At 38.7% G+C, this 72,089-nt stretch overlaps 3 protein-coding genes across 3 annotated transcripts in view; 2 read left to right on the top strand and 1 right to left on the bottom strand.

The window, feature by feature from the left end:
• The window catches only part of LOC311089512 (uncharacterized protein), a 6,923-nt gene extending 6,639 nt beyond the window's left edge, over positions 1 to 284 (top strand). Inside the window, exon 13 of the mRNA XM_084124234.1 lies at positions 1 to 284. This exon is cut by the window's left edge and continues 1,198 nt beyond it. The gene's annotated coding sequence lies outside the window, so the exon portion shown is untranslated.
• Positions 285 to 21,399: 21,115 nt separating this feature from the next.
• Positions 21,400 to 63,345, top strand: mapk8ip2 (mitogen-activated protein kinase 8 interacting protein 2). Its single transcript, XM_084124777.1, has 13 exons — positions 21,400 to 21,758; positions 42,879 to 42,984; positions 52,269 to 52,499; positions 52,580 to 52,658; positions 53,038 to 53,232; positions 53,355 to 55,694; positions 56,964 to 57,039; positions 57,226 to 57,398; positions 57,720 to 57,829; positions 57,948 to 58,070; positions 58,251 to 58,321; positions 59,012 to 59,110; positions 59,676 to 63,345. The coding sequence occupies exons 1-13, from the start codon at positions 21,694 to 21,696 to the stop codon at positions 59,746 to 59,748; spliced, it is 3,741 nt and encodes a 1,246-aa protein (XP_083980903.1). The 5' UTR covers positions 21,400 to 21,693; the 3' UTR covers positions 59,749 to 63,345.
• A 359-nt stretch (positions 63,346 to 63,704) lies between these two features.
• arsa (arylsulfatase A) lies at positions 63,705 to 68,605 on the bottom strand. The gene is made up of 8 exons (XM_084124778.1): positions 68,219 to 68,605; positions 67,289 to 67,529; positions 66,908 to 67,126; positions 65,967 to 66,136; positions 65,765 to 65,889; positions 65,531 to 65,658; positions 64,546 to 64,648; positions 63,705 to 64,459 (listed from the first exon to the last, which is right to left on the bottom strand). Exons 1-8 carry the CDS (start codon positions 68,443 to 68,445, stop codon positions 64,161 to 64,163), a joined length of 1,512 nt encoding a protein of 503 aa, XP_083980904.1. The 5' UTR covers positions 68,446 to 68,605; the 3' UTR covers positions 63,705 to 64,160.
• Positions 68,606 to 72,089: the final 3,484 nt, after the last annotated feature.

The following is a 72,089-nucleotide window of genomic DNA, read 5'->3' as shown; positions in this document are numbered from 1 at the left end:
TTGTGAGCCATGTAAGGAGTGTTGATTTTGTCTTTTGTATATTTTTTACCAGTTGACCAGAATCTTCTACCTTTAGTACTTTTTTATTTGGTTTATTTATTTATTTATTTTATATTTGTGTTTTATATTTAATATTTAATTATTCAATTCATTTGTATCTGTGCCATGCTTACTGTGTGTATATTTTGTAATAAATTGTTAATATATTTAAACAGCAAGGCCTTTATTTATTGTCAACATTCACTCAGAGAAGACAATTACATTGTGGCAGTACTTTCAATTCTCATTTCTTTCATGTTTAAATTAGATTGTATTAATGAATTGGGTGTTTTTTTCTGAAGCAAATATGTAACATACATACATACATACAAACAACACATATGAATATAGTAATAACTTTTTATACATTTAAGTTGAAACATATGGTAATATTTCAGTTAGGGTTTTTGGTTAGAGATATTTCTATCTTTGTGTGTTTACTGCAATCATAATTTATCATCAGACATTTTGTCGTCTTTTATAAATCATTCTGTGAGCCTAAGTCAAAACATTATTATAATAATAATTATTATTATTATTATTATAGACCTATATATATAATATGTATAGTACGTTTCAAGGAACTCCATATTCATATAGGTAATAAATATAAACATGTATCCATACAATGAGAAAAACATTAATAAAATTAACATATGAAACATTTTAAATTCCAGTGAAATATCACTCGCTATCATAATATTATATCACAAAGGCATTGACCTTGGATTCACAATCACCGTAGAACGAATCAGATTTCAGATCGTTAATCGTTATATATATAAGTGCTTATTAATTTACAATTTACTTGATTTATCTTGACCTCTGATTTATCCATAATGTCAGCGTGATGTCAATGCTCCGTTTATTAATTTACTCAAAAAATAAATATAGTTCAGTTAGAAAAGAGAGTAATTTAAAAAAGATTTATTATATTCAATGGTGAAATGATAAAATAAATAATACATTTCAATAAACCACATATTCATATAATAAATACATTTTAACATGTATCCATACAATGAGAAATACGTTTTTTATAAAATAAGTGTTAAGGCATAAAAGCACATGAAATTTATTCATATGTGTTCATTCATTAAGAAAAGATTAGAAAAGATATTGGGTGATTTCAACCTTGTCCGAGGTGGGACTCGAACCGACGTCGTTCACGTCAGTGATTTTGCCCATGAAATATATAAAAAGGCAATTTTCTATAAAATATGAATACCAATCTACCAAGAATCACACAGCAGTGTGAAGGGTCGGTTTACCTTTTCCCTTTCCTTTAATTTTTTTCTTCAATTTTTCTCATTTTTCCTTCTCTTTTCCCTCTTTTTCCTTCTTCCCCTTCTTCCCCTTCTTCCCCTTCTTTTTCCTTCTCCCCTTCCTCAAACAGACTATTGTTCCCCAGCTTTAACGGGCCAGGCGGTCGGCTGATCTGGGCGGGTAAGCTCCCATCGCGGCTCGATGATTTTTTTTTATTTTTTATTATTATTATTATTATTATTATTTATTTCATTTGATTTAAATAGTCCAGGAAATGTATACTGTACACCAGTGGTCTCCAACATGGTGGGTGCCCAAGGGCACCTGCTAGCCCGCATGGAGTCGCCCGCCGTTCTATAAACAGCCTGAATTGTAATCTTTCATTTTCTTCTTTTTCATGATAATGACATAAAATGAGAAAATAACTATTGGTAACATTTCACATAACATTAAAACACAATAAAGCCGTTCAATAATTTAAACTATTTTCAATCTGCACGCACGTCGAGATGAGCTTCAGTTCTTCAGCATGATCTGCTATATTTGCCTTCTAATTTATTAAGTCCATGCAGGCAACCGGTGGATGAAACATCGATTAAAATTAAGATTACAATTTATACAAAACGAAATTCACTTTAAAGAAAGGCTTTTTACAAGAAAAAAAAAAGAAAAAGAAAAAAAGAAGATCTTTCTATTCATCAAAGAATCCAAAAAAAAAAAAAAAAAATGTTAAATAGCTAAATAGTTAAATAGTTATTATCATTGTTATTGATAATAACAATGAATGCTTTTTGACCATTATTCATATATCATATTAGAATGATTTCTGAAGGATCATGTGACACTGGAGACTGGAGTAATGATGCTGAAAATTCAGCTTTGATCACAGAAATAAATTATAATTATATATTCGTATTGAACCGTTATTGGATATCGGTTCCGTCCTGCCGACCAAAATGTAGATAGCAGTCGAACTAAACCTCAAATTAATTTATACCTCAAATTAAAACCCAGTGATGTCCGCAGATGGTGACAAAATAAAAACGGCATATACAGATTATGCCCTGTATATCATGAAGAAAAAATATGTTTATTTTGTGTTACATGATATACCTATTGGTGTTGCCTACCGTACCTCTGATATGAACAGTGCTAATTCAGGTTAAGAATACACTGTGACAGAGGCAAAAAAAAAAAAAAAAAAAAAATGAATTCAAGAAATAATTATTTAATTAATGCATTCAATTAATAATTACACAATACCACTGTTACCAGTCAAATTAAATCATCAAATGAAAATCCATCTTTGCAGTGCATAGGTGACACAGAAGTGGCAATCCGATCTGGCATTAATATATTCTCACTGCATTTACTATTGCGTAAATAAAGCTGTGAGATCGTTAAAATTAGAAATCAGGAAGAAAAAGAAAAGAAAAAAAAAAGAAGAAAAAAAAAATACTTTTAACAGATGTCCAAATAGAAACTGTTATTCAAAACTGTAATATTATATATCACAATACTGCTGTTTATAGCCTAGGCTAGGCTACTATATTTGAATCAAATAAATGCAGGCTGGGTGAGCAAGAGACCTATTTCAAGAACATTTAAAAATCCAACTGACACACACACACACACACACACAAGTTTCAAGTTTTGAAAAATCCAACAACAAACAGCAGGCTAATATTGTAAAATATTACAACAACTGAATTTAGAATTATATAGGATTATGTAACGGTTCACACAATTCACGGTTCGGTTCAATCGCTGTCTGTTGCACTGAGACTCTGGTATGGCTTTATTTTGAAATTCTCGTCAGCAAAATGGAGGGAAAACAAACAATATTGACAATATTGTTTATAAAATGTAACTCACAATGTTAATTTATTGTCAATTTAACTGTTCCGTTCCGTTCGCCTTACATACTTAATGATCGGGACGTGAACATTACGTCCGCCAATAGCAGCGCTTAGTAATCGTGACGTAGGCCGATGGCAGCTGCAAAGCAGAAGCATTTGTGGGAAATACCGACTGTTTTAACGAATAAACGTAGCATTTGTGTTTTTATCGTGTTTAGCACAACCATATATTTGATCGCGCGAGTATATCCAGCGTGAAAAATCGCAGCTTGAATTTCCAGTTACCGTCGAGGAGAAAGACAGGTCGAGTCTGCCCTATAAAAGGCCGTCGCGCGCTCCCACTACTTGTCGTTGAGGGCGAGCAGGCAGGCGCCACCCATTGATCGCCAGGCGGTCGGCTGATCTGGGCGGGTAAGCTCCCATCGCGGCTCGATGATTTTTTTTTATTTTTTATTATTATTATTATTATTATTATTTATTTCATTTGATTTAAATAGTCCAGGAAATGTATACTGTACACCAGTGGTCTCCAACATGGTGGGTGCCCAAGGGCACCTGCTAGCCCGCATGGAGTCGCCCGCCGTTCTATAAACAGCCTGAATTGTAATCTTTCATTTTCTTCTTTTTCATGATAATGACATAAAATGAGAAAATAACTATTGGTAACATTTCACATAACATTAAAACACAATAAAGCCGTTCAATAATTTAAACTATTTTCAATCTGCACGCACGTCGAGATGAGCTTCAGTTCTTCAGCATGATCTGCTATATTTGCCTTCTAATTTATTAAGTCCATGCAGGCAACCGGTGGATGAAACATCGATTAAAATTAAGATTACAATTTATACAAAACGAAATTCACTTTAAAGAAAGGCTTTTTACAAGAAAAAAAAAAGAAAAAGAAAAAAAGAAGATCTTTCTATTCATCAAAGAATCCTAAAAAAAAAAAAAATGTTAAATAGCTAAATAGTTAAATAGTTATTATCATTGTTATTGATAATAACAATGAATGCTTTTTGACCATTATTCATATATCATATTAGAATGATTTCTGAAGGATCATGTGACACTGGAGACTGGAGTAATGATGCTGAATATTCAGCTTTGATCACAGAAATAAATTATAATTATATATTCGTATTGAACCGTTATTGGATATCGGTTCCGTCCTGCCGACCAAAATGTAGATAGCAGTCGAACTAAACCTCAAATTAATTTATACCTCAAATTAAAACCCAGTGATGTCCGCAGATGGTGACAAAATAAAAACGGCATATACAGATTATGCCCTGTATATCATGAAGAAAAAATATGTTTATTTTGTGTTACATGATATACCTATTGGTGTTGCCTACCGTACCTCTGATATGAACAGTGCTAATTCAGGTTAAGAATACACTGTGACAGAGGCAAAAAAAAAAAAAAAAAAAAAATGAATTCAAGAAATAATTATTTAATTAATGCATTCAATTAATAATTACACAATACCACTGTTACCAGTCAAATTAAATCATCAAATGAAAATCCATCTTTGCAGTGCATAGGTGACACAGAAGTGGCAATCCGATCTGGCATTAATATATTCTCACTGCATTTACTATTGCGTAAATAAAGCTGTGAGATCGTTAAAATTAGAAATCAGGAAGAAAAAGAAAAGAAAAAAAAAAGAAGAAAAAAAAAATACTTTTAACAGATGTCCAAATAGAAACTGTTATTCAAAACTGTAATATTATATATCACAATACTGCTGTTTATAGCCTAGGCTAGGCTACTATATTTGAATCAAATAAATGCAGGCTGGGTGAGCATATAAGAGACCTATTTCAAGAACATTTAAAAATCCAACTGACACACACACACACACACACAAGTTTCAAGTTTTGAAAAATCCAACAACAAACAGCAGGCTAATATTGTAAAATATTACAACAACTGAATTTAGAATTATATAGGATTATGTAACGGTTCACACAATTCACGGTTCGGTTCAATCGCTGTCTGTTGCACTGAGACTCTGGTATGGCTTTATTTTGAAATTCTCGTCAGCAAAATGGAGGGAAAACAAACAATATTGACAATATTGTTTATAAAATGTAACTCACAATGTTAATTTATTGTCAATTTAACTGTTCCGTTCCGTTCGCCTTACATACTTAATGATCGGGACGTGAACATTACGTCCGCCAATAGCAGCGCTTAGTAATCGTGACGTAGGCCGATGGCAGCTGCAAAGCAGAAGCATTTGTGGGAAATACCGACTGTTTTAACGAATAAACGTAGCATTTGTGTTTTTATCGTGTTTAGCACAACCATATATTTGATCGCGCGAGTATATCCAGCGTGAAAAATCGCAGCTTGAATTTCCAGTTACCATCGAGGAGAAAGACAGGTCGAGTCTGCCCTATAAAAGGCCGTCGCGCACTCCCACTACTTGTCGTTGAGGGCGAGCAGGCAGGCGCCACCCATTGATCGCCAGGCGGTCGGCTGATCTGGGCGGGTAAGCTCCCATCGCGGCTCGATGATTTTTTTTTTTTTTTTATTATTATTATTATTATTTATTTCATTTGATTTAAATAGTCCAGGAAATGTATACTGTACACCAGTGGTCTCCAACATGGTGGGTGCCCAAGGGCACCTGCTAGCCCGCATGGAGTCTCCCGAGTCGCCCGCCGTTCTATAAACAGCCTGAATTGTAATCTTTCATTTTCTTCTTTTTCATGATAATGACATAAAATGAGAAAATAACTATTGGTAACATTTCACATAACATTAAAACACAATAAAGCCGTTCAATAATTTAAACTATTTTCAATCTGCACGCACGTCGAGATGAGCTTCAGTTCTTCAGCATGATCTGCTATATTTGCCTTCTAATTTATTAAGTCCATGCAGGCAACCGGTGGATGAAACATCGATTAAAATTAAGATTACAATTTATACAAAACGAAATTCACTTTAAAGAAAGGCTTTTTACAAGAAAAAAAAAAGAAAAAGAAAAAAAGAAGATCTTTCTATTCATCAAAGAATCCAAAAAAAAAAAAAAAAAATGTTAAATAGCTAAATAGTTAAATAGTTATTATCATTGTTATTGATAATAACAATGAATGCTTTTTGACCATTATTCATATATCATATTAGAATGATTTCTGAAGGATCATGTGACACTGGAGACTGGAGTAATGATGCTGAAAATTCAGCTTTGATCACAGAAATAAATTATAATTATATATTCGTATTGAACCGTTATTGGATATCGGTTCCGTCCTGCCGACCAAAATGTAGATAGCAGTCGAACTAAACCTCAAATTAATTTATACCTCAAATTAAAACCCAGTGATGTCCGCAGATGGTGACAAAATAAAAACGGCATATACAGATTATGCCCTGTATATCATGAAGAAAAAATATGTTTATTTTGTGTTACATGATAGCCTACCTATTGGTGTTGCCTACCGTACCTCTGATATGAACAGTGCTAATTCAGGTTAAGAATACACTGTGACAGAGGCAAAAAAAAAAAAAAAAAAAATGAATTCAAGAAATAATTATTTAATTAATGCATTCAATTAATAATTACACAATACCACTGTTACCAGTCAAATTAAATCATCAAATGAAAATCCATCTTTGCAGTGCATAGGTGACACAGAAGTGGCAATCCGATCTGGCATTAATATATTCTCACTGCATTTACTATTGCGTAAATAAAGCTGTGAGATCGTTAAAATTAGAAATCAGGAAGAAAAAGAAAAGAAAAAAAAAAGAAGAAAAAAAAAAACTTTTAACAGATGTCCAAATAGAAACTGTTATTCAAAACTGTAATATTATATATCACAATACTGCTGTTTATAGCCTAGGCTAGGCTACTATATTTGAATCAAATAAATGCAGGCTGGGTGAGCATATAAGAGACCTATTTCAAGAACATTTAAAAATCCAACTGACACACACACACACAAGTTTCAAGTTTTGAAAAATCCAACAACAAACAGCAGGCTAATATTGTAAAATATTACAACAACTGAATTTAGAATTATATCGGATTATGTAACGATTCACAATTCACGGTTCGGTTCAATCGCTGTCTGTTGCACTGAGACTCTGGTATGGCTTTATTTTGAAATTCTCGTCAGCAAAATAGAGGGAAAACAAACAATATTGACAATATTGTTTATAAAATGTAACTCACAATGTTAATTTATTGTCAATTTAACTGTTCCGTTCCGTTCGCCTTACATAGGCTACTTAATGATCGGGACGTAAACATTACGTCCGCCAATAGCAGCGTTTAGTAATCGTGACGTAGGCCGATGGCAGCTGCAAAGCAGAAGCATTTGTGGGAATGCATTGACCCCTTGTCAAACACAAATCTTCCTACGCGCTCATCAGATACAGTATCAGAAAGTCCTGTTTCACCAAATCTTCATCTTCACGTAGAAACTTTGTCAAACTAATTTTCTGGAGTGGATAGTGAAGGTCTTCATCTGTTGAAGCTTGTTAACTGTTCATCTGTTGCTGTTCTTGTTGGTGTTACACACATCACTCTAAATGTTTTCAGGAGTTTTTGAAGTAGCCATTGTAACACTAGAGTTTTACTTACTATCCTAAATCTTATTTAAATACCAAATTCAGGAGCTGTAGGTGAGAAACAACCAGGGTTGTAATGCTCTAAGGATGTGACACCTTCAGTAGTCATAAAACATCACACTTAGTGAGATTAACCAGTTTTTTCTTCAAACAAAAGTGATTACAGTAATTTGCAGGTAAATCGTTGTACTCTGATGCACTGTATTTTGTTTTACACCATAGTTTGTGAAGGTCTCTGATAGACAGATGTCTTCATACCTTTGTTTTACGGTGTTTTTAAAAACACTACATAGATGTTTTATTAGATTAAATATTTAAGAGTTCCTTGTGCTGCATTCTATATCCACATACCACCCCAAAATTCATGGGAGCACTGTCTTATTTGAACAAAGAGAAGTCGAGAACACCTAGAGCTCACTAAAATTACAGCAGATTAGAGGAAACAGTTGTTTTTCAAAGTGTAAGGAAGACACACACACACACACACACACACACGGTTAACAGTTTGTTTCAGGAAAAGTGCACACAAAATCAAAGTACCATAAAAATAATAATAATAATAATAATAAAAATGTCTCCAAACTGTTACATGCTACAATTAAACTTTGAAGCAATGGAACTTTGGAAGAATGAAACGCACCACAGTGAAAAATGTTGTGCCTTGTGTGAACTTTGATGAGGCCAAGAACACTAGCACTGTTAAACATGCGTGACAATAACTGCTCCAATTCAACTCTGATGTGACTGAGCTTGTTTCACATATAACTATAAATTATCACAGTAATAAACAGTTCACTTGCATTTGCTAGCTAACTATTGAAATTTACGATATACTAAACATTTTGGTACTCTTCTGTGAACAAAAACTGCAGGTTTTCATTAAAAAAAGGAGAACAATATATTAAGACATAAAACACACCATCTGTTTTCTGGATCAAACCTAAAAGACAGACGGCTAAAACACTGGTGTCAAAGTATTGGCATGGACAGAAACATTGCACCTTTCACTTAAAATTACTACTTATCAACTTAGTTCATTTACTTAACAGTTAGTTAGAGACAAACACAAAAGAACTGTGTATCTATGACTGTGCGGTGAAACGCAAAGTGTAATAGTTGGAAAAGTTTGAAGTGTAATGGTTGAATAGGTAACAGAAAAACAGCATAACTCACTTTTCATGTTGGTTAATTGTGTCTTGCGATCCCACAGCGTAGATAGACCAGAAAGATGTTCTAAAATAAATTTCATTTGTTTAGTCTCAAGCAGTGTCATGTAGAAGGACTGTCATTTAATTCTCAAAATGTAGTAGTTGTTCATGTTTTCATTATTCCTATGAACATGTTTGACCACGCTCAGAGAGTAGTCTTTACAAACTGAACAAAACCGAGAAACTAAATGTAAAGCGGGTCATCGATTAGGGGAAAAAATATCATTTTACATACTGGATCGACATAAACTTTCACAATAGACCAGGAGAGAGGATTTCTGTATTCTTCATGGCTAATTGTCTTTTTTTCCTATATGCCTTACACTCTTTCGTAATAAATTGACCTCTTGAATTTACTTTTGTGCACACATAAATCCTGTATAACGAATATGTTTGAATTTTATTCATAGTCTTTACAAGGACATGTAACTTTATAGTTCTTAATGAGTTTGCATTACAACTGTGTGGCATAGTTCCTCTAACAAATCTGACAGAAGAGCACAAAATGTACAAAGATTTTAAGCACATATAGTAGCCTACCTTTATTTGAGTCAAAGAAGATGGTGATAACAATTGAAAACAAACTATAATCTTTAATGTTAAGCGGGGCGTTAACAATTCTGTGGACGTTAAACAACTTAATATAATATTAAGTATAATGTAATATGTGTAGAGTGTAAAAAAGAAATGTCCAGTTTACTTTATCAAACGCTTTTTCAGCATCAAGTGATACAATTATAGTTTTTGTTTGTTTTTGTTGGGCAATATTAATTAAGTTGAATAATCTGCGTACATTATCTGAGGCATTCCTTTGTTTAATAAAACCTGTTTGATCATGGTGAATTAACATCGGGATAACTGTTTCTATTCTAGTAGCTAATACTTTGGTGATGATTTTTAAATCTGTGTTTATTAATGAGAGAGGTCGGTAACTAGAAGGGTGCATTGGATCTTTGTTTGGTTTTAGCAGAAGTGTCATAGCTGCCGTGTTCATGTGTGTTGGTATTGTTGATGTGGTTTTAATTTCTTTGATAACTTTGACGAATAACAGAGATAGAATTGGCCAGAAGTGTCTATAAAATTCAGCTGGTAGTCCATCAGGTCCGGGTGATTTGTTATTTGGTATTTTGTCTAATGCTTTATGGAGCTCATCATTAGTGAATGGTACATCTAATGCATTTGCCTGCTCTTTTGACATTGTTGGTAGTTTTAATTTTTTCAGAAAATGTTCTATTTCTTTTTCATCTGGATTGTGATCTGATGAATATAAGTTTTGGTAAAAAGTTCGGAATACATGATTAATTTCTTGTGGGTTCTGGGTTATTCTGTCTGATTCATTGTATATGGATGGAATAATTGCTTTTTCTTGTTTACGCTTTAGTTGATTTGCTAAATATTTGCCCATTTTGTTAGAATATTGATATTGTTTATATTTGAGTCGTTGGATAATAAACTGTGTTTTTTGGTTAATGATGCTATCGAGTTCAGCTTTAAGACAGTTTAGTTCGCATTGTATTTCCTCACTAGGATCGGTAGTATAGGTATCTGTGAGAAGTTTAATTCTCTGTTCTAAGTTATTTTCCAGCTCTTGTTGTTTTTTTTTCCTGTATGTTGAATATGATATTATTTTTCCTGTAATTACTGCTTTGCCTGTTTCCCATAATAATGATGGAGAAATCCCTGGAGAGTCATTCATTTCCAGAAAGAAAGCCCATTCTTTCCTAATGAAACAGTCAAAGTCGGAGTCGTGGAGTAATGAGGTATTGAAATTGGTATTGCGTTTGATAAAGTAAACTGGACATTTCTTTTTTACACTCTACACAGATTTGGCTTTGGAGAGTCATTCATCCATTGGATAAAAATATTATATTCTTCACCTAGGGCCACAATAACAACAAACGGGATCACATCACAAAATTTCACACTTCACAGAGGGACCAGACAAGGATGCCCACTTTCTCCCTCTTTATTTGCCATATTTATAGAACCACTTGCAGCAGCAATACGACAAAACAATAATATCAGAGGAATACAAAACATCAATACACAACATAAAATCTGTCTTTATGCGGATGATTTATTGTTATGTTTGCAAAACCCTTCGAAATCACTGAAAGAAACCTTTAAAATTATTAATAATTTTTCAAAAATTTCTGATTATACAATAAACTGGAATAAATCAACAATACTACCACTTTCAGAGGATGCCTGGGATTCCACAGCTCATGATTCTTCTCTCCCACTCCGCACCGGCAACATTACATACTTGGGTGTCAACATTTCATCCAGACTGTCAGAGTTGTTCAATCTTAACTATACTCCACTGTTAAAAAAAATAGGAGATGATTTAAAACGCTGGACTAACCTACCACTATCACTTGTCGGGCGCATTGCTACAGTTAAAATGAAAACTTTACCACAAGTCAACTATCTGTTCTCAATGCTTCCAACAACTCCCAGCGATAAATGGTTCAAATCACTTGATTCATTAATCTCTCAGTTCTATTGGAAAAACAAAACATCCAAAATATCACTAGAAAAATTACAGAAGACAAAATCACAAGGTGGCCTGGAAGCTCCAAATTTTCAATATTACTTTTTAGCAAACCAGCTACAATATTTGTATAAATGGATCCATAATAAAAATCAAAATTATTCATGGATGGAATTGGAACAAAATCAATGTAAAAATACTTCAGTTTCAGATCTCGCCTTCCTACCAAAATCAATTAAAAAAATGCACTACTTTAATAATGTTACAATTGCATCAACTCTGACAGCCTGGTGGAAAGTAAATAAAATTAATAACTCATCACTAACATCATGTAGACACACCCCCATCTGGTTCAACCCTGACTTTCAACTATGCAATAAACCTATACATTTTCCATCCTGGAAACAAAAAGGAATTACGCATCTCCATCACTTATTTGAAAATAATAAATTTGTATCATTCCAAACGCTAATCCAGAGATACGGTCTTGGGGGAGAACAGTTTCTACAATACCAACAAATTAAATCCATAGTTAAATCCAAGATCAACATAATTAATAACCCACTTAATCCCTCTAAGTTAATGGAAGATATAATGAAAATTACTAACACCAACAAACTAATATCCAAACTACATAAACTTATATTAAATAATGATACAACAATTATAATACCCATGAACAAATGGGAAAATGATTTAGCCTTATTATCCCCCAACACCGACCTCTGGAAGGAAGTCTGTAACAATATTTTTTCAATGACTAACAATACTAACCTCCAGCTCATACAGTTTAAGATTATACACAGGATCCACATCACTGAAAAAAAGATGTTTATAATGGGCTTGAGGGACACAGACATTTGTTCACAGTGCACAATGGGGAGCACAGATGACTATCTTCATGCCCTATGGACCTGTCAATCAGTTTACTCATTTTGGATATCAGTGACCACAAAACTCTCTGTTATCATGGGTTGTGGAATCCCTCCATCTCCGTCACTTTGTTTACTCAATAACTATATGGAAGTTGATCATCTCCCAATTAAATACAAAAATCCACTCCTCATTTCTCTAACTATCGCCAAGAAAGTAATTTTGCAAAACTGGAAGTCCAAAAACTGTATAAATATCAATCACTGGACTAATCTTCTTATAGAATACATCACATTAGAAAAAATAACATACACTAACAAGAATATTCTATCTACATTTCTTGATATCTGGAAGCCATTCCTAACTCATCTTCATATAATTCAGCAACCTGTAACCGGATCCACGCACTCCCCCAATATATGTGTGTAGATATATATGATGTTCAATAAGCTATACTTTTCTTTTATTTAAATCTGCATATTATTGCTATTACTAATTATTTCCATTTGTGATGGTGGTATTAGGAATAGTGATTTTGGTAATATTATAATATAATTATTAGTCAGTCCTCTCTTTATTATATAAATAACAAAATGTTAAGTATAAATATTAAATTATTATATATATATAGAGATATTTTAATAATATAAACCGTCTGGGTTGGGCGTCTGTTCTAGGTGCTGTTGGTGGGTCCGATTGGCATGCCCTGTTGTCATGGTCATTGTAGTCTCAGTGGTCTAATTGACCCTTCCCCTTTCACTGCCTCCGGCCAAATCCCTCCCTCATGTAAAATAATTTGGATTGATACCTGGGTTGGATATGGTGTCTCTGGCTGGGTAGCTAACCAGTGCACACCATGGTCCTAGCCATGGAGGAAAACAAAAAACAAAAAAACAATTGGGACAAGAGGGCCAACCACTAATAACATTTGGTTATGTCAGGTCACAACCAGACTAAGGGAGCTTGGTATGGTGGTGCCTGATATGGTGCCCCAGCATACTTATTGGAGGAAGACTCAATGGAGCATAGAGGATTAATTGCTGTGGCCGGGTGTCACTGGTGGCGGTGGGGGGGGGGGGGGGGAGGGGATTGGATTGTCGGATCAAGGAGAGGTGTCTATGTCGGGGGGACATGCTGGTTGTGCTCACTGGCAGTTGTGGATCAGCCCCTGACCTAGAGTTTAGAGCAAATATACAATAACTTATGGACTGATCTTAATGTATTGTTATTGTTATTATTATTACTGTCACTAATACTATCATTACTATTTACTATTTATTTATTTTTAATATATATATATATATATATATATATTTTTTTTATAAATCACTAAAACTAACACTATTACTATTGTTATGATTATTATTATCATCGATAATAATAACACCACTAATATTGATATATTATTATTGATTATAAATATCAACAATGAGATTGAGCTGTCTTTTTTTTTTTTCTCTCTTTTTCTTTCGTTGTTGTTATTCTGTTTCTGTTCCTCCCTCGCTTCTGTATTTATGTCAATGATTTCTTACCTTGTATATGTTACTGTTTTGTTAATCTGCAATAAAAAAAAAAAATAAAATAAAAAAATAAAATAAAAAAAAAGTATAATGTAATATAATATGAAATACTGGTTTGTCAAAAAGAGAAAGTTCAGTCATATATTTAAAAAGCCTCTTAAATGAAAGGCCTGCGTTTATCACACACGTTTTCCCATGTGCGGAATAGCATGAACTTACATCGGTTTGTCTTCGCCTAAAACAAAACACAGACCAACAAACAAAGAAATGTGAACAGTGTCATCTCAACAAGATGACTAATCTAGAGGTGTAATAAAAAGTCATTTGCAAAACCATACTTACAAACGTGTAACAAACTTACAAATTGCTCATCATTTGAGTTTTCTATATTCTGTATGCATCATAAACATTTTTTGTATGGCCTAACTTATTTTCTTAGTGATTTGGGGTCTTAATTTACATGGTGATTTCTTCACACATCATTTTTTTATTTTATCTGCAGGTTTTACCAGAGTGTGGCACTTTGTTTACCAGCCACAAACGTTAATGAATGTGCAGCTCTCAGTGCAATAGTCAGATGTGATTCAGTTGTAACAGATTAAGTGTAAAACAGAATAACTTACTTTTTGTGCTGATGCTTCATGTGGCCCCACATCAGATAGCTGTAAAGTTACACTTAAAAATATCAACTTAGTCAAACACTCTCAAGCAGAAAGACTATCACTCAAATTCTTAATTTACATTTATTCCTATAAACACCGAATGTTGACAGTTCTCAAAGGAGAGTCCCACAAACAAAATAGTGCTATCTGATAAAACAACACTTACAAGACAAAATTAACAAACTTTGCTCATTGCTCACGAATGGATTTTGTGTATTTATTATAAATGTTACTTTTCAATGTATGCTGTGCCCTCTTTTCTTACTGATTTGGTCTTTTTAAATTTACAGGTGTTTTGGACACACATACAGTAACTCCTGTATAAATATGTTTGAAAGTTATTCAAGAGTGTGAACACTTTGCACCAGAGTGGTGTGACACACCCCTGCCAGAATATGTTGGCGTGTAAAAATACACACAAAGAGTTTAGCACAACTATTCACACACACACACACACACACACACAAATATCTAACTATATATTGTGTCGCTTTGATTGACCCCCAAAAACGGGTGATATCAAGGTTCAAAGAAGATGGTAATAGTCTAAACATCCTAAGCTCATCTCTTTAATTTTGTGCTGGATGTTGAAGGGCTAGTGACTTCCATGATATTTTCTAGCATGAAGCTTGGTCTGGATCACTCAACACAAAGTTTTGTGTTCTGACCACACGAAGATTACACTAAGATTAGATTTCTTGAGTATTGCATGTTTGCACTGTACCCGAAACTTAAGCGTCAACATGTATCCCTTGTGGTTGTTACACACACACACACACACACACACAGGTATAATTTGAAATGTAGGCTTGTCAAAAGAAAAAAAGGCATTACTTTACAGTACAAGGTTACTCATGTGAGGAAACTGCTCGGCTACAGTACTAATAAAAGAAACAGAGGGAAACAGATACAGATGTTCTAGAAAAAACGACACCTTTTCTTGTTGAGAAGAATATAGCACGGGATGTGTGGGTAATTAGGCCTCTTTGGCTTGATGAACGTGTCTGATTCTTTGTCTTAGGCATTAACATAAAACCTAAAGTTCAGGTACTACTGAGGTACACACACACACACACACACACACACACACACACACACACAGTTGTTCTTAAAAGAACATTTATCACTCTACAGATAAGGCGTTGTCGGGAAAATTCGTTTCGTGTACCTACCCCGAAGTGATAAAATAAAATTCTGTATCAAAATGTATAAGGAAAGACCAGTACTTTGTTTAGGCTTGGTTTGTAGGGAATTAAAAACCTGTGCACATATATTCAAACGCACATAACTATAGAACCAATTCTTAATGCGCATGTGAACGCCATCAGCATTTCTCACAGGTTCGCGTTTAAAGTCTGTGTAGAGAGAATGGTGTCGTCTTAGCGGCCCCTAATTTAATAACAAATGATCGTTGCGACGGAAGCGAATCAATCAAAACTAACTTTAGCTGGAAAATAACTTTATTAAAGAACCGCTATAAAGCCAAAACAATCTCTGTTACCTTAAATTATACGCTTATCTCTGTAAAGCTGCTTTGAAACAATCTACATAGTTAAAAGCGCTATATAAATGAAGATGAGCACGTGTGATGCTCAGATTCTCAAATAGGCCACACATGTACATTGAGCTTTGTCTTGTCGTTGCAGCAAAAAATATAAACACAGTCGTCTGGTAGCTTTTTACTGTGGTCCCCGACCACACGAAATCTTGTGTTAGGAGTTAAGCCATCCCACTCGGCGATGTATAACGGATCATCACCACAGTCGTTCAAATCTCTCCAAACGTAGTTGAAAAACAGAAACCAGTCTTTGTCTTGAAAAATCAGACATGGAGTATGAATGCCATGTAAATTCGTCTCCATCATCTGCAGTGTAGAGTTTCACAATACGCAACACCTTGTCAAACGCATATCTCAGCACGCGTTTACCAGACACTGGGAAATCACATTTCACATTAGCTATGTCTTCATGAAGAAACTTTGTCAAGCTAACATTTTGCTTTTTCCTAGGTGCAAAAGTTAGTTCCTCTCTCATTTCAACAGGTCCTCTTGTTGGCAAAATACACATGACCTTTCTAGGGGTTTTAGGAGTTCCCGGAGCAAACATTGTAACAGGAAAAGATGCAGAAAGTATTCTGTGTCTAACACTGCAGCCCCTAACCTTATTTAATCCATGGTGTAGGTAGTGACATAGGTGTGAAAAGGCAGACCAGGGAGGACCATATCATAAAACTTCATTGGCATATGGCGAGGTGTGAGTATTCACATGTCAACCAGGAAGCAAATCTCACCAAGCTTGACACTGTAAATCAGAGACCCTGTTTTTGACACATGGATTCCCTGTCAATCACTAGGGTCATAAATCAATCAAATATCAACCCAAAAGTGACACATGGATTCCCTGTCAATCATGAGTGACAAGGGGTCATAAATCAATCAAATATCAACCCAAAAGTGACAAATGGTATATGTTAATACTACTGTCTGTCAGTGTAATACTATGGTATAAAACAAATATTAATACTTCAATAGGTCGGTAAATTAACATTATATCATATTACTGAAATCCAATGTTAAATATACATGTTTAAAATGTTAAATTTACATGTAACTCCGTAAGTATGTTTACGGTTTGATGTGTTTTTTACAGTATTGTTCTGGTAACCACAGCTGCCAGTTTTTTTCCATAAAAACAATGGGATTTTTTTTACAGTGCTGGTATGGCTTTATTTTGAAATTCTCGTCAGCAAAATAGAGGGAAAACAAACAATACTGACAATATTGTTTATAAAATGTAACTCACAATGTTAATTTATTGTTAATTTAACTGTTCCGTTCCGTTCGCCTTACATACTTAATAATCGGGATGTTTTTAATAAAAAAAAATAAAATAATAAAAAAAAAATCGTTAAAATAAATAAATAAATAAAAATCAAGGGAATTTCTCTGGCATTTCTTTCTTTTTGCTGTCACCACTGTATCGTATTGAACCGAACCGTGAATTTTTTGAACCGTTACATGCCTAATATATAATAATCAATTCAATTGTTATAATATTTTACAATATTACTGTTTGTTGTTGTATTTTTCAAAACTTGAAACTTGTGTGTGTGTGTGTGTGAGAGAGAGAGAGAGAGAGAGAGAGAGAGAGAGAGAGAGAGAGTGAGTATGAGTAGCCTCAAACAATTAGCCCTTGGGGAGCCCTCACTCACAAAAATATTTATTTACTTACTTACTTACAGTTGTTTACCTATGAGATACTATAAGTTAATGATGTAATTGCATAGCCTTTTGTTACCAACTCTTACAGCACTATTTACAGCTGAAATGTATGGCACTGAATCGCTCACGCTCTCTGTGTATGCACTGTAATGCACTAAAAAACCCTATTAAGTTCACAGAACTCCAAAAATATTTTGTAACAGATTACACAAAAATATTTTAGTAATGTTTTTAAATGTTTCAAGTTTACATAAAATAAAAATTACATTCACAGTTGCCTTAAATTATCTCAGTGTTATCTTATAATATTGACATTCCTCAACTTATAATTAGGGAGTAATTCACTCAAAATCACTTTCAATATTTTTCAACTTATATAATGTGGGAAATACATTCAACATTTTCAATATTTTTCAACTCATATAATGTGGGAAATACACTCAAGATTTTCAATAATTTTCAACTCATAATGTGGGACATGCACTCAAAATTAATTCTAAACTGAAATACTGATGTCGGCCCACTACGCAATTATAATCAGCTAATAATGCTAGAAAACATGAAAGTGACATCACAGGGACAATTTAACAACATTTTTTATTCAACACAATGTGCTTTTTAAAAGGCACGAATCAGAAGGAGCTCAGTCAAAACAAAGTGCTTGTCATAAATTAAAACAAAAGGAAAAGGAAATGACTCCATAAAAACAAAATGTGTTTATTAAGTGTTAATAGTTCCATATTCTGATAGTGGTCATTGCTACAGAGGGTAGATTCAGTATTTTGGGTCTCCATCTCACATTATTCAGTAAACATTATGATAAAAACTCACAAAGGATTCATAATAAAATTCAATAAGATTCTAAGTATAATCCACCCTCAACAGCAACGACAACTAGAATGTGGATAACACTGTTTAAAAACGTTTTGGCACTACTGTACCTTTAAGGCTGCAACTCACTTTTTTAAAATAAAACATTCAAATAAAGTACTGGTTTCTACTTCAACTGGCAACATCAAGGTATAGTGCATCAAGGTATTAGGCAACAGAACATTAAACATGTATAGTGCATGAATTGAACAGTCGTTTCCCACAAGTTATTCAGTACAAAAACTTGGGCTGGGCAATACGTCAATGTTGTGATATTTATCTATTAACAATCAATGTATTACATCTGAGGTAGAAGAGGCAAACAGTGTCACATCTTAAATCTGAGGTAGAAGAGGCAAACAGTGTCACATCTTAAATCTGAGGTAGAAGAGGCAAATGATTACATTTGTAAAGAGGGGGGAAAAAAACAAAAAACTTCCTCAATACTCAGCTCAACAAATAATCCATTCTGAGAGATTCACTCGTTGAACAAATCATTCTTCAGCGTCAGTAGACGCCCTTTCAGTGGTTTGTTGTCCTTGAGACACATCACAACTTTTTGGATAAATGTGAATGTAAGCTCGAGATTCTTTGGGTACTGTAGTGCATAGACGTACCCAAAGAGCAGGAGAAATGAGTCAGCCAGATTTGTGGGACAACTCACAAGTATTTCATCCTCCACGACAATACAGATGCTCTCAGGGCTGAAGAGGGCCGCATCAATAGTGCCTGCCAGGAGAGCCACCGGAGTGTCAGTGAGGTCTGGACCATCTGCTGACTATAAAACACAAATAATACAAGAATTCAGAGTTCAGCCGCTCAAGGATACAAATCATGCTAATGATGTCTAGACATTACTGTCACTTAGCACTTTACACTTAGACTGCAACTAAGTCACGTTTAAACTATTTTCTTTACATATCTTATAGTTTCACATATCTGTTAGCATACTTTTTGTTTAGTGGAATGCTTTATACTTACCTTTTCATTTATGTAATTTCTACATGTCAGTTTGCAGAATAACAACTCAAGTAAACTTCATAAACAGGTCCTGGGAGGTATTCCAGAAAGGAGGTTTAACAAACTCTGAGCCTAACCCTGAACTCTGTTCAGCTGAAGTTGACTTACCCTGTGAAGTGAAACTCTAGTTTTCAGTTCCAGAACAGCTGATCTGAGTTAGGTAAGTCGATTCTGAGTAAGTTACTGTAACTCTGAGTTGAGCTCGTGCCTGACGACTAGTAAAAAGCCATCATAAATGGAGCTCCAGGGGAGAAAACAGGAAGCAGACATTTTCTGGCTGCGGCCGTAATAAAAATCACTGACAGAGTTTTCGATGCGGTCGTCTTTTCATTTTAAATTTAACATCAGTTTCTTTTATATTAGCCTTTGAGGAAGTGGTTGAATGTTGTTCAATGAGAGAGAGAGACCTTAAAATCACGTTGTCAGCAAATATCTCGTCTATTGGCTGGCTCAAAGGAAACCCCACGACCTACAAGAGACTTCATTACATGTTCCCTGCATTACCCACGGGCACCACTGTGGCCACTCTTACTTTTCAGCACCAATCACTGAACAGCTCCTCTGCGGCAGAACGAGGGTTAATGATCCAAGTTAATTATCTATCTATGCTTTACATTTTTACATAGACACCTGTTTATCGATAGGACAGGAGCAAATATGATGTGCTATACAATTAACACAGCCAAATGCCCAAAAGGTCGGAGGTGTCCCGGAGATGTCTTTGCACAGTTGTACAATCTATGCATGCATACTCATTTTTTTCCACTTAAATATTATTTAATTACTAAATTTACAACATTGGTGATCTGAAATGATGATAGGCCTGCCTATCATACCGTACTTTGAATAGGGCCTATTCGATATATCCATTAGCCTACTTAATGGATACTGAATTGGTAGAATAGGCCTATATGCCCATAAAAACATAACATTGTCAAGCTACAGTAGCCTATATGCCCACACGAAACATCGTGCTGCAAAATCTTACGTAGTAGCTCTCGAACGGGATACATTACGGAGGCCAATTATAGAGCAGTTAACTGCGAACTGTTTTAAAACCCTTCATCCTCTAGATGGCGCTCGGCGGCTCAGAAAACAAATCCTGACCTACACTGAGCCGCATTTTAATCTCACGACATTTTGTCTTGAGACATCTGTACACTAAAAAGCTTAATCATTTAAATATATCCATTTGAATAATTAATTTCTGACATACAAATGCATGTGCACCTAGCAAGCTTTATTATATAATTACAAAGAAATCAGTATTTCTTAATCGCAAACGAATATGATTAGTCCATCTCGACCTGCGGAAAGAAAAGTAACTGATACCACGTGATATCAGGATTGAATTTGTTAATTTTGTAAAAAGGAATTAATCCCAAAACCTTGTGTATTAGCCAATAATAAATAAATAAATACATAAATAAATGAAATAAATAAATATTTTGTGATTTTCATATTAAGTTTATAATTATTTTTAATTACTATTCTTTGCTATGTTTTTATTTTATATAGGCTTTTTGAATTATTTTAACTAACTGTTTGTTTAATAGTTGCTCTAAACACATGAAACGTGACTTTTGCAATTTAGTCTCTAAAAGTTAATAATCCATTAGCCTGACCAATCAGAGACAGCTTCTGGAACTCTAAGCCACACCCACCTATAGGTCTTGTTTCGTGTTCATTGGCATTCTACCCACTCGTTCTATTTCTATGGGATCGCATGCACGCGCCTCTGCCTGCCTCCCTCCCTCATCAGCATCAGCATCATCAGATGCGCGCAGATCACGCCAAACAGCGCACTGGTTTATCAGCAGGTTGTGACTGAAACAGAAGATAATCGATATCAATACATAGCCACCTACGTGTGTTCTTCATATCTGACTCATTTCTTTGGATCACCGATTGGACCGTTTTAATGGTTTGATTCCCAGCGGGCGTTAGCAGTCAGTGTGGCCGAAAAGGAGAGAGAATAAAGCGAGATCATATTTAATTTCCGCTTCTCCAGTGTCTGTGGATGGGCTGCGGACATCTGCATCTGCAGTCTCTGTTTTTGAGTCACTAAGAAGATGGCGGACAGGGCAGAGATGTTTTCTCTCTCCACCTTCCACTCCCTCTCTCCTCCGGGATGCAGGTAAGACGCGCAGTATTTCTCTCAAGTATGCGCGGGGTTTCCTCTTCTTCTGCCATTTTTATTTATATAAGCTGGTCATATGTGACCATATGCGCTGTTTATGTATCTGTAATGTCCTCTAACACATCCAGAATTCAGCATCAGCATCCGCAAGTAGTGATGCTCAGCATCCTTGTGTTGTTAATGAGGATTAACACTAACGCCCTTGTTGTTGTTGTTTTATAAATTTATTTATTTAATATTTTTGCACGTATGCGTGTATGTAAAATAATGCACTCATGTGCATGATATTGAGCAAAGGACAGACAATTGATTCCCCCCCTCCCGGCATGTCATTGCCTGACGCATCCTCTCTGAGATAGTTGGCATACTGGAAAGGCCCACGCCCTGTTGTGATGCTCATGACTGCATTTTAATGTTTGATGACACATTACAGTGTTCCCACAATTGTGTAATTATATAGTGGTGAGTAATACTAATGAACAGTACATAATTGTGTTGTGGAGCTGCTTGTAATTGCACATTGTTATTGGTATTATGCTTTGATAATTATTGTCTAATATGGGCATTTATGTGTAATGTAAGTTGTTACCTTATTCTTCTGCAATAATTTAGTACCATTCATGAGCAGCGTATAATGGATTGTTTTTAAATACACTTTTTTTTATTGGGTAAGAGGGTAGATGTTCATTAAAAGTTTGATGTGCAGTGCATATTTCATTAACTTGGCTAGTAGATAATTCTTGACATGTGAATGTACCTAGTACAATGTACCAAGTATTAGTCATTTAAATGGATAAATGGAGCCACTTCACATTCTGAAAACAATATATTCTCAGTTCTATTTCAATATAAAAAGTTGCAGTTGCTTCTATAAGGAGCCATTTCTACCTGACCTGACACTTAAAATGACTTTCATTGGTGTAACACAATAGTCAGGTCAATTCAGTTTTATTAAATAATATGTTTCACTTGAACAAAATAAGTAGATGTTATTGCATTAAGTGCATTTTAGGTTATTTTATCAAATATGTTTAACACGCAAATTGCTTTCAGTTACTGTTGGTGCATTAAAACATATAATAATTTTAAACTATTAAAATCATTTTAATTCACTTTTGTTGGTTTGTTGGATTATTACTTTTATTTTTTTTAAACAAAATATGTGGTTATCTTTTGATTAAACTGCTAAATGTAAATATTTAATTGAGTTAGCCTACTTCTTGTCACTGTCATCTAGTGTATTAGTGTATTAGTATATTAATAAAGGTGATGTTTGCTCACAGGGAATATTTAGTCACAACAAACACACAAACACAGACGGAGAGAGTAATCCTTCCACCTTCATACTGAACTAAATTTACCTCCTGCACAGTATCAGTATATGTGAGCAGAAAAAACATTCAAATTGTCCTTCAGCATCCAGCAGAATAAATCAAAAGGGTCATGTGCTGGAAAAGGGCAGGTGATATCAACTGCATGAGCTGTAAATGTAAGCCCTCCTGTTCTACCCGCACTGCTCCGAGCGAAATTCGAATCAGCATTTACGGGTGCGCTAACAAGGACGCTAAAGAGAAGACCGCAGACCCTAGCGTTAGCCGCTAGTGTGCCTCTTGAGGCCAGGGCAGTGAGATTTACCTGCACAGCTCTTTACTAGCTGGCCTCCGTTACACTCAACCCCCTAAGGCCTCACTCCCATCCGGGTCACGGCACCAATGTAACCCCTCCGGTTCTAATCGCACTGCTCCGAAACAGATGTTTCTGGCAGGGGATGCAGGCACACTAATAAGAACGCCAAAGATCTCAGCCTCTAGCGTATGTCGCTAATGTGCCTCTTGAGGTCAGGGAAGTGAGGTTTTGAACATGATGGTTTTGTTGTCAGTTCAAACTGATGTACCTCTTTGCTTATTTTTTAGCTGTTCTTTTCTTAGTCTACTTTTACCCTTATTCTCTCATCGTTTACTTTACAATGGATTTGTGAATCCTCTCCTTGTCCTCACATAAACCTGTCATTTCTTTGAGGATAAATAAAGGGCTGCAGTTTGCGTTCTCTAATGCATCAGGATGATATTTTAATGAAGAGGAAAAACACAGTCCCTCTCTTCTAAGATTGAAGTAGATTCACTGGCATGATTAAAAAAAAGGTTTACATTGCACACTTTCTGTCTCTGTTTCTCAGTTATCAGTCTCAGGTTTAATGTGCATGATTGGTGTCGCAAATGCTTTGTATAGCTAAAGCATTTGAAGTAGGACTATAGATGCGTACAAAACATAGTGCGAAAAGTATTTAAATGACAAAATATACTGTAGAAAGTGGATGTCAGAGTTATATCCTTAGTTGTGTTTTTGTTCATGTGTCTTGGTTTCATGTCTACCCTTTCAGTCTTTATTGTGCCCTAGTTAGTTCCCTTAGTTACTGATTATATTCACCTGTTGTTCATTTAGTTCCTTTGTTAACTATGAGTAAATATACTCCCTGTTCTGTTCAGTTCCTTGTCTGTTCTCGTCTTATGTTATGTGGTGTTAGTGGAGGCGCTTTGAAACTCTGAAACATCTCCTCTGGAGCGGGATGGACGATATCCTCGGCCAGATGCTGCTGTTGGGGGAGGATCACCATCCTTTCGCCGAGTTTGTTGAATACACTTTGTGGCTGTGCAGATCCACCCCTTTGTCTCCTGCACTGCCTCCATTCAGACCTCAGGACTTACCTGCTTCGCTGGTGGTGTGCAGCTCCTTGGCTCCACCTCCACCACAGTCTCTCACCAACTCTCCAGCTCCGCCTCGGGTCTCCTCTCCACCAGCCAAGCTCTGCGAGACGGATCCCCTGGATTCAACGCAGGCCCATCGGCTCCACCTTGGCTCTGCGCTCCCTCAGTTTCGCCGTGGACATCGCTCGGGCTCCACCGGGCTCCCTCTTCTCTCCGACTCCACCTTGGTCACTCGTCATCCTGGTTCCACAGCAGAGTTCTGGACCTATTTCCCTCTGACTCTGCTGTGGACTCTCCATGGGCCAACGTTTTCATGGCTTCGCAGGGGTCTCCTAGGTCACCAGCTCTGCCTCAGTTAATCGATCACCAGGTCCCATCCATGAGACCCATCAAGGCTCCGACATAGCTCCTCCCTCCTTCGACTCCACCGTGGTGTTTCTCTCTGCCGGCTTCTGTGTCCTGTTCTTCGCCAGCCCCTCCTCCAAGGCCCCCTCCCTCCACAGTTGGATATTACTTGACTACACGCCTTGTGGGAGGGGGGAGTTATGTCAGGGTTATGTCTTTAATTGAGTTTTTGTTCATGTGTCTTGGTTTCATGTTTACCCTTTCAGTTTAGTCTTCACTGTTGGTTCCCTTAGTTACTGATTATATTCACCTGTTGTTCATTTAGTTCCCTTGTTAACTATGATTAAATATACTTTTGTTGTTGGTGTAACCTAATGTAGTCCAGTGGATTTTTAGTAATATTAAATGTATTTCACTTGAATAAAACCAGTTAATTTAGATGTTACCACATGCAGCATATGTATATATATTTTAAATTACCAAACAAAATCTAAAATTATCTAACCCTTTTTAACAGAATTTACAGAATCAAAAAAAGGATTAGACTAAACAATAGACTAAAAATGAAAAAATGTGGAACATTAGTACACAGGTAAAAGAATTTCCAATTTCTCAGGGAACGTGTAGCTCTGTGTACTTATACTATTTGTCTGTGTCTCTGTGTGCGCGCGTGTGTGTGTGTATTTCAGGTAAACCCTACGTTATGCCACAAAGATGGCAATATCTGAAATCCTTGTCCTTGTGGTGACCTTTTTTGGTCCCCCTGAGGAAAACAGTTTATATAACAGCTTATATACAGCTGTATAGCTTAAATAATACAGAATTATGTTTTTTGAAAATGTAATAATGTGATAAGTTTTCTGTGATGGGTAGGTTTAAGCTTTCTCAGATAGACACTGCATATAGGGACATAAAGAGACACACATAACACAAATATACTAATGCTGTGAAGTATACACCAATAAAAGCAACCTCTCCTTAAGCTGTTTATGTAAGTCTACAGCTGCTCCCTTTGGAATACAGAAATACTATGAAAATGTTTGTGTGCGTGCACGTTGTAGCAGCTTTTGGAAATGAATGTTCTGTGTTTTGCTGTCAACATCTGCTTGGTTTCAGTTAGAATATAACTGTTGGTTGTGAGAAGTCTGATCGCCGAGGTAAAAACAAAAGGCAGTAATGATGTCACTGTTATTAGTGCAGTACTTAGTACTGCACTAATAAATAAATAAATCACGATTCTTTGATGAATAGAAAAGAATTTGAAACAGGATTAGAATGCTAATAAGAGGTATGGTCACGTGACTTTCTCACATTATTTTGAATATTATGTGACCTACCTGTGGTGTAATCAGCATGTCTAATCAGAATATTAATTGTGGTGAAAGGTTCACCTTAACTAAATTTCAGCTAGTGCTGTGAGTCACGAGACGTAATTTCATTACAGGAGGAGAAGAGAAGTGTGTTGGCAGAGATTTCTGGTCTGTTGTCACATGATGCCCTTAGAAATAGTTTGTGAACTGTGTGAAGCGTAACAAATCTTTGAATGGTGTATGATTTGGATTTAAATTGACACTCTGCTGTGTTGTACTGGCCAGATACACTGACGTTAAGTAAACATGTTGAATTCATCATGTTAGATTGGAGAAACACTGTATATACAGGGTGGGCCATTTATATGGATACACCGTAATAACATGGGAATGGTTGGTGATATTAAAGTCCTGTTTGTGGCACATTAGTATATATTAGTACACACCACCCATCTTGAGGAGTTTGCCCCCTCACATATACTAATGTGCCACAAACAGGACTTTAATATCACCAACCATTCCCATGTTATTACGGTGTAATGGCCCACCCTGTATATATGCTTATGTTTATGTATATTACAATATTTGATAGAAAAATGCAATCAGAATCAGGTATTCCATAGATCCATGTTCTAAATGTAAATATACTCCCAAACATAGACATATGTCTCAGTAGTTTTATCCTTTGTCCTTTTCCCAACAAATTTATCCAGTCTTTTACAAAATCTCTCATGACCCATTTAACCTTTACATCTTGCACACTTCTCTCTCCCTGCACACTTCTCTCCCCCTCTCTCTCCTCATTTACTGTTCTGTCTTTTCCTCTTCTACTCCTTTCCTCATAATTAATGCAGACACACACAGTCAAGTGCTGGGTTTCCTGAGGTTTTGCTTTATTAGTGTCCCTCATTTCTCAGTTCATTCTCTTTGTCTTAGAGGTGAGAAAATAACGGTTTGAAGGGAAGTCTATATTAAAATCTGTGGTCTAAATTAATTTGAGAATCACTGTTAAAGTAGTTTCTGATTATTATTATTATTTTATTCACTTAGTATGAGAAGCTTCCCACATTAATCAGACTTTTTCTTTACTGTATTTGAATTGTATTGCATTTTCAGTGCATGCAACAATCCAGAAGTTACTATTGTTTGAAAACAAATCAGCTAGTGACTAGAAGCATGATTCAGCACATTAAGTCCATCTCTGATGGGATGTGTTGTCATGGTGACAGCTGCAGAGATGACCTCACCTTACTTAACCTGCCTTGTGCCTCAGTGGGGGTTCTGTTAATGGTGTGACATCACCCTTGCAAAGCACAGCTACTATGGCAACAGCCAATGATTGGCAGCTTATGTGCATCCCCAGGGCACGAAACATGCCCCATCTTTCGTAATTAGGATAAAAGGGTTTGGAAGGGCCAACTGTTGGTTGCCTGGAAGACTAGAGTAAAATTGGGGCTTTGGAAGACAGCCGATCATGGGGAGCAATCGTGCGCTTTTAAATGGATGTCAACGAAGAATCTTCATAAATAATCTCTTCATTTAGAATGTTAAGGCTGTCTGTGGAGAGGTTAGTTCATTGGGAAAACAGGTGTTTCATCTTTGATTAATTATGTGAAGAACATCCCATCTGCGGCCCTGGAGATGGAACATTTGAAATCTTTTTGTCTTTTTGTCACCGTGATTTACAGTTAATGACCTTGTCTATTCACTCGCACCTTCTTAATTGATTTAACAATAAAAAATTCCTTATCAACACAGAACACATGCTTTGCAAAGATTACTAGATGTGAGTCATGCAACATACAAACTTGCCACCACAATGCTGAGTTGTTGTGGGTGGTTGCCAGGGCGTTGCTATGTTGTTGCTATTGTGCTCTGAGCTGGTTTCAGTGTCTTATGCCATTGTTAAAGTATTATGAGTATAAGTAACATATATTATGTTTTTGTGCATAGAAATGCAGTTCTGGGCTACTCCGCAGCGGTGGCGACCCGACCGATCTAAAATAGTCTGAATATAAACACTCATAGTGTACCTTAGTGATTCAGGATAAGACAAAAAAACACGGTTTGGAAAATGGATTCATGATGTACTTGCTTATTATATAATTTTTCTGTGTGGTTACTATGGCTTTGCTATGCTGTTAGTGAGTGTTTATATATATATATATATATATATATATATATATATATACAATACACACACATAAATAATCTTTTATGTTAGATACGATTAATCGCAATTCATTGGTTTTACAGCACCAATAATAATAGATTATTTTATACTTATTTGTGTCAAAAGTATGATTACTAAATACAATTTTTGTATAAAACACTTGTAATGAGGTAAAACTGACTTTAAACGAACATCATTAACCTACAGCAAAGATACTGTAGGTTAATTTCCAAAGCTAAATGTGTTTGTAGATGCATCCCATTACTATCCCTGTTGCTAGATCTGTTTTATTTTCTACTCATTCATAATTCATGAATCACTGTGAGTCTGTAACTAATATCACAGAGTGGTTCTGAATCTAGAGCACAGCTTCTCCCAGGAGCTCCTGTACTGTCTGCAGTGAAGCCACAGTTTAGATCTGACCATGCACTGTGAATAGAGACAGAGACCTGCAGAAATGGAGATGTAGATCTCTCTTTTTTTCCTTTTTTTGGAGACATCAAAATTTAAATGTGGAAGGTATGATTTAGTTTTAGCCAGCCAGATTAAAGTGGCATTAAGCCAGGGACACACTTAACGACAGTAAGGCCGATTATGAATGTAATTTGATACTTACGACTGATCATGCCCAAACACACCGAGTCAGAGACAGTTGCGTTCAGTCGGTGTTCACAGTTGGTGTTTAAAATCTACTCCAGTCATTGGAAACAGTCTGTAAGTGTGTTCAGTTCAGCCTTGGAATGTTTCAGCTAGTCGTTAAGTGTGTCCCCGGCATTAGACCCGAAACACACACACATACACACATGCTTTGGTTGACGTTCTTTTAAATCCTCTGATATTTCAGTGATTAAACAGAAGCTTATTAAAACGCTTCTTCAAAGCACACAATCCACTGTCTGGATCCTTGACGTTTTTTCTCGTGTATGTGGGATTATTTCCGCACTCCCATGTTTCATCTCATGGGAAGGTCATTAGAGACTCATGTGTTCAGCGCTGAAATCCCTGTAAATGGCGCTCTGATCAGGATGGCAGGTTGACAGAGGTTAGAGAAATATTATTTCTTTTCTGGAAGCATTAAGAATCTTGAACATTTTTAAAGCTTTTCCAAACTCGGGGATTGCTATGCTGAACCATATGACGTTGTATATGAATCCAGATTAAAACGCAATTTTTTTGAATACTTGTTTCACACTCTGACAATTGCAGTAAATTAGTTAAAGGGATAGTTCACCCAAAAAGGAAAATGTTAAATAAAGTCGTTATTTATGTTGTTGTTTTTTTGCGCACTAAAAGTATTTTCGTCGCTTCATTGCATTAAGGTTGAGCCACTGTAGTCATATGGACTATTTTAACAATGTCTTTATTACCTTTCTGGGCCTTGAAAGTGGTAGAAACGTTGCAGTCTATGGGGGCTCAGAAAGCTCTCGGATTTCATCAAGAATATCTTAATTTGTGTTCCGAAGATGAACGAAAGTCTTACGGGTTTGGAACGACATGAGGATAAGTAATTAATTAAAATAATATTTTTTTGGGTGAACCAACCCTTTAATTTCACTTTGAATCTTATTGATATTTATTTAGTTATTTTATTTTACATACTGTAGCATACTACTTGAAATACTATTCTGTCATCATTTATTAAAAAAAATGTCAAATAGTTCATTTGGTTGCAGTTTGTTGTGTACTAGATGTCACAGAAAAAGCAAACACAGCTTGTTAGAAGCATGGAAAAAACACCCAGATTAATTTTCACCTTTTGTTCACCCTTTGTTATCTGAGAGGTGGGAAAGAGTTAGGAGTAGTTTACCTTTCCGTTTTGGTTCTGTTGTGCTCTATTAGAGTCAGGGTTGCCAGTCACTGCTGGGAGGTGCCAGTGTCAACAATAGCCTGGCATCCCTGATTACAGATTACCAGCCCATCTCTTGTCCGTTCATCTGGAATCTGACCCACAGGTCAGCACACATGATTCCCTTGTGGTGTGCATCAGCATGCAGGACACTGTCACAAAAATATTTCCACAACTGATTTTTTATTTTAGTTTATGACAAACCATGCACAAAAGTAAATATGTGCATTTGTTAGCTTTTAGGGCTGCGTCTATCTTGCTGACTTGATTGGCATAATTTAATGTTGTCATGTTGATTCAGTTTTATGAAATGTATTTTTTTAATCAAATAAAATGTCATGACAAAACATTTTACTGTGCAGATGACAAAATGTTGTATCTCTAAATTAGACATACATTTTTAATATTTAATTTTGTTTTAGAGAATAACATTTTAATATACCTCCAAATAAATAATTTAAGCACTGTTTGCTAATATCTTCTAGCCTAAACTCTGCCAACAGTAGCGAAATAGGCCGTGCACCTGTATAGTTGATTAAAATGAAATCAGATTTAGTGAATTGAGATCATTCATATGTATCATATAGTCAGAAGAGCAGAAAAAGCCCACAGAAATGTAACTAAACAAGTACAACTCACTTGGCGATAGGTGTGAGAGCTGACTGGAGCCCAGTACATTTGACCCTAATGCTTGGTGGTGTCCACTTCTACAAATGCCACTTCACTGCCTGAATGATCACAGCTCAGCAGGTTTAGACAGCAACTCATATAGCCTACACCACACTACAAAAACCTGAATACTATTTGACTGGGCGCCATAATAGTTGGACTTCTGGCATTAAGAGTTTGACAAGACTTCATATATTAAATACAGGTTAATCCAGATGGTTTTAGCATTCTTTTTTAGAGGTATACTTTATTAATGAAATGTATGTATGGTTTTTAGAAGATGGCTGGTAACATTTTTGTCAGCATAGTTTGTCATGAGTTCATCAGTTTTGACCTGTGACACAAAAGCTAGGAATAGCATGAACATTAATAGAAACCTAGAACAAAATGACTCATTATTGACAAATGTGATTCATTAAGCCTTGTGAGTAAAAGGATATGAGTGCCAGCAGAGAAATGCTCACAGAATACATTAAAAGACCAAAACAACACAATTGAGCAAATGCTATGTTCAGGAATTATTTCATAACATTATAACTCATGTTTGGCCACATAAAGCTCTTTATGATGTGAATAGATGATATTGCTTTACAGAATAGCATAGACTTACACACAAGGGATCTGAATCCAAAAGAACCTAGAGAGAACTGCTTCTCTTTTAAATTACAGTTTACTAAATTTGCATTATTTTAATCTATTTAAATGTTTATAATGTCTTTATAAAATTACATTATCAAAATCATGTATTAATCTATTCAAATATGAAAACATTTCTAACCATGTCTGTCACTAAAATTCACAAGGCCTGGGAGTTTTCAACAATATTAGTTATTTTGTAGCACTATTAGTGGAGTAATTTGTAAAAAAAAAAAAAAAATTATTAGGCATGATTCAATTAAAACATTGCTTCTAAATCCAGATTTCTATTTAAAAAATATACATTTTTTCAGACAAGTGCACCCAGTAAACAAGCCTCTCCTCCTCTTTTTCTTGTTCTGTCTTGGATCCTCCATACATTACAGATCTGTGTGATTGTGACGCTCTGACTGTGAAAAGCTGCATTGCAGCACTGCTATCAACCGAGTGGAGCTCAGCTAAGATGAAATCTTCCCTGTGTTAGTGGCTAGCATACATCAGAATCCGGGTTATAGCATTTTGCTGAGCCAATGCAGAGGCAAAACAGAGGCTGGCCTTATTTAGCAGCATGCTAACCCATGCTGACCCACTTATAAATAATGAACGGGGATGGTGGAGGAAAGAAAATAAGGTGTGATGGCCGTGTCCTAGCCAAGCGTGCTGCACAAGCCCTGAAAAGTGAAGCCAAAACGTCTCGATCGCCCCCCGGTGACTGGTCCTAGTATAGGTCATAAGCCCCGCCTCCCCATGTTATTCAACGGGACGTGAGACCAACTAAACAATTAAATTACACTTCAAATATCTTTTTTCCAAAGGTGGTTTCTTTCATTTGCTGTTGTTTTTATCACGCTGATGTAAGTTCAAGTGTCTGTTTCAAAAATAAGTTGTTTTTTAGTTAGTTACGTGATGCGGTGGTGTAACGTCATGATTGACAGCTGTGATTGACAGGTTCTCGAGCGAAGTAGTCACTGAAGCACCAACGGACATTTTTTTCGGGATCTTCGGAAGACTGAGGAGATTGTATTTACTTTATTTTAACAAGCCTCTTGTCGTATTGCAATCAATTTTTTAAAAAGTGTGCAGAATCCACTCTCCCTGAGTGCATTCTGCGAGAGTGAGGGCGGAGCGTTGATTTCGCGGCTTTACTTCCTGCTCACTACTGCGCAGGTCTGGTCCCGAGATCGCTACTGCGCAGACTCAAGTTCCAATATGTCAGCGCCATATCGGGGCTCTGGCGGCTTCAGTTCTCAACAATGGAAGAGAGCGAAGGGGCGTCGTCCATCTTTTTTTACAGTCTATGGTCCTAGCTCGCCTTATGGTACCTGCATCCGTCCTGTAGCTTACTAGGCGCTCCGTGGCTAGGCTGTTCGTGGACGCTGCGCGGCGCCCCCTAGATGATTTTTGGGGGGCCCGGGGCCCCCATGGTTCCCTCGGCCCCCGCCCCCTGGGGCCCTGTGGCTTTTCCCCCGCTCCCAGCCCCCCCAGTCTTCCTCACGTCCCACGAACAGCCTTTTCGTCCACCTAGGCGCCTATTCTTCATTAATTAGTCCACATAGTGCCTAAAGAGCCACCTAAGTGACTACTCTTCGCCGTAGTCTTCCTCACGTCCCACGGACGGCCTATTCATCCCCCTAGGCGCCTATTCTTCATTAATGAGTCCACAGAGTGCCTAAAGTGCCACCTAAGTGACTACTCTTCGCCGTAGTCTTCCTCACGTCCCACGAACGGCCTATTCGTCCACCTAGGCGCCTATTCTTCATCATTATGTCCACGAGGTGCCTAAAGTGCCACCTAAGTGACTACTCTTCGCCGTAATCTTCCTCACGTCCCACGAACAGCCTATTCGTCCACCTAGGCGCCTATTCTTCATTAATTAGTCCACAGAGTGCCTAAAGTGCCACCTAAGTGACTAGTCTTCACCGTAGTCTTCCTCACGTCCCACGAACAGCCTATTTGTCCACCTAAGTGCCTATTCTTCATTAACTCGTCCAAACTGACTACTCTTCATCGTAGTCTTCCTCACGTCCCTCGAACAGCCTATTTGTCCACCTAAGTGCCTATTCTTCATTAACTCGTCCAAACTGACTACTCTTCATCGTGGTCTTCCTCTCGTCCCACGAGCAGCCTATTTGTCCACCTAACAGCTTATTTTTCACCAGTTCGTCCCAGGGGCCCCAAACTTGGCATCCTGGTAGCCTAGGGGCCCCACTGCTACATGTCAGGAGGACAAGTCTCTAGAGTGCAGGGAAAATTTTAACACCCACCCAGGACCCTGAAACCCAGGATCCTGACCCGGGGGCCCCTGGACTACCACCGTGTCAAATTTGGAGCCCCTGCGACCTTTTGACCCCTGCCAAACAGACCTTTTGGTCCAATGTCCCACGAACCACCTATGAAAACGCATGCGATAAGTTGCACGTGTCCTCGGCTACTGTTCGGCCCCCGACGGTCCGAGGGGCCCCAAACTTCGCATCCTGGTAGCCTAGGGTCCCCTCTGCCACATACTAGGAGGACGAGTCCCTAGAGCGAAGGGAATTCTTTTGGGCCTGCTTTGTCAAAATTTCTCACAAAGGCCTCTTGCGCTCATAGACAGAGAGACCCTTTCCAAAGGGCACAATGAAAAGCTAGGGTAGGGTTAAGAAAAAGACTTGGGGCCCACCTAGGACCCTGAAATCCGGGATCCTGACTCGGGGGCCCTTGGACTACCGCCGTATCAAATTCGGAGCCCCTGCGACCTTTTGACCCCTGCCGGACGGACCTTTTGGTCCACTGTCCCACGAACCACCTATGAAAACGCATGCAATAAGTTGCACGTGTCCTCGGCTACCGTTCGGCCCCCGGGGGTCCGAGGGGCCCCAAACTTTGCATCCTGGTAGCCTAGGGGCCCCACTGCCACATATCAGGAGGACAGGTCTCTAGAGTGCAGGGAAAATTTTAACACCCACCTAGGACCCTGAAACCCAGGATCCTGACCCAGGGGCCCCTGGACTACCACCGTGTCAAATTTGGAGCCCCTGCGACCTTTTGACCCCTGCTTTCCAGACGTCCATCCTGCAACCTATTCGACATAGGCTGTTCGTGGACATAGTGATCAAGTGTAGGCAGTTAGGTGGCACTTTAGGCACTTTGTGGACATGATGAAAAATAGGCACTTAGGTGGACGAATAGGCTGTTCGTGGGACAAGAGGAAGACTACGACGAAGAGTAGGCACTTAGGTGGCACTTTAGGCACTTCGTGGACATAATGATGAAAATAGGCACTTAGGTGGACGAATAGGCTGTTCGTGGGACGAGAGGAAGACTACGACGAAGAGTAGGCACTTAGGTGGCACTTTAGGCACTCTGTGGACTAATTAATGAAGAATAGGCGCCTAGGTGGACGAATAGGCCGTCCGTGGGACGAGAGGAAGACTACGACGAAGAGTAGGCACTTAGGTGGCACTTTAGGCACTTCGTGGGCAAGGATTAGGGAACCTGGCCCCCTAGTGGTGGCCAAAAACATCCCACGAACTGCCTACGGTTCCGTAAACGAAATACTTAGGGAAAACCATTCATTTAAGTTGGACGTAGGATCCGGAATGGTGCCTTTTTATCCATTGCAACACTTTTTCGTCATATGGCAACTTAAATGAACTAACAAAAATCCACAGACTGCCTATTTTCCCTAGCCCTTAAGTTCGGGAACCTGACATCCCGAGAATAATGACTTAAACTTAAATGACAGCCCTTTGTCGAGATTCCCTAAGCGCTGCGCGGCGCCCCCTAATAATTTTTTGGCCCCCGAACGACGCCTACGGTTCGATGCGGCCTCTCCCCCTGAGGCGGGGGACGGTGGTCCCGTCTCCCGAGACCCTCCGGGGGCCCCGCAACGGAGCAAAATTGCCCTAAAAATGCTTTTCCCCCGACCTGTAAGATAAGTCACAGGAAGGATGCAGTTTGTTAAGTCCCATCTGTAACTTACTCTAGGCTGTCTGTGGACATTACATTAAAAGGTCATATTTCATAAATACAGTGGTTATATGTGGTGAAACCTACTGTACACCACACAGGGGACACACCACAACACACTGATGTACATTACAGCCATTAATTATGCATCATTTGCATAAAATCATACTGTCCACGGGGAGCCTACAGGGGACATGTCAGATAAGTTACAGGTGGGATGTTTTTGTTGAAGTCCCATCTGTAACTTATTTGACAGAGCGCCTATAGGCTGTCTGTGGACATTACATTAAAAGGTCATATTTCATAACTACAGTGATTTTATGTGGTTTAACCTGTTGTGTGCCACACAGGGGACACAACACAACACACTGATGTACATTACAGCTATTAATTATGCATCATTTGCATAAAATTCAACCGTCCAGGGGGAAGCCTATAGGGGCTCCGTCAAATAAGTTACAGGTGGGATGTTTTTGTTGAAGTCCCATCTGTAACTTATTTGACAGAGCGCCTATAGGCTGTCTGTGGACATTACATTAAAAGGTCATATTTCATAAATACAGTGGTTATATGTGGTGAAACCTACTGTACACCACACAGGGGACAAACCACAACACACTGATGTACATTACAGCTATTAATTATGCATCATTTGCATAAAATTCAACCGTCCAGGGGGAAGCCTATAGGGGCTCCGTCAAATAAGTTACAGGTGGGATGCCTTTTTTCGACTTAGACATTTTCAGCGGGTGAATCCCTGTAACGAAATGGGGATTTCACACAGTTTGGTGAAGGACAGTGAATAACTTATTAAGTTACAGGTGGGATGCTGACTTTGACCGGGTGTATCTTGGGAACGAAGCCGACTTGGGGCTCCATACTCTGGGGTCATGGGGGTCCCACTGGTACCCCCCCATACCCAGAGTATGGAGCTCCAAGTCGGCTTCGTTCCCAAGATACACCCGGTCAAAGTTCCGCAGGAAGTGGCCATATCTCAGGAACGAAGCCGACTTGGGGGTCCATACTCTGGGGTCATGGGGGTCCCATGGGTACCTACCCACGCCCGGAGTATGGAGCTCCAACTCGGCTTGGATTTCAAGATACACCTGGTCAAAGTTCCACAGGAAGTGGCCATATCTCAGGAACGAAGCCGACTTGGGGGTCCATACTCTGGGGTCATGGGGGTCCCATGGGTACCTACCCACGCCCGGAGTATGGAGCTCCAACTCGGCTTGGATTTCAAGATACACCTGGTCAAAATTCCACAGGAAGTGGCCATATCTCAGGAACGAAGCCGACTTGGGGGTCCATACTCTGGGGTCATGGGGGTCCCATGGGTACCTACCCACGGCCGGAGTTTGGAGCTCCAACTCGGCTTGGTTTTCAAGATACACTCGGTCAAAGTTCCACAGGAAGTGGCCATATCTCAGGAACGAAGCCGACTTGGGGGTCCATACTCTGGGGTCATGGGGGTCCCTTGGGTACCTCCCCACGCCCGGAGTTTGGAGCTTCAAGTCGGCTTGGTTTTCAAGATACACCCGGTCTAAGCTGGACCGGAAGTGGCCGTATCTCGGAAACGGAAGGTCCCAGGACCTGCGGACGGTGGGGTTAGAAGGGGCCCTATGGGCCCCCCTCATGCCCAGAGTTTGGAGCTCCAACTCGGCTTAACTCCCAAGATACACCCGGTTATATATAAGGGACTTTTGGACAAAACGGTCGATATCTCAGAAAGGACGAGTCCCAGCGGATCGTCCTTCGGGGTGGTGAGGGTGCCCCAGGGGCCCTCTCAGACCCCAGAGTCCTGAGCCTCTGGGTCCCTTCCTTCTGAAGTGCACCCTTTCCTGTTGGCCCCCGTATCTCGGCCTGTGGGGGCGCTAGAAGCACGGGCTAGGGCGCGTTGGAGAGGGCCCCGCGGGACCTTACTTTGACCCGAGTTTGGTGTCGCTAGGCGGCCGGGCCCCCGAGTTATAGCCGTTCAAAGTTTGAAGCCCACCTGCAACTTATTTGACGGAGCCCCTATAGGCTTCCCACGGACAGTACATTAATGGGTCATATTTCATAACTACAGTGCTTTTATGAGGTGAAACCTACTGTACACCACTCAGGGGACACAGCCCCACACACTGATGTACATTACAGCCATTAATTATGCATAATTTGCATAAAATTCAACCGTCCAGGGGGAAGCCTATAGGAGTCCTGTCAAATAAGTTACAGGTGGGATGCTGTTTTCGACTTAGACATTTTCTAACTCTAACCCCTCTGGGCAGGGACCCCCACCCTGGTCCACCCTGGTCCACCCTGGTCCACCCTCTGCCCGACTCAGAGAACCAGAGCTCCGGGCAGGGACATTTTGGACTTAGGCTTGGATTGCTCCTGGAGGCCCTCTCCCTCCAGGATTTTATCCCCAGCCAGAGTGCACCCTGGCTGGGCTTGGATTGCTCCTGGAGGCCCTCTCCCTCCAGGATTTATCCCCAGCCAGAGTGCACCCTGGCTGGGCTTGGGTTGCTCCTGGAGGCCCTCTCCCTCCAGGATTTATCCCCAGCCAGAGTGCACCCTGGCTGGGCTTGGGTTGCTCCTGGAGGCCCTCTCCCTCCAGGACTTCCAGAGCTCCATGGCACGGCCCAGTTTAGATTTTATCCCCAGCCAGAGTGACTTTGAGTGGGACTCACAACAGTGTGTTGAGGGTGGTGTGTCCCTCCACCACAGTACCTCTCCTCCATGAAACCCCGGAGGCCAGTTTTAGGACCGTCTTAGCTCCAGATGGACCTCCAGGGGTGGCGGTTAAATCTGCCTTTGACCCAGGACGGGCCACCCTCCCCGGGGAAGGCCGAGGAGTCCCGAGTGCCTGGAGCCCCACGGGTACGGCAACATTTTGGACTTAGGTTTTGGATTGCTCCTGGAGGCCCTCTCCCTCCAGGATTTTATCCCCAGCCAGAGTGCACCCTGGCTGGGCTTGGATTGCTCCTGGAGGCCCTCTCCCTCCAGGATTTATCCCCAGCCAGAGTGCACCCTGGCTGGGCTTGGGTTGCTCCTGGAGGCCCTCTCCCTCCAGGATTTATCCCCAGCCAGAGTGCACCCTGGCTGGGCTTGGGTTGCTCCTGGAGGCCCTCTCCCTCCAGGATTTATCCCCAGCCAGAGTGCACCCTGGCTGGGCTTGGGTTGCTCCTGGAGGCCCTCTCCCTCCAGGATTTATCCCCAGCCAGAGTGCACCCTGGCTGGGCTTGGGTTGCTCCTGGAGGCCCTCTCCCTCCAGGATTTATCCCCAGCCAGAGTGCACCCTGGCTGGGCTTGGGTTGCTCCTGGAGGCCCTCTCCCTCCAGGATTTATCCCCAGCCAGAGTGCACCCTGGCTGGGCTTGGATTGCTCCTGGAGGCCCTCTCCCTCCAGGACTTCCAGAGCTCCATGGCACGGCCCAGTTTAGATTTTATCCCCAGCCAGAGTGACTTTGAGTGGGACTCACAACAGTGTGTTGAGGGTGGTGTGTCCCTCCACCACAGTACCTCTCCTCCATGAAACCCCGGAGGCCAGTTTTAGGACCGTCTTAGCTCCAGATGGACCTCCAGGGGTGGCGGTTAAATCTGCCTTTTACCCAGGATGGGCCACCCTCCCTGGGGAAGGCCGAGGAGTCCCGAGTGCCTGGAGCCCCATGGGTACGGCAACATTTTGGACTTAGGTTTTGGATTACTCGTGGAGGTCCTCTCCCTCCAGGATTTTATCCCCAGCCAGAGTGCACCCTGGCTGGGCTTGGGTTGCTCCTGGAGGCCCTCTCCCTCCAGGATTTATCCCCAGCCAGGTGCACCCTGGCTGGGCTTGAGTTGCTCCTGGAGGCCCTCTCCCTCCTGGATTTATCCCCAGCCAGAGTGCACCCTGGCTGGGCTTGGGTTGCTCCTTGTACCTCTCCTATATAACCCCGGGGGCCCATTTTAGGACCGTCTTAGCTCCAGATGGACCTCCAGGGGTGGCGGTTAAATCTGCCTTTGACCCAGGACGGGCCACCCTCCCCGGGGCTGACCAAGGAGTCCCGAGTGCCTGGATCCCAAAGGGTGCCGCAACGAATTCAGCCCCAAGATCGGGGTCTCCAGAGAGGCTCAAGCCCCAGGGTCAACCCATGAAAATCAAGCCTCAATGGAGGACATCGTTGCAGGGCACCCTCTCATGCCAGCAAGCCCCAGGGCGAACTGCGGCGCAAGGGGATCCGAGCCGGGTATGAAGCAGGGCGGCCCGGTCTGGGCAGACCCACCTACAAGCGCATGCAGTTCCATGGATGGTAACCCACTGCAATTTTTTTAAATCGGCCGTAACTCCGCGAAGGTGAGCTCACTGGGTCAAAAGGTCGCAGGGGCTCCAAATTTGACACGGTGGTAGTCCAGGGGCCCCCGGTTCAGGATCCCGGGTTTCAAGGTCCTAGGTGGGCCCCGAGTCTGTTTCTTAACCCTACCCTATCTTTTCATTGTGCCCTTTGGAAAGGGTCTTTCTGTCTATGAGCGCAAGAGGCCTTTGGGAGAGATTTTGACAAAGGAAGTCCAAAAAATTTCCCTGCGCTCTAGGGACTCGTCCTCCTAGTATGTGGTAGTGGGGACCCTAGGCTACCAGCATGCAATGTTTGGGGCCCCTCGGACCCCCGGGGGCCGAACAGTAGCCGTGGACACGTGCAACTTATTGCATGCGTTTTCATAGGTGGTTCATTGGACAGTGGAACAAAAGGTCTGGAAAGCAGGGGCCAAAAGGTCGCAGGGACTCCAAATTTGACACGGTGGTAGTCCAGGGGCCCCCGGTTCAGGATCCCGGGTGTCAGGGGCCTAGGTGGATGCCAAAATTTTCCCTGCTCCCTAGGGGCCTGTCCTCCTGATATGTGTCAGTGGGGCCCCTAGGCTACCAGCATCCGAAGTTTGGGACCCCTCGGGCCCCTGGGGGCCGAACGGTGGCCGAGGACACGTGCAACTTATTGCATGCGTTTTCATAGGTGGTTCGTTGACAGTGGACCACAAGGTCCGATTGGCCCCAAATCGACATCCGCGCCTCGTCAGGGGCCCCTGGGGCCGTGTCTAGAGCCTCGTGTCCCTTCGACCCGTTTCCGTGCTTAATTGGCCCACTTGTCCGCGAACAGCCTACGTCAAATAGGTTGCAGGACGGACGTCTGGAAAGCAGGGGCCAAAAGGTCGCAGGGACTCAAAATTTGGCACGGTGGTAGTCCAGGGGCCCCCGGTTCAGGATCCCGGGTTTCAGGGGCCTAGGTGGTTGCAAAATTTTTCCCTGCACTCTAGAGACCTGTCCTCCTGATGTATGGCAGTGGGGCCCCTAGGCTACCAGGATGCCAAGTTTGGGGCCCCTGGGACGAACTGGTGAAAAATAAGCTGTTAGGTGGACAAATAGGCTGCTCGTGGGACGAGAGGAAGACCACGATGAAGAGTAGTCAGTTTGGACTAGTTAATGAAGAATAGGCACTTAGGTGGACGAATAGGCTGTTCGTGAGACGAGAGGAAGACCACGATGAAGAGTAGTCAGTTTGGACGAGTTAATGAAGAATAGGCGCTTAGGTGGACGAATAGGCTGTTCGTGGGACGTGAGGAAGACTACGGTGAAGAGTAGTCACTTAGGTGGCACTTTAGGCACTCTGTGGACTAATTAATGAAGAATAGGCGCCTAGGTGGACGAATAGGCCGTTCGTGGGACGTGAGGAAGACTACGGTGAAGAGTAGGCGCTTAGGTGGCGCTTTAGGCACTCTGTGGACTAATTAATGAAGAATAGGCGCCTAGGTGGACGAGTAGGCCGTTCGTGGGACGAGAGGAAGACTAGGATGAAGAGTAGTCACTTAGGTGGCGCTTTAGGCACTCTGTGGACTAATTAATGAAGAATAGGCGCCTAGGTGGACGAATAGGCTGTCCGCGGGACGAGAGGAAGACTACGGTGAAGAGTAGTCACTTAGGTGGCGCTTTAGGCGCTCTGTGGACGAGATGAAGAATAGGTGCCTAGGTGGACGAATAGGCCGTCCGCGGGACGTGAGGAAGAGTAGGCGCTTAGGTGGCGCCGTAGGCGCAGCTCGAGGGCGCCCCCGGGGGCGTCAACCAAGTGCCTATTGCGCAATTTTATGCCATAAACGCAATTAGGGAAAAAACGCCGACTTCCCATCCGCTTAAGTGGCAAAGCGGATCCAAATTGAGGCGTACGATTGAGGCGCAACTTTTTTGAATGGGGCTTATGTGTATGTGTTTATGTGAACGTGTGTGTGTGTGTGTGTGTGTGTGTGTGCATATACCGTAGAGTCTGAGTGACCTTGTGGATTTCTTAGGCTAGTGACCTAAGAGGCTTAGGTAGTCGTGGCAGCTCATATTTCAGATCAGACTTACACACACACACTCAGACACACTCAGACACACATACACACACACACACACACACACACACACGCACGCACACACACACACACACACACACAGACAGTATATTGGGGAAAGTTACTTTGAAAAGTAATGCATTACAAATTTGCGTTACTCCTTTAAAAAGTAACTAATTGCATTACTTAGTTACTTTTTTAGAAAAGTAATGGGTTACATTACTTTTGCGTTACTTTTTTTTCACCTGGGCTGGGCTTGTTTTTTTATAACAAAAGAGTTATATTTTTGGGCAAATATGAAGACCCTTTCACCCCAAAAGTGAAATAATAAGCTTAATCAGGCTGCAGGAAATGCAAATTCACGCGTGTACAGTAGAGGGCGCAGCTCAAGTAAATATTTCAGTTCTTCTGTTATTCTGGATAGCTGAAGAATAAGATGAAGGAGAAAAAGTTTAACACTTACTTTTACAATAAAAACAAAAAAAAAATCTGTTTTTGCTTATGGCTTAGCTGAATCATCGAAGGTCAGGAGATGAAATGCATAAAAATGTATGTTTTATTTAATATATTTAGTTATTGTAGGTTTGCATAGGATTCTGATTCTGCATTTCACTGGTTTTATTCATTTTGAGTAATATTGAATCTTTTTTGTGTGCAAGTGAGTTGAGTAAATGCACACTCACATTTAGTCTTGAAATACAATAACCACCATGTATACACACAACGCTCTGCACTTCGATTTGTCTCAACATGGGGACAAGTAACTTAGTAAAGTAAAGAAAGTAAAGAAAACAAAGTAACTTGCGTTACTTATTTGAAAAAGTAATTCTGATATATTGTTGTAAATTTTAAAAGTAATGCGTTACTTTACTAGTTACTTGAAAAAGTAATCTCATTACGTAACTCAAGTTACTTGTAATGAGTTACCCCCAACACTGCACACACACACATTGGTCTCCCTATATTAGCCACCACATCTCATACTGTAGATGGTTTTTTTATACAGAGGTGATATTTTCTAAATTCCTATGCCTAAACCTAACCCTCACACAAACCTGTTGATTTCAAGAAATGCATGATTTAATTAATGAGCCTTTCGAATAGTGAGAAAACTGGCATATTCATTATTTTGTGTTTCTATCTGCAGGCCGGCTCATGACATCAGTCTGGAGGAGTTTGATGATGAAGATTTGTCTGAAATCACAGATGATTGTGGCATAGGCCTCAACTACGACTCTGATCCATATGAAAAGGTATGAACCATTCACAATGCATGCTTTATTTGATTTTATTTGATTTTACTTTTAGGAGATAATCTCTTCTATTCTATTTCTGGAAAACATACTATTATTTTCTTTTAGATGAAACTATTCTATTCTATTCTATTCTATTCTATTCTATTCTATTCTATTCTATTCTATTCTATTCTATTCTATTCCCAATAATCCACAGCTGTGTGTTAAACCACAGCTCTTTAGAAATAACTGAGATCCTTTGTGCATTATGCAAGACTTAGATTAGCACTTTACCTGATTCACTTGTACACTGTATGCTGTGTTTTCTGCAGTGAGTTTAGTGTTCTGCAGTAAAGTGTGATGCTTCCTGCCCTATGAGTAATGGAAACCTGAAGAATCACTTTTAGTATCCAGCTCTATCATGCTCAACATGTTTTTTATGGTCATAGCAAGAGCAGCTAGAACATATAGATATTATGGATGTGGCTAATCACACCATTGGAAATAGTGTCATCACTTCACTCGCTAGTTGGCATGTCAAAGAGCTCATTTGCATTTTAAAAGGATCTAGGTTTGAAAGCATAAATATTCACGTATGCTCATGTAAGTAAGTCTGAGTGTCGATGTTGATTTTTCACATGAAGTGGAATTTAATGGCTGCCTCGTGCTAAGCTGATTTGATTTTGATTGATGTTTATGTTTTTATGTTTATCTATCTCTGTCTATAGGCATAAAACCTTCAAACTTTAGCACTTGTTAAAAGTTTTTTAAAAAGCCAACATTCAAAATCTGTTTTGATAAACTTTGCTTTTTACAGTAAAAAATTAGTTAAATGAATGTCTTTGAATTTCAATTCCTTAATGATTTTTTAAATTCCCTTAGAATTTAAATATAATTCTGTATCCTGTTTGCTACGTTCATTCAAAATCAGGAATTAAAAAAAGCATTCTCAATTCAATCCTGAATGTTAAAGGTAGGGTATGGGATTTGCAAAACGGCCGGCAGATTTTGAAAATACACAACTCAAATGGTCCTACCTTCTTTCCTCCAATGCTGGCCCTGACTCCACCCATTCATGTGGAGGGAGGGGGATGGGGAGAGGGGGGGTATGGTACGACCGTTTGATTGACGAAGTTACTGTCCAATGATTCTAGGTGGTCTTGGAAATGATTGGCTGGAGCTTTTCGAGTCCTGCCCGTTCCACAGATGATTAAATTGCTTAATTTTCATTTCAGTGCTTCTAACTCAGTGGCTTAGGAATAGGATTTCAAGTGATTTTGAAAAAATGGACAAAAAAGAGAATCACATACCCCACCTTTAACATCCAAATGGAACGGAAACATTAGAATCTACACTATAGACTGCTGTAAAACACCCAAATGAAGAGGCTTTGCCTTTGAAGTCCTCCTTGTGTGCTATGTGTTAATACCCATAGTTGTATTTGATGCTATGTGTGTGTATTTGTGTGCTGACTGAATTGAGGGCTTGTAAATGTTTTATTGCGGTGGCGGTGTGCCACGGCTGCAGTAGAAGGGCTGGTGGTGACCCAGTGAAATTTGCTGCTATGCAGACCTCTCTTCTCAGCTTTCTGCACCTCATTACTGTTACAACAAAACCATTTCCTCTTCCTTACCCTGCTCCTAATTTCTTCTGCCTGTGTGTTCTCAATGTTCAAACGTGCATGTAAAGTTTCGATTATAACACTTCACATGCCTTTGGTGTGTCAAAATGATTTGAACCACATAATTGCTAGTCTATGGGCATCATAGCATGCAGTGACCTCAGATTGTTCAGTATGGAGGCAGATTGATTAGTTGGAACTGGCTGATGATTGGATGGTCCATGGGCTGGTCTTTTATTGATTGACTGGTTGATCTAAAAAGTGAGCAGCAGAGTCTATGCCAGGGATATTTAATTAAAGTTCTAAGAGGTCCGGTTTCTATATTTCCTTCCCAGCTGAGGACCTGACAGTCCTTTTTTGGAATAGTTATATATTGTAAACAGTCAACATAGTAATCAAAGATGAGGATATTGGGTCCTCCTCAGAGCCAAAGCATTGGTGTCTGAGAATAAAATAATAATAATATATAAAAAATATATAATATTTTATCAGTTGAGCCCAATTGGATATGAATATTAAAAGGTAAGATCAGATGTTTTATCAGGCTATTATTAGATTTACATTTAGATACCTATTCATGGCAGAATACCATGTGACTGATAAAATATTCTGTATGGGGATTTAGGTTTTCCTCTTGAAGTCTGGGTCATTTTTTATATTTTGCTTAAAATAAGTATCTTCTAAAAACAAACAATGTACATAATAATCAAAATGCTCTCATTATGAGCATAAAACAAAGTTAACTAGAAATTTCAAGGTTTTAATTGTCTTTCCTTACCATCAACAAATAATTTTCCCAATTATAACATTGTTTATTATGAAATGCTCTTAACATGCTGATTAGGCCTAATGCTAAATGTAGATGAAAATAAATAAATAAATCATGTTTTTTCACAAACATGGTTTGAACGGTCGGAGTCATATACTGTATGTATGACATAAAAATAACTTTATTATTTTGCTCACCCTGTTTCTGCTACTGTTGTGAAAACAGTCTTTAGCACGAGATATAAGCACTGCGCATAGAGCGGAAAGGCCTTGAACACGGAGAGGCGTGTTTAGCTCTAGAAACAAATATTAGAGGATATGGTGCCGAATGATCATAACCATAAATGGCCCTGAGCGCTTGTGGTGTGAATTGTTTTGACACGCTGCTCACTTTAAACTGTAGAAACAGTAAAATGGTGCTGTAGTTATTTAGTCTTCGCTTCGCTATTTGGAGATGCCTGGTCTATGCAGTGCATCAGGCTACAGTCTTTCTTTTTTACCACAGTTGGCAGCTCTAATCCAACACACACACACACACACACACACATGCACAAATGCCTGTCCTGCAGGATTATGTGAAAGCAACACTGCATTGTGTTTGAAGGGCCTGTCCCTTGTCTATGCAACTAGAGACTAAAAAATCACAGTAGACATCCTCTGTGCCTCCAATGTGCCACTAAGAGCGGTTACGTAAGAAACCTTCTAGGTTTATATATATGAACGATGTGCTGTTGGTTTGGGAATATGCATTAAATGTCCTTTTTTTTTCATTGGTTGAAATAACTTAATATTAGTATTGTTTGAGATGTGAAATAAATAAATAAATAAATAAATATATATATATATATATATATATACATATAATACCCAATATTGTTTATCCATATGACATTCTTTTTTTTTAAATGCAAAAAAGATTAACAGTGATAAGTGTTTGTCAAAAATTTCACTTTTCATATGTTGCCTTCCACGCCACACCACAGCCTTTTTTGGTGACTATTAGCAATTGCTTGGATTACTGTTATCAACAGTAACTAAGGGGGACGTGGCTTCATTCAAAGCCATTTTGAAGAACATCTAAATTCTCTAATTGCACCACAATTAGGTGAGGATCTAGGAGTGAGGAAGCTAGCGGATACACAGGTGTATCCTATGAGGAAGTCTTTCTCGTTGAAAAACCTTATGCACATATAAATTATACTTCCCCTTTACATATGTCACAATAATTTGAAGTAAAGTTTTACCTTTGCAGTTTAAATAACAGATACATCTCAAATACTTAAACAGGGCATCTTGCTATTTTAACATTTATTATGAATTTCTTAAATAACCAAACTTTAACACATGAGCTCAGCTTGTGATGCTTTGAAGTGATGCTTGAGTGATGAAGAATATTCAAATGCGCAAATAAGCTTTCCTCAGATTCCTCTGTCCTAATTGTCTTTTCATGCATCTTTTCCTCGCATCCTAAGGGGGTGGAGCTGAGACTCGAGGAAAGGAAGCAAGAAAAAGAAAAGGTTGATGCACAAATAAGAAATGAGAAGACCCAATATGTACACTCCAAGCAGAGCCATAGACCACAATGTTTTTGAGGTCTGTCATGTTTCTGGCTGTAGTAAATCGCACGAAGAAGGATATAACAAATAACAGTGTTTAATTCGATAATAAACCCAATAATCCAAATTAATCCGGGAATTCACAGGAGATAACACTGGGAGAAAATAACAACCATGTAAAAACGAAGACTAGGCTCTGGGTCTGGAGTGGGGCTGGTGATGTCCTCCTCAGCGGGGCAGATGGTGAATGGAGATCCATTATTCACCAGAACCCACTCCATGAATGCTGCAAAGTTTCCCCAAGGACCATCCACGGGCAGGCGTGACTCGGACCGCTCACTGAGACTGGTGTAATTCGGGTAGTGGGTGAGGCAACCTAGATCTAAAAATTCCCTTGTGTGGTCCTCAAGGTTTTGCTTCTTCTGCTCTAAACAGAGCAAGCCGACTGCAGTCTATAGTGGGCAAAAAAGGAAAAAATGCTGCCAAAAAAATAAATAGACGACAGTGAAGGACAAGAGAGGACCAGGCCATATTATGCTCACATGCTGCAGTTGCTACTTTTTTTTTTTTTTTTGGATTAAAGTTACGTTTAACATTTGGCGGTTGCCGCCTCCTACTTTCCTGAACTTGATGGGCCATTACACTGGTTAAAATTGCAGATTTCTCTGGATTTAAACATTGTTGGAAACATTTGGAAGAATGTAAGTACATACGTGGTTTTTGGATATTTTAAAACAAAAATCTTACATATTTTGGCACAATATGTAACTTTTTTGCTTTAAAAATAGCAAAAACCACTATATCTATGTTATATATTTTTTTAGTTGTGTACTTACATTATCCCGAGTCCAACAACTTTCAAACCAGGAGAAATTTGTAATTTAATTCGAGAAACGTCCCGTTTCTTTATTTCCGTTTTGTCGCCGTCAATGGCGTCATATCCGCGTTGTCCCTGGTTTCCGCTCGTACTGCCATAGCAACCAGAGCTATGAACCAGAGCCCTCTGATAGTAACCAAAGCGACTGACGCGGACAACTTTGTAGTTCGCAATGTCTATCTGCACGCTGTTGTTGTTTCGTTCAAACATTATGGACCATGGCAAGCAGACTTTGGATAAAAAAGGAGAACTAAAACGAGAATCAATATCAGCGCGGTGTTTTCGAGATGCCGAGAGCTCCCATAGACAGTATATAAACGAGAGCTCCACGTCCGAGACTTCGACCGCTCCTACATGTACTTTATTAAACAGGTGAGCACATTTACATAAAACTAATCAATGTTATATAGTTCAACAATGATAAAATGTCAGAATATGATCTGTATGTTATTCTAATGTTGATCTAGCTTACTGCTAGTCTCATACAGACAAACTAACACAGAAATTTCAACACATTCAAATGCAGTTTAGTGTGATAGTGTAATGTTAGACCAAGTGAAACAGCGCTGCGTTACCTCACAAGTTTAATTTGTCTAATAAACTGACCTGTGAGTAGTAATTCTGCGTGTAGTTCGGTAGAATGAAATGTCCATATTCCTTTTATATCCGCGGGACTCGCGTCGCGTGTGGAGCTGATAGCAGTCTCTTAGCAATCCTGAACTGCTTCATATCACAGTCATGATAAAAGCATCAATGTATTCAGTCATTCATAAACATTATTAGATCGGTTGGCTTGACGTTGACGACAAGATCCATAATTCTTAGCAAATGTTGCGTCATCAATCTACGCCTTTGTTATTGTAAATAGGTTAGCGACCCCTAGTGGCGAAAAATTCCATACTGTCCGTTTAATGTTTAATGTTTTTTACACAGCTTATTGTATTGTTATCACTTTCGTTTATGTTTTTGTATTTTCTCCAACAGCCCAAGCATGCATACAGGCCTATGAATGGTGCATAAAACAAATTCATAAGGGGGAAAAAAACTGTAAATAATAAATCAGTTCCATAGCGGATTCCAAGTGATTAAGGTGTTCCATTTAAAACCAATTGCACGGATTCCACCAGTATTGGGCATTTGTGCAGTGTAAACAATTAATTACATCTGAGTGAACGAGACAGAGGGAAGTTAGTGAGGGAAGGGCATAGAAAATTGGACTTAAACGCCGACAGAGTATGTTTGTGAATTATTGTAATGCCCATTTTCTACCATGCAGTGTTGTTGTTGACTTAAATGATAGAAACGATACTTCTACAATAGAGGCTAAAAGTGATGTCCGACCTAGGAAAATTGGCTTGTTCACACTTTTTCAAACTTTCTTATTACATATTTATTGAATATTTTGTATGCATGATGTGAAGTTGTGCCTGGAATGTAAAACTTCCAATTGTATAATTTGTCATGACGCAGTGAAACATACCGAATTGTGTGGATGCCATTTTTGGCCAAGTGGTCATACAGTACCAATCTTGCACTCATTATTCCTAGCCCATAATTCAATAAATCACTAATCAAATATTAAGCTATTTTATTGTATTTTTTAAATATATTATTTTGTGGGTTTTAGTAAAAATGGGCAGATGGAAGGAGCCGTCCTCTGCAACCAAGGAGGATAGTGTTAAAATGGCTAAATCTGGTCAGTCAGTTTTGATTATTGCTCATGTGCAGGATGTGAATGATCACAATATCCACATAATTATTTCAAAGCACAGTGAGACCACTACCATGCAGAATGTAAAGTGTAATAATAATAATATAAATAATATATACTGGCACTAATAATTTGTTCACACTAAGTAAATACGGTCAATTTTGATTTCCTATTGTCTCCCACCTCTGTAGAAATCAAGTGCATGTTTAAGGGTTAAATCTGCAGTTAGGGTGTTTGATGAGTGTGTGTGTGTGTGTGTGTGTGTGTGTGTGTGTGAGGGATTAGCTTAGCAGCATGAGATGTGCCATCTTAGTGTCAGTCCAAATTGCTCATAATAGGAGATCAAAGACAAGACGGTGAGATGTTTTTCTTGCAGAACAGGATATGTGTGAATACAGTCTGTTGTTTTACGCACATTTGTTTGTGCATTTGTTACACATCTATTTTCTAACTCATCAATGTATACAGTTGATATTTAATGTAGCTGGTAACATTTCATCACATTTCAGTCTGATAAAATGAGCTGTACTGTATGAAATCCCTATGAAAGACTATAATTGTGTTAGCAGCTCATAGGTTGGAGCAGAAAACAGCACAGGTGGGCAGTTTGCTGCTAACACGGCGATGACCTTTATTTTGGCTTTAACAATATTTTTTAGGTTTATATCAAATATAATTAGTCACATGGAAGTTGTCTCAAAAGCTATATCTTAGATTATGTCTAAAAACTTTTCAGACAAGAGTTAACCGTAGATTTTTAACTGAAAAGTGTTTCTATTTTAATTTAATTTATTTTTCTAAGATTAATAATTATTCTACAATATTTAAATTGAAAGTTTGAAGACTATTAATTACCCTAGTCTATTTAATGGTAGATTTCTAATATGTTGTAACAAAAGATATGTTCAGTGAACTATCTTTTTATTTTTCCTGGGCAGTGACAGTAAAAAACAAAAAAACAAAATAATATATATTATGTTTTATATTGTAAATAAGATATTATTAACTGGACATATGTTTTATTTTTTGGTAACTAGAATAAATCAGGCAACACTGACTGACTGACTGACTGAGAACTGATGAATAGGTCGTCTTATGAATTATTCAACAGCCCTCGACTATGCAGTGCTGTGCTGTAGTTAATGTCTCTGCATTAGTATAGATACTTGTCTGAGACATCAGTGGCATCGCTGTCCCTCCTCCTTTCTGCATCCACTGCAGTATAAAGTTGATGTGTGTACTTTTGTGTGTGTCTTTTAGCTTCTATTTTCTCTCTTTACAATCTTATGGTGTTTCCTTCACCTTCTAACACTGTATCTTTTATTTTTTTTCTCTTCATCTCTCTCTTGCTCTGCCTTTGCGGTCAGCGTCGAGAGCACTGCATTCATTCATGGCTTCTGTGTGAGTTCGGCTGGCTCAGCAGAACACTTTTTGCTGGTGTAATGCTGACTCCGTCTCTAAGCAGGAATGTAAAATCAGTGCTGGTCAGGGGTGAGGCCTCGTCCTTGGAAATATTAGAGCGATAGAGTTTCCACAGAACATTTATAGACTAATTCATGCAGTACAGCTAAAACTACATCTATACAGCACTCTCCCAAATGTAGTTACCGGTCATAGTGTGTTTGACTGCTGCTGGTCAGGGGTATTGATTTGGATAGAGATGGTGTATAGATTCAGATCCCTGCAGTGCCAGCTGGTTGTGAATCTAATGCAGTGTGGGACTTTTAATGACATCACCCACACACATTTGCCAAGCAACAAACAGAATTTTAGCTGTAGTGTGTGTGTTCTTAATTGAGGTGAATATCAGACGTTATGCTTATGTAAGTGCATTGATTGTTTTCCTGGAAGGGCGCTGAAACCTGAGGAGATTTAGCATCGATCACCATCTGCCCTTCCCCATAAGAAGCTTTGTTCAGTCCATCCACAGTCTTTCCCTTTTTTAAGACAAAATAAATTGGACAATAAATAATTTGTCAAAAAAAATGAACTCTTTTTACTTTCTTAATACACATTTGTGGTCCTACTGAATGATTAGCCATTTTAGTCAGACTTGTCACTAACTAATCAAATTACTGAACGATAAAATCTAATCCTTCCCTACATTAAAGTAAAATAGGTTGTGAACATTGTTTTATGTTGACTATAAAGGAGTATTCAAGGTTTATCAATAATGTGAGTTTTACATTTCTGCTTTTAAATTGTCAGCGATAATTGTCCCATTAGACTTTTTTAAATTAATTTTTTACAAATGGAAGGATAAGTCAAAATCATTGCCTGTGGTAATCAATCTCAAGTTGTTGTTTTTGTTTTGTTGATTTATAAACCTATAAACTCACTGTTGGTTTAATTATTACAGTCAGAAATATATGCTGCATGTGTCTTGAAACATATCTGCAAGATGGAGTTTGTTTTGCCTCTGACCATCTATAACACGTGTTTCAAAAATGATGGCCTGGCTAGCAAGTCGAGTCTTCATCCAGTCCATGATGAACATATGGCCCAAATAATGGATGAAACACAAAATTAACATTAGAGAAAAAGTCCATGTTGAATCGTGTTTGGTAAACATTTGCTCTGAGCTGGAATGTTCATGCTGACTGATATTTGTGGATATTTATTTTTTCTTCACTACTCTTCACTAGTCCATTCAGTTACCCCTGTTTCAGGCTGCAGTATTGATTTATGGTATTGTTTTACAGTACTACACCAGATTTTTCCAGGTAAATGATATTTAATATATTTTCTTTTTTTTCCTCCTTTGTAAAGGACTGCTTAATTTTGGAAAAGAATGATTATCACCATCCAGTATGCTCATTCCAAGATGACTTCCAAGAGTTTGAGATGATCGATGATGAAGATGAAGATGAAGAGGAAGAAGAAGAGGAAGCAGATCCTGATGCCCCTCCCTCACCATCAGCATCTCCTCCCCCCTCCCCTACGCTGGGCACACTCAAGAGCCGCCCAACCACTCTTAACCTGACAGCACCAGTTTCACAGGTACCTCTATCATGCAATCAATAAATCAATAAATATATGTATATCAATATTTAAACTCCTCTTTTTTGTTCTAATATCAGGACTCCCTAAACAACAACAGCAATGTGTCACCACGAAAGTCAAGCTGGCAGGATTCTATTCGAAACCCGACTTCACAGGGTGATTATTGCTCATATAATAATAATAATAATAATAATAAATATATATATATATATATATATATATATATAAAATATGTAATAATAATCATAATTTTTGTAATTATATTTCATACAAAATATTAATATTGATAAAAATGTATTAACTTTTTTATTTTATTTAAATCTGTGATTCTTTAGATATTTTATTATTATTTCTATTTATATAGCACCTTTCCAAAAGCTCAAAGTCCCTTACATTCAGTTTGTATGCCCTATAAAAGCTTTACCTATTCATGAAATTTTTGCATTACAATCTGCCTGACTGATTCTATCGATAAATATTTATTCTGGATATTTCTGTAGCTATAAATCTATCCCATTGTGACTCAATATTTTAGGCTGTTTGTCTCCGAACCACTCTTGCCTTGAAGACGGTTCCCATGTGACCACCTCATGCCCAGGGGCTCCAGACAACAACGGCTCTGCCAAAGGTACACCCTCAAACCCACCAGGACATTGTGGTCTCCATCAGTCACCTGGCAGGCCGCTGCTGTACGACTTTGAGGGCAACAGACGAGAGCGACTTGAATATGGTTAGAATCCTGTTGCTAATAGCAAAATGAACCTCCAAAATCATTTATCATTTTGTCTTTTTCTTGTCCTTGTCAACTCATCTCAATTGCCCTCCATCTCTTTTTATTGTCTTCTAAACCAGGCTCCTTTGGTCAACATAACTCTTCAAGTGGCTCTGAGGCAACTGAGGTGAAAGCTGATGTTGAGGAATCCACTTTAAGCGAGCTTGTCCCCTCGGTTGATGACTGCACTTCTCAGTGCTCCGACACCGAGGTCGACCACGACCTGAATGGCCATGCCAAACGTCGACCTTGCCGCTCTCGACCCACCAATGACACCTACACCGTGACCACTGAGACTGCTGACGATGAGTTAGAAAACGATGGCACCAGTAGGTGTTTGTCCTCAACTGCACCTCTTGGTAATGATGCCGAGACTCCACTATCGGACGAGGAGCTGGACAAAGAGTTTGTCATTGACTTCATGAGTAAGGAGACCTATGATCACACCTGCAAGGAAGCTGGGGGCTCTTCTTACATTGAGTTCCCCTGCATTGAACCAACAGAGTCCATTTCTGTTTCCAGCTACGTGTCGTCCAGTCGATCAGACATCCTTGACGCTATGGATGAACCCCGAAACATGCATCAAGGCCAACCTGCTGCTGCAAATGACACAACTTCTCCTTCTTCAGATCCAGGTATTGCTGATATGAACACCAAACGCTATGCTGAGTCAGACCGCCACAGTGATGACCTTAGCTCTCCTGGTTCGGACTCTGATATTGAAGGGGAAATTGAGGCTGCATTTGCGTGTGGTGGTCCACTTGCTAGTAACATGATTTCCTCCATCTCAGAGACAGAGCTGGACCTAACAAGTGAATCCAGCAGCGGGCGTTCCTCGCACCTCACCAATTCCATTGAAGAAGCCAGCTCCCCAACCTCAGACCAAGAACTGGACCAGGAGCTGGACACAGAGCAAGACAGTGGTATTGTAGGTCTAAAAGCATCTCTTCTTTTGGGCCAACCTGACCCAATTAAACAAGACCCTTCACCATTCCTAGATACCAGCCCAGACATGTTGCAACTAGATGACGGCCAAGCTCTGATGGGTCTGCAGAACGTAGATGACGAACAGGGTTATGAGCACCAGGCTGATCCAGACGAGACTCTTCCCCCTGCCGTACCCTGTGAGGATAGCAGATCTCAGCAGCTGTTGTTAAAGATTGAGCCTGACCACAGTCTTGAAAGCTTCAAACGTTCCTTCTACTTGCCGGTTGGCCCCAAACTTATGCCCTCTGTGGACGACTACGATGGTAACAGCGAGGGGGAGTCCGAGTCAGAGTCTGAGGACGAGCTCAGTGAAAACTCGGATTCTCCTTGGCTTCTCTGCAATCTGGTCAACAGAATGATATCAGAAGGCTCATACCCAATCAGCTGCCCAGAGGAGTGCTTCAAACGGTCAGCCTCCATCTCCGACACCATTTCGCCCTCGTCGGACATAGAAACAGATGATTTCAATGAGACCGATGGCTGCAATTTGCAAAAGCAGAAATCTGAAGAAAAGTCACAAGAGGTCACCTCTGAAAGGTCAGAGATGAGAGTGGAGGAAGAGAAGGAGAAAGAAGCCAGCACTGTATTTGAAGAGGGACAGAAAGAAAGGAAGAAAACAGACTCTTGCCTGTACATGAGCAACCCTACATATGGCACCGTTACACCTGTCTTTATGGCGAGATTCGATACAAGAACAAAGAATTACGAAGCGGAAGACTTCCCACCCCAGAACTCATTGAAAAACAAGCAGAAAGAGGAAGAGGAGGAGCCAAATAATGACTTAATGATGGAGAGAATGAAAGAGCTGGACTCTCCCAGCTTGAGCGAGAGCATAATCAGTGACAAGGACGAGGGTCGGGAGACATGGGTCGATCAGCTCACTTTGCAGCGAATCACAGACGTCAAAAACAGCCTTACGCTGGACCTCCCAACAGCACAGACCAATCACTGTTTCAGTCTTACTTACTCAACAGATAATAATGAAGATGAGCAAGATACCTCCCCTTTTCTTGATGATCTTCACAAGGCACCTTCACCCTTTGGAAATGAGACTTACTTGGACAGCTCCCCCCCTATTGATGAAAGTGTACGAGAGTTTAGCAATGCAACCTCCAACCGGCCCATTGATGACTCCTTGGCATATGATTCGATGAAGTACACCCTAGTGGTGGATGAAAACACAACGCTAGAGCTGGTGAGTCTAAAGCGCTGTACCTCTGTCCTTAGTGAGGACAGTGACGGACTCTCTACTATCTGTGATGAAGAAGGGGTTGATGAAGATGAAGACATTTATGGGCAGAGCCAGATAGTAGGAGGAATGAGATCCGATTTGCTGTTAAGTTCCTCTGAAGAAGACTCCTCCCCTGAGGCGGATTTGCCTTTCTCAAAGAAGTTCCTCAATGTGTTTGTCAACAGCACGTCACGGTCCTCCAGTAAGTGAAATTTAACACTACACAATATACTTAATGGATAGTTCACCTAAAAATTAAAATTCTTTCATCATTTACTAACCTCCATTTTGTTTCAAACCTGTAAACAAAGGAGAATGTTTTAAAAAATGTTTTTTGTGCATACAATTAAGATTTTTTTGAACCCCACTGACTTTCACTGTATGAACAAAAAGCAGAAGAAAGTCAATTCAAGACATTAAGGTGAGTAGACAATGACAGAAGTTATGTTTTTTGGATGAACCATCCCTTTAGTTAAACAAATTAGCATAAAATGTCCTATTTTTATTTCTTAGAAAGATTACTTAGTGCCAAAAATTGTCACAGTGATAACCCTAGCTCTACTGGTTTGGACTCTGATATTGAAGGGGAATTTGAGGCTGCATTTGCGTGTGGTGGTACACTTGCTAATAACATGTTTTCCACCATCTCAGAGACAGAGCTGGACCTAACAAGTGAATCCAGCAGCATCCAATGTTATTGTTTTTTCTCTTGCTGGATTCAAAGCTAACTGATGTGACAACAAAAAAATTGTTGTATATTAAAAACATTTTTTTAATATACAAAAAAAAAGTATATTTTTTTTGTATATTAAAAATATATATTTTTTTTATTTTTAATATACAATTTTTTTTTTGTATATTACCTAAATAAATTAACAAATTAAATTCACTCCCATTCACAGAGCCATTCTGAGCTCTTTTAGTTCAGTTTAGTAGAGATTTAGGTGATAATTTTACATAATTTAGGAGGCTGTCTTGCTGAAAAGAAAGGATATTTAATAATCCTAATGAGATGACATCAGAAGATGAAGGGTTTTCTATGACATGGTTCTGAATGGGTTTTGCAGAAGTCTGTGACACACACACACACACACACACACACACACGCACGCGCACACACACACACACACACACACGTTGGGTTTTCGTGTTTTATGGGGACTTGTTATGGGGATGTTTTTTATACTGTACAAACTGTGTATTCTGTCTCCCTACACTAACCCTACTCCTAAATCTACCCATCACAGAACATTTTCAAAACACTTCATTTAGTATGATTTATAAGCTGTTTTCCTCATGGGGACCAAAAAATGTCCCCACAAGGACAAGAATTTCAGATATTGCCACTTTGTGGGGACATTTTGTCCCCATAATGTAGGGTTTACCAGGACCATACACACACACATACACACACACACACACACACACACACAGACAGTGGGATAATGCATGTGCACTATGCGTGTTTCAGGCACAGAGTCCTTTGGGCTTTTCTCGTGCACTATAAATGGAGAAGAAAGAGATCAGACTCACAGAGCAGTCTTCAGGTGAGTAATGCTGCCCACGCTATAACCTAAAATCACCTAGTTCTAATCAGAAAGGCTGGTTTAAAGTACACAAACCCTCAAGGAACTCTTATTTTTCAGTCTCTGTCAAAACACTTAAAATTGACTGCTATGACTGAATGTCTATCGCAAGCGATGGAGATGCAAGTTTTAATGCCCACGCTGCAGGTTCATCCCACGACATGCAGATGAGCTGGAGTTAGATGTTGATGATCCATTATTCATTGAGGAAGAGGAGGATGATTACTGGTACCGTGGGTACAATATGCGCACAGGGGCCAGGGGGATTTTCCCAGCGTACTACGCCCACGAGGTTGTTGGCCAAACAAAAGACCTGATGAGTAAGTATTTTAACAATACAATGTTTTTGAAACATGTTTTTTTATTCCCTGTGCTCATGCTTGAGGAGTCTGATAAAAAATAATACTCTTTCTGTTTTCCATTATTATTATTTTTTATATATTTTATAAAATGATTGTATTCTAAAGAGTACATATATATATATATGTATATATAAAAAATACTTTTTGTAATTATTTAAGTGTTTTTCTATTAAGTAATGTGTGACTGTTTTTTTTTTCTATTTCTTTGGCCTTCACATCTGGTCTCTTTATTAAAGCACTTGGTGATTCAGCGTTGTCTGTATATGTGTGTTTCCATAGCAATGAAGAGGAACCCTGCTTGGATGGAAAGCTTCCGAGTGCAGTTCCTGGGTTCGGTGGAGGTTCCTTATCACCAAGGCAACGGCATTCTGTGTGCTGCCATGCAGAAGGTACCGTAAACAGGACATTTATCAGTTTGTGCGTTACTTGTGTGAGATAATGAATGAATGCACAATGTTTTATCATATGATGCAAAGCTGAACAAATGTATTTGTGTTTGTCTTACAGATCGCAATGGCAAGGAAGAGGACGGTGCATCTTCATCCCCCATCTATTTGTGAGCTAGAAATAAGCATGCAGGGTGTGAAACTAGTCATGAGTTTGGATGATGAGTACGACCTTTCAGGGGAGGTGAGAGAGACTGTGAGAAAAAGAGAGAGAAAACGTGCATGCAATCTTTTTTCTTTTCTTTTTTTTTTTGGCTCTGCCAGATATGACAATGGTCTTGGACTTTATACCCAATCAGCACTCAGCTATGATTAATTTATTTTTGACATTTAATATAATTCCTCTTCTCCTTTCTTTTCATAGTTTGACAGATGTAGTCACTTCTTCCAAATGAAAAACATCTCCTTCTGTGGATGTCATCCTAAAAACAACTGGTAAGCACACACATACACACATACACACATGTTGTGTTTTCATGTTTTATGGGGACTTTCCATAGACATAATGATTTTTATACTGTACAAACTATATTTTGTCCCCTTACACTAACCCTACCCCTAAAACTACTCATCACAGAAAACTCGCAAATTTTCAAAAAACATCACTTAGGGCCAGATTTACTAAACAGGAATTCCAAAACAGCGCCGATGGGAGTGTAAAGTTATGTGCGTGATCTACTGAAAACGCGCAAATTAAAGAACACAGACGTAGTCAGATAATTTCCATAATGACCAACGCAATCTACCAGGTAGCTTCTGGTTTAAGACATGCTTTTTTTGGGCGGTAAATAATGGCACAAACTGTAGTAAATGAACTTGCGTGATTGATTTAAATACATTACAGTAGTTTTTTAATGCCAAAAAAGGGTTTGCGCTGGCGCAAGCTGTTAGTAAATCTGGCCCTTAGTATGATTTATAAGCTGTTTTCCTCATGGGGACATAAAAAATGTCCCCACAAGGACAAGGATTTTGGATATTGCCATCTTTTGTCTCCGTAATGTAGGGTTTACCAGGCCACACACAGACCGTAACACTTTCTACTACTTTTAGTAAGCCCCAAATAAGTCTTGGAAGATATTGCAGGTTTAATAACACTCACCCCTGTCTCTGTGTGTCTTTCTGTAGTTATTTTGGTTTTATCACCAAGCACCCGATGCTGAACAGGTTTGCATGTCACGTCTTTGTCTCTCAGGACTCCATGAGACATGTAGCCGAGTGTGTGGGGTGAGTCTAAATCTCTTAAACGTCACGCTATAACATTCACAATGAACTTTTGAGACCGAGAATAGAGAGCCAAAAAGAAAAGAAGAAAAGAGAAGTCAATGAGAGTGATTGGTCTCTGCTCCAATTATCAGAGCACAGAACAGACTGCTGTGTGAATTATTAAAGCTTCTCTCTTTTGGAGCAGACAGGACACCTGAGTTATGGGCCCCAGATAGCTCTGCCACATTACATAATATGACCTCATGAACATATACATTATTTAACCTTATCATCGAGCAGAGAAATGGAGGGAAAAGTTTAAGAACAGAAACTAAATTAAGAAGAGTGAAGCTCATCACCCTACGCACATCTACAGACTCACAGCTTCTTGTTTTCTGTGGTGCTGTTGAAATTATAACTCACTTAGAAAAAAAGTGTCCTGCTATGTACAGTACATCACATTGCGAAAATAAAATGGTTTGCCAACAGCATTTCACAATAATTCCACAGCTTATTGTGGGATTTTCGCTACATACATTTCTCAATCTATGTTCTGATCACTTATGTCTCTGTGTGCTTGTTTTAGACGGGCATTCCACGAGTACTACCAGGAGCACTTAGAATACGCCTGTCCTACCGAAGATATCTACCTTGAGTAGAGGAGGAAAAGGGTAACCATGGCAACTGCTGACAGATGTCTGTTCCTGGGCTTGGCCACTACGAGGCGCCTGGCAGCCTTCTCAAATGTAACATAGGCCCTCATCTCTTTATTCCCTTCCTCAGTTTCTCTTGTTCTCTCAAAATGAACTGAGCTGAATACTCTACATAGGCTCTTAGTGGTCTGTCTATTTATTTAAATGTTTATCGATTCATTTATTCTCTTCACTGAGATGGATTGCCTGTTTATTTAACTTTTCTACTATATAATTAGGGACATGGTTCGGGGTGGAAACATTGGTTCAATTTCTTTTTTTTATATATATAGTCCTGGTTTAGAAAAGGCGAAATATGACTTCACATGTTTGAATGCATGGCTTTGAGGGTTATGCTCACAAACACACAGGAGAACTCTAACAATGTCTAAAATCGAAAGGCAATGAAAGGTTTGAGTCTGAAGACCAGGATTGTTTGTATATATGTATTTGTCCGATTCTAATACATTGCTGTACTGGGTTTGTACTAAAAAAAGGACAGGGCAGTAGGACGTGACCTGTAAACATTGATAGGTCTACAGATTGTCTGTTCCAATGTAGTAGAAGGTTTAATGTATGTTTCTGATTTTATTGCAATGTAGATACTGTACATTTAGGGACAATTGTAGGTGAATACAGATGCTTCATTACATCACGGTAAGCAAGTATCCTGCTCCGTTTGTCTGCGAATGAAAAAGTGGGACGGATTGTAGATAGGTAGGTTTGGTGTTGACGGACCTTATAGATGGTTTGTTGAATGGTATGAAGTCAACATATTTGACCCCAAAATCACAATAACTAATTTGCCGTTGTGTCATTATTTTCATCACAGTTTAACACCTACAATTACTGTAATGCATCCAGATGTTTTAGTGTTGAGTTTGTTTAACATTTTCATTATTTTCACTGCCATTTTGGCATTATTTTCCATCATAATTGATTACCCACAATGACTGGTGTGCATTCAGATGTTTTAGTTTTGAGTTTATTTGTATTTTTTCATTCATGGTCATTGATGATTCTTAGAAACTCAGTTATAAAAATCAATATTTTTAAATAAAATCAGCATGCAGTTGAGACCGTGCTACAAATACTACCATAATTCATAAATCATTTGCAATGATTATTTATAATAATATAATTAAAATATTAGTTAATACATTATTAATTAATATAACTATTGCTATATCATATTTTTCTTTTTTTGCTTTACAGTAATGGAGGGTGTGGTTATGGAATGTGATCATTTTCATGAAACAATAATATAATTCTTCATTTTCTTAGTTCATAACAAAAAATAAATAACAGTATATACATTCTTTTTATAATTATTTTTTTTTCTCATTTAATTTTGGGGTGAAATATGACTCAGATATGTTTGACCGACTTTGTGCGATTCACGCAGTTGGCTATGCTACAGTCCTTTGGCCATTCAGTCAAATGATATTTCTCTAGCTTTCAAACCCGACAGCCTCCCTGCTACCACTGTCTGCTGTCTTGTACGATTGTCAGGTTGGGCTGACGCTTTTAGCTTTTAAGCCTGATATACAGTAGTCCACCTCTTATGCTTTGAACGTTAGCAGGTAGATATTTCAGTGAGATGCAATGCTTATAGACACAGAGCAAAATGAGTAAAAAGACTGTCCCAGTTCATTAGGAAACACATTGAATTCAGAAATAATTTACCAATCAGTTTAACCAGATAATTTACATCTCAGGACAAATATTGCTTCATATTAGATTGAAAAAGAATAAAATACCTTGGTGAAGTTCTGTCCAGTGGTGGTCCACGGCTAATATATCAGCAATGGATAAGTGTATCTCATTTATGTAGATGCCATGTGATTATGTAATAAGCTCAGGACATCAGAAACCAATCCTCCACTTTGTTTCAAGCTAGTCACAGACTCTCAGACTTCTAACAAGCCCTTGTCCTGACCTTGACCGCCACTGCTGAGACTGAACAGAGCAAATCCCCCTGCTGGCTTCATACAATAATTACCTCATTCAATCTGATGAAAGCAATCCAGGGCCATGCAACAGTTCACAATCAAAATCATGACGTGAAGACATTCAGTTAATATTGCAGGAAAATTTGTTGTGCAGTTTTCATTAAAAATGACTTGGTAGATCCAAGGTAAAATGTGCGGGACATGGATAGGGCAAAATGAAGTAATGACAGCATATTTACACTTACATCAGATAGTTTTTTCCATCACAGCCTGTCAGGTAATTTCCTGTTTTATTATTAAGAAGCGGAGGGCTGTGTTCAAAATGGAATATTGGCATACTACGTAAACATACTACTACTCATTAAATTGCACGTTTAATTCAGGTAATGATGAGTCAAGATTCATCAGTCTGTTAAAATAATCAAGAAGGAGAGCAAAATCACAGCTGCTATTTCATATTCATTTGTCACACTGCATTGGGGGATTTTTAGTATCCTGTCATTTGTGCCGTCTTGTACGTATATTGCACATTTTGGCAAATGTAGTAGGTAATCTGATTTTTTTTTTCTATTGACAGATAAAGTGCACACGCACAAAGTATACATGCTTTATACTAGCACGAGTAGTATGATAGTATGCTATTTTGAGCACAGCCCAACATTCCCTGCAAACATGACTGTATCTTCCAGCAGCCTGCAATCTGTTTTCATGGATATCCATTTATTTGTGACGGTGACGCTGTCACATAAGGAGTTTTATGTTTTCAATGTGACTTGTTTTTGGTTAGATTGCTGTAAATAATCTAGAGTCAGGGTTGCCATGCTGTGTCCTTTCTGTTGAGTATGTTATTGAGATAAATATGTAAATTTAAAAGAAATAATAAAAATAATAATGTTGATGATAACAATCTCACAACCAAAAGCCAACTGTGATGGGGTGAAAAGATATAAATAGCTTTTAATTAGTATTTGTATCTTTCCTTTATCTGCTTTACATTGGTATACATCTGTTGTTGGATGTGTGATCACCATGTGCGGAATAACACGCAATCGCTGATGTTCCAACAGATCCGCCGTGTCAATTAGATGTTCAAATCCTCATTCACAAAAAAAAAACACTCATCAAATGCCCCCAAACCTCCATTCTCTGAATTTCATCATTGCATTTAATGGGTCAAATCAGCAGTTTCGTCTCATTTATGAGCGCAAATTTCAGTTATTTCAGTCAGAGCTCCCAATCCTCCGTTATGACTGTTACATTACATTTTGTGTGTTCATACAGTAAATAAATATCTTAAATATTTTAGCCTTCACTTTAGCAATTTGTAGTGACAAATTGGCTGTGAAACCCCTAACACATTCAGGCAGAGCATCTAATATTTCTACTTAAGCTTGGGTAGCTGAAATACAATTACAAGAAATGCAAAGTTCTGGACTTAACCTTAAATAATTCAGTCCTTCACTGTATAACGGAAACAGCTTCAGTATGACAAAACTATGTATCTTGTATCTTTAAAAATGACAACTTGTAAAAAAAAAAATCAAACAAAAAAAATCTCACTGCCTTGTCATGGTTTTGGTCTTATGAATAAAATACTATATGCTTGATGTCACCAAGTGTTTCTGAGTTTTTTTTGGCAAAGGTGAGACTGATGCTTGCTGACAACTGACAATCATGATTAATTAATTTAATATATCATATTTACTATATATATCCATATGTTTTTTGGTGGGAAGGGCTTTTGAATTGAAAAGGTTGAAAACCACAGCTCTAGGTGATCAAATTAGCTTTAACGTTGCACTGTTTAATTAAACCATTCAGCAGTGTAAAATATAATATGATATGATATGCAATTTAAAAGATGTTTAATTTATATATTTTAATGATTAAAATTCGTTTTCCTATCTATACGTTCAAATAAATGGGAAGTCATTCAGCTAGTTAGGATATGTGTGACGAGGAGGAATAGAATATCTCAAGACCGGTGTTCTTTTAATTCCTTTTATTTCTAAAACGTAATGATTAAGATTAAGTGTTAAAAGCAGACTGATATCAAATTCATCTCAAAAGACCGTATGAGATAAATTGGAGAGTAAACATTCATACATTTGTGCTAAAAAAAACAATAAAAAAAACAGTTCCATAACTGTCATGCATGAACATTTAGCTCCCCTATTCCCTTTGAAAACACCAGTCACTGCTATCATACTATCATGTAGTCACTTACAGTTACTGTCATGACAGTAGGGCTGGGTATCGTTAAAATTTTTTCGATATCGATACCTTGACCTCGATACCGGTTTCTGAACAATACTTTTTTTGATACCAATTTTATAAAATCAGATTACATTACATATTACCTAAAAAATATATTCTAAAATCATATTTGCTGGGATTCGGCAGTGTTCAGGCTGGCTGCCGCTTCCATTAAAGTGCATAAGTGCAGTGGCAGCATTCGGGTTTAGGGGTGCAATTCGGAGTGCAGCAGGGCTCGAGTGCAGAGTCTTGCCCTTTGGCAATCTCACTTTCACCAAACACCATAGAAGCCTCAAACTGCTCCTTGATGGTCTGAATTTGCTTGAGCACAGGATCCCATTCAGTACCATCAAGGTTATAGTTTTCTGAGGGGTCTGCCTCCAGGTTAAATAGTAAAGGAGGATCATGATACTTGAGGAAGGCCAGTAATGAGCAGTTGTTGTCTGGGGTGGTCTCACTGTGAGCTGCGCCTGAGTTATGGGGGAAAAGACGTATTAGAAATAAATAGGAAGGAAGTGAGGATTAAATAGGGAGTCTTAACAGATGGTGAACGTACCCCGTGTATAGTAATGGGCTTTGAAATTTTTCCATCTCACTGCAAACACGCTATACTTCTTACTTGGATCAGTGGGGTAGTAAAACATGGTCTGTCTTTTACTCTGAAACACAAATAACGTTGGCTTAACAACATTACATTTTGGCCCATTTTGGAGGCGTACACACAGTTTCAGATCTATTTGTCACTTATACATCCTTACCGAGGTAGTGAAATGTGCTTGAGGATATATTAATGCATAATTTTTTTTCAAAAAGAATAAAAAAGATGTGCAACATAAAAGAAGGGTCTCGAGAACTGGTTTTAATGACCAGTCTCATCGCCAGAGCTCATTCAGGGTAAAATAATCAAAGAATCCAGAGAAACAAAGTCACAATTTCCCATAAAAATTTAAGCAGCTGTTTTAAACATTGATGATAATAAGAAATGTTTCTTAAACAGAAAATCAGCATATTTGATTCATTTCTGAAGGATCATGTGACACTGAAGACTGGAGTAATGGCTTGCCATTACAGGAATAAGTTACATTTTAATATATATATTAAAATAGAAAACAGTTATTTTAAATTGTAATAATATTTCACAATATTACAGTTTTACTGTATTTATGTTAAAATACATTTTTTAAAACATTAAATTGGTATCACTTTAGTTTATGGTCCAATTCTCCCTATTAACTAGTTGCTTATTAGCATGAATATATTACTAGGATATTGGCTGTTATAAAGCACATATTTATGCCTTATTCTGCATGACCATATTCTACATACATTAATCCTACCCAGTACCTAAACTTAACAACTACCTTACTAACTATTAATAATCAGTAATTAGGAGTTTGCTGAGGCAAAAGTCGTAGTTAATAGTGAGAATTGGACCCTAAACTAAAGCTTGACCCAAAAAAAGCTTACCAATCCCAAACTTTTGAACAGTAGTTAAAAATATATACAGTATATAACTTCATTTTGATAATTTTGTCTCTTACCGGTCCTTTATTGAACAGGATGTCTGTCATGTCCACCCCGTCCAGCTGCACCTCGGGTAATGGAGCCTCAGCCAGTTTGGCAAAGGTGGGCAGAATGTCCAAAGAGCTGGCCAGAGCACGGGTGACACCTTTGAATGATGGGAAAATATGTCAAATAAATGTCCTCCATTTAAAAAAAGTGTGGTATATTTCTTGTAGCTGAATGCATATGTCGGGCCGTTTATCTCTCAGCACCTGGTTGGATCAATCCAGGCCAATATGCGATGGCCGGCTCTCTCATTCCTCCTTCGTAAGTCGTGCCTTTGCCACATTTCATCAGTCCTGCGTTTCCCCCACGCGACTTCCGCATTAGCTCTGGCCTGGGAGCGCACACATATATAGATGTCATGGGACATGGAAACACTCATAAAAGAAGAAACACTTATACCACACCTACCCGTTGTCGCCAGTGAAGAAAATGAGAGTATTGTTGATCACACCTGTCTCCTCCAGAGTTTGCAGAATCTTCCCCACTGTGCCATCAAACTCCATCAAAGCATCACCGAACGGCCCACGGGGTGACTTACCTGCATAGTCTGCACCTGCATACTGAGGGTAGTGTGTGTGCTAGAAAGAGACCATGCAGATAAGGTTGAGATAGTAAAAATCCCATTTATTTTGAAATATATTGTGTCAAACCTTCAAGAAACGCTTGCTATAAGCTCTGAGATTGTTAAATGATGGTTAACACTTCTGTGGAAACCTTTAGAAAATCAGCGTGACTTCCACTATTTTATTTATTTATTTAAATCATTTGAATTGCTGAATTCTTAATGAAAAACTACACTATCCACAATGCTTTCCATCTCTTTGGACCATCCAATCAGAAAAGTCACTGTTACCAAGAGGTTATCAGCGACTGGCCACTCCCATGAAGCTTTACAACCCAAACAACTTGTATACATTTTAATAATTTGCAGGAAACTTAAAAATAATTTGTATTTTATTTAATTTTATATAATTGATGACTACAAGTCAATAGTTTTATATTGCAGTTTTATATTAATTTTAATATTTATATTAAAATTTCAGCAAACAGTTTCTTGAATCTTTACGTAAAGCATTTGTACCCAAAGTTGAAATTAAATTGATTAAAAATAACCATATAACAGATTAAATATTTCTGCAAAAATAAATATTTGTTTACATTTTTCAAATAAAAATCATTATACTGTATGAATTGTATAGTATGCAATAAGCTACACCTTTTCAAACACACCTTTAGTCTAGTAAATAATTGAAAATGTTGGTGGTGTGAGAGTATTGGTATTTTTAGAGACATACAAGCAATGAGCATAAAACGTTACAAAGATGATTTGATTAAGATTCTTGACTTACATGTGAAGGATAGTACAAGAAGAAGGGGCTCTTATTTTGGACGGCATCATTAATGAACTGAGACGCAAATTCGCTGTAAGCCTTCTCAAGCTGCAAGAAATCTGCGGGCTGCTGCTTGATATTCTCATTAAACATGAGAGGCACAGTTACCACACCCTGATCACAGTGGCCATAGCACTTCACATCTGGAGGAAAGCAGGTGAGATTCTGACAGGGACCCTTTGATACAGAGATAAAGGGATTTACCTTAAATATTATTATGCCATGATGAGAGAGATCAACAAAATGAACAATAGATGACACACTTGTATTAATATATATATTATAATAATGCAATGCAATTTCCAGATGAGATTGGAAACAATACAAGAAAACAATTACCTGGTCATGCGAGTATGGGATTCCAAGGTAATTGTCAAAGCCCTGTCTGGTGGGTAGGAAAGTGCCATTAAGTCCAACGCCCAGGTGCCACTTTCCGATCATGGCTGTTGTGTAACCCTGAGCCTTCAGGACCTCTGCGATAGTGGTCTCGTTGAGTGGGAGACCCCCTCTTGAGCCCGGATAGAGCACACCCGGATAGATCCCGGAACGAGTCTGGAATCGACCCGTCAGCAAGGCTGCCCTGGGCCAAAGAATAGTATGTAAGACAACATGCTGCACATTAGTGCATATATATGCTGCACAATTGTTGTCAGAATGAGGATAAATTGTAATCAGGTTGATATTGATTCATTCTTCACAAGGGAAATTAAAGGTCAAGTTGAGCACACTGCATATATCATGCAGCGTATATACATTTTGACAAATTTAGATCATGGGTTTTCTTGCACACAAAAAATTCACATACTGTGCATAAATACTGCAGAAAGAGTAGGCCTACTGGGAGTGTGTTTATTATTTTTACGAACCAAAGTCTGTGAATATTAGCCTGTATTCTGGCGCCATCTTCTGTGCGAGACACTGCACGATCAATTATAGATCATGTACAGTCGTATGTAAGATATCTAATCAATTCTACATAAAATTCTACATACATTTTTTTGATAGCATGAAAGTAAAAAACGAATCCAGTTCAGATCATTCTGAAATAACTGCGCAGGCTATATTAAACTAAATATAATCATTTAAAATAATAATTAATTTTACAATAATTATTTATAATTAATATTCATAATTTCTCATTTTATAATTATAATACATACAGATACCAGTAAGGTGATTCAAAAATCGCCAAAAGCTCGTGTTCAAGTGAACGCATGAAAGTATTAGCATGTGGATAATCGGCTGGATAACAGGTGGATTTGGCTTTACCTGGAAGGGCTGCACACGGGACTCGTGACGTAGAAGTCGGTAAAACGCAGTCCTTTCGCCGCTAGTCTGTCTAGATTAGGGGTGAGAGAGCTTGGGTGTCCAAAACACCCCAGATCACCGTAACCCAAATCATCGGCGAAAAGCAGCACAAAATTCGGCGGTGATGCGCGAACACACTGAGCTGTGATCAAAGCAAGCAACGCGATTATACACGTCAAATCCATCATCTGTAACGCAGCTTACAAAAGCGTTATAATTTATACACGTTAAGTATCATGACAATTCCCGCTTTGTTATTAGCTTCGGGTCCTTTCTTCGCAGCTTTATCGCTGCTTCACATCTCGTGGAAGTCTCTCAGGTTTTTTCATTGAGTCATATGATCACTAACACGTGATCCGGTGAGAAGGGGCTGATGGGATATGTCGTTTTTTAGCCTGATAGGTGTAGTGCATCATGAGTTTTCAGTGAATGGTTGTTTCGTGTGGATTATGGTTATTTTTTATGTTTCCGTGGTATTTTTTTTTTTTTTTTTCATCGAACTTTATATCGGAATATATCAAAGTTTACTTTCCTATGGCCTACATGATCAATAACATCGACAACTTTCTTAAAACATCTCTGAAAATGAGCGGCGTCTGCAGCAGCATGAGGGTGAGTAAATATTAACATTATTTCCATTTTTTTGTGCGAGCTATGCCTCAGTTTAATGCAATTTAATGAGGAAAGAAACATTAGCATTACAAAAAACAGTAAACAATCTAAATAACTAATAAAATTAGGCAATTTTATGCAAATAAAGGCTTTTACCAGTGAGAAAAATCACGTGTTTATCAAATGGAATTAAGAACGGTATGCTCATTCCTATTATTTCACTGTATCAGAGAAATCGCACTGTTTCAGCATTTTTTTGTTTTAAATGTTTGAGAAATGCATTGGGATCCAAAGGTTTGAGACCACATAGTGAAATGCATTTATTTAGTAAAATTTACTAGGCCTTATTTACTACAGATTGTGTCATTACAGCTTTTTATTATTATTAATATCATACCAACAGTTTGAGTGAAAAATAAATGTAAATTCTAATTTCTAGATGTCTTAATTTTTGGTAGGCCCAATGTCTCCCTTTTGCATTGATGCCAGCCACACTCAAAATTACATGAATGCAATTTCATAAATACATCCAGCAATATTTGAGAATGTTTCAAAGAACATCTTTTGTGAAAATCTGACCTTTTAGCTACCAAGGAGTTGATTTTGGCCAATGACACACACACACACACACACACAGACACACACACACACACACACACACACACACACACACACACACACACACACACACACACACACACACACTTATGTTAATCATATGGATTTACAGTCTTAGTGTATTTGATCCCTCTGCATACACTTGCACTTTTTTAATTTGTTTTTCAGGGTGTAAAAAGAAATATGAATATTCGGAAGAATTTAGTTATTTTTAATTCTATATATTTTTTAAATAAATTAAGTTTATTAAATTAAATGTTAAATCATACCCACCAAATGCAGGTTATAATCATGTCATAATCATCTCCATCTTCATTTAGCTTACAGGTGGTGTTGAGCTAACTCCACTGTTTAAAACACATTTTCATTGTCAGCAAGTGATGCTCCTGTTGTGTAGACGCATATATGACTCCTAAACTTTGTATTTTGAGCACAAAACACTGCTCAATCTGTATGTGACTAGAAATGGACATCAGGTTGCAGTTCAGCCCTCTGCCACTGTGGGTAGATGTTTCATAAGCGCTGGAGTGGAGCTCACTGTAGTCTAGTAGGTGCACTAAAGCTGTGGCGATTGATGGGTTCGATCATTAATATCTCATTAGAGGCAGTGAGAGCAGGGGTGCAGTGTCCAGCCGCTGTCCTTTACATCGCCCTGCGCTTGCTTTGCTTGTGATACAACGTGACAATCAGTCAATTAAATGAACGGGGGATGAAATAGATTGCTCCACTAGCTGGAGGAGGTGAAAGTCAGTGGCGATTTTCAGGGAGAGAGGGAAATCTATCACGCTCTGCATTTGAATTGCTCTGCTTTCACAGTTCACACACACAAAAGCGAGAGGTGGGTGTTAGACACCTTTACCTCGAGCGCCAGACTTCAACAGGAGACATTACAGACATTACAAAATCAATGCGCTTAAATTAAGAAATGCCCAAAATGCGTGTACTTGTGAAATTAATTAACATAATGGTCTCCGCTCTCCACAAATTATATCCTCACCCTCAATAACTCATGATTTTATTGAAGAACTTCTGGAATCACAAAATGAATCATGATTCATTCATTTAATACATCATATTGTTTGTTTTTTGGTGGGGAGGGCCTTTGAATATTGTGTTGGACAACAGGGCTTTGAGTCAGAAAGGTTGAGAATCACTTCATTATTAAAACTGAATCAAATTATATCATCTGAAGGATCTTTTCACTGATTGTACATGAGAAACTCAACTGGCATCTAAGCCTAGTTGTTTATTATGGCACTTTTACACAATTCTTAGTATAAAACTAATAACTAATAAACCGTGTGACTTGTTGGGAGGTGTGCTGTTACTTTTTTTAATTCTTCAGACTTCTTTTTTTTTTTTTTGCTTGTGCACCATAAATTTACATTGAAGGAGAACTTGAGCCATATCTAGAGACCAGAATATCTAAAGACCTGGTTGGGCACTTTAGACTTTAGCAATGTGCTAAAAACTCTGTGAATACCTTAGCAACATGATAGCAGTTCCTGGATTTTAATTTGAGGTAGCAGACAGGATGCAGAATTGTAATTTGATGAGCATAAATTGTAATTGGATGTGGAATTAAAATGAATTCATATGCTTGTAATATTTAACTAGAAAAAAAAGATGGTCAAGAAAAAAGATGGACTTAGAATTTCGACTTGACAAAGCCTGTTTTAATGTTGAATGTTTTTGAAGAAGTCTCCTATGCTCACAAAAGTGCATTAATAATATTTTCTGTTTTAAGCTGAATTTTCAGCATAATTACTCCAGTCCTCAGTGTCACATGATCCATCAGAAATCATTCTGTTGATTTGCTGCTCAATAAACATTTCTTATTATTATCAATGATGATTTTTATTTTTTTTTGTGTGGAAACTGTCATACTCTCTCCCCCCCCCCCATAATTCTTTGATGAATAGAAAGTAAAAAAAAACAGTATTTATCTATAATATAAATCTTTTGTAATATATGTATAATGTTTAAATGTCTCAATTTAATGCATCCTTGCTAAATAAAATTATGAATTTCATGAAAAAATAAGTCTTACTGACCTCAAACTTTTGAACAGTAGAGTATATTTCTTCATCATTTAATAAATTAACTTTTTTTGGACCAGGGTGGAAGAACACAGAACGCCTGTGTTAAATTTCTTTCAATTGCATTACATTGCAATTCAAATTCCTATTCAGCTTCCTGTGAGGTGTGACCAAAATTCAAATTCACACTCATGAACTGAAAGAAAGCCAATTGTCCAGTTCTGAATTATGCCCAGCCACAGACGTAATCAGGGACGTACAGTAGGCAGGGTTTTGTAATCACAGAGGTCCCAAATTTGATCTATTTAGGGGTGTTTGGGGGTTCCTTCAAGAAAAAGTATTTTCCCTGATCTAAGTGCATTTCAAGACTTTTGGCCAAAAGGCCAAAACATTTGGATAACAATTTGTCAGTGGGCAGTAGATTATTTATCAATATCTGCTCTCTCCTCATCTCCATCACTCTTTCTTTTTCTCTCAGTCTCCTTTTCTTACCCTCTCTTCCCCTCCTAAAGCTAAGCTTTGACTGATAGTCTCTTCATTTTCATCTGTGTCAGTGAAGAAAG

This window comes from Abramis brama (assembly GCF_963993115.1).
Source record: "Abramis brama genome assembly, chromosome: 9".
In the NCBI taxonomy this organism is placed as follows: domain Eukaryota; kingdom Metazoa; phylum Chordata; class Actinopteri; order Cypriniformes; family Leuciscidae; genus Abramis; species Abramis brama.
Note: the sequence above shows the minus strand (reverse complement) of the source record. Positions and strands in the feature narration are given on the sequence as shown.

What these genes read in the sequence shown, in the direction of transcription:
- mapk8ip2 (XM_084124777.1), top strand. Translation starts at nt 21,694, where the DNA reads ATGGCGGACAGGGCAGAGATGTTTTCTCTCTCCACCTTCCACTCCCTC. An exon ending in CTCTCTCCTCCGGGATGCAG is followed by an intron (nt 21,759 to 42,878) that starts GTAAGACGCGCA and finishes TTCTATCTGCAG; the next exon opens with GCCGGCTCATGACATCAGTC. An exon ending in TGTGTGCTGCCATGCAGAAG is followed by an intron (nt 57,830 to 57,947) that starts GTACCGTAAACA and finishes TTTGTCTTACAG; the next exon opens with ATCGCAATGGCAAGGAAGAG.
- arsa (XM_084124778.1), bottom strand. Translation starts at nt 68,445, where the DNA reads ATGATGGATTTGACGTGTATAATCGCGTTGCTTGCTTTGATCACAGCT. An exon ending in TCCCATACTCGCATGACCAG is followed by an intron (nt 67,127 to 67,288) that starts GTAATTGTTTTC and finishes TCTGTATCAAAG; the next exon opens with GGTCCCTGTCAGAATCTCAC. An exon ending in AGCCCATTACTATACACGGG is followed by an intron (nt 64,460 to 64,545) that starts GTACGTTCACCA and finishes CCCATAACTCAG; the next exon opens with GCGCAGCTCACAGTGAGACC.